General features: G+C 31.3%; 1 protein-coding gene across 1 annotated transcript; it reads left to right on the top strand.

Annotated features, from left to right (window-relative positions):
* The first annotated feature begins 22695 nt into the window (after window positions 1–22695).
* On the top strand, window positions 22696–49896 carry LOC145329671 (protein O-mannosyl-transferase TMTC2-like). The gene is made up of 10 exons (XM_080174059.1): window positions 22696–23075; window positions 34887–35024; window positions 36971–37044; window positions 39015–39136; window positions 40094–40336; window positions 41803–42356; window positions 42618–43368; window positions 46978–47094; window positions 47593–47714; window positions 48390–49896. Exons 1-10 carry the CDS (start codon window positions 22963–22965, stop codon window positions 48598–48600), a joined length of 2445 nt encoding a protein of 814 aa, XP_080030185.1. The 5' UTR covers window positions 22696–22962; the 3' UTR covers window positions 48601–49896.
* The last annotated feature ends 22193 nt before the right edge of the window (window positions 49897–72089 follow it).

Below are 72089 nucleotides of genomic sequence, written 5' to 3' on the forward strand. Positions count from 1 at the left end.
CCCCGTGACATATGTGAAGCTTCAATATAAAGGAGAACTACATCCGTATAGTAGTTATTGAAATCATAAGATTCAGAAAAAACTTTAGTACTTTATATAATAGGATAGATATTTCTCGTATTCATTCGAATCCGGTGAATAGGAACCGGTTCTCATCCATACGAAAAAACTATGTCTAGCATCATATTATATCCAGCTTTCTACGAATATAAAAATGTACAATCATAAGATTAAAACCAGTTTTTTTAGCCGTTGCCTTCGGCACCTCGGGGCTAAAAAAACTAGTTTTAATCTTATAATTGTGCATTCTATATCCGCGGAAAGTTGTTTATAATACGATGCGAGAAATAACTATTAACAGTGTCATACACTTATTAGAATGGATTTATTATTACTTATATCTTACACCAGATTATCATGTTCTCTAATATAGTGAAACTTGACGCTGGCTAATATAACGATCCACCTATCTATCCCCTTTACACCATTCACCCTCCTCATTTATTTGAATCAATGTAATTTGTTGAAATAAAAAAAAATCCTTCAAGGCACAAAAATGTATACCCAAACAAGTTTATATAGAATTATTCCATGTAGTCTAGGCCATATTTTGAAATTTACAATAGATTAAGCTAAGTAAGATAAACTAGGTAGGCTATATCTTTCTGGCGAGCATACAAAATATGGTGGACTTACAAAACAACATTATTTAAAACTTTATTTTTATTATGGCTTCGAAAACGATTAATCCACGAGATTAGAACCGGTTTTAAGCCATACTGAAAAATCATGTATAGAATCGTAATACAGACAATTTTCCACGAATATTAAAATGAAAACCAAAACCAGTTCTATTAGCCAAGGACTCGGGGCAAAAAAAAATTCTTATAATTTTTCATTTTAATGAAAAGCTGTCTAATATATCTGATGCGATAAATAATCATTTTCTAAGCTACTATATAACTAGCTTGAGTTCGTCTAACTAAAACGAACACAGTAATAGTGTCTAACTGATTATGACGTAACAAAAAAAAATAGCCAATGAGAGGCCGTTATTGACCAATGGTAAAATTTATAGTGGCCTCTCATTGGCCATTTTTTTTGTTACGTCATAATCAGTCAGACACTATTACTGTGTTCACTAAAACTTATTTATTAAAAATGCACTGTATTTATCCCATATATAAAGTAGAAAGATTTAACTAATGAACCAATTTATAGTTTTCACTTTTAGAAAAGCTTCAAATAGCTCCTTGTTTTTTTAAAATAGTCTGTGGATGGTTTTAGGCCATTATTTTCCCCCTCGCTCTCCCAACTATTACGTATAGATGAAAAGGGCATAGCTAATTCATTATTTTTCAAAGCATTAATTATTCATATTCTTATTAAATTATGGTTAAATTAAAAACCTTACTATTACCTAAGTAATTTCTATATTTTTACTATAATCCAGTATAACTTTATATTTCTTTTCTGGCATACAATATAAAAACTTAAAATTAAACATTTTGAAGTGGACACACATTTAAAAATGTTTCACATATTTCTTGTGGATGTTTTTACCTATTTTTCAGACATGATATCCTACTCATCCATTTACATTCATTCACTCTCCAACAGTTTTTACTGAGATCTTCACCAGCCAAAATACACCCAGTCACTCTCTTCTAATGCAGGGAGGGAGGGTACATTAGGCTTTTTATAGCACTAGTTCCCAAAATTTAATTATAATATTTTCTTATTTGTTGGCTTAATAACATTAGGGACTTTTATTGAATTTTGATATGTTAATTAAGATGAGTGTACAAACTTTTCAACAATTAGTTGTAATCTACAAAATCAGTAATTTTGTATGTCATCATTGGGGATGTACATAAATTTATCGGCCATTATGTTATTCCTTTAGAACCCTGCTCCGAATGGGAGAAGAAATATTTCAAATCTCAAATAATTTTAATGTTTACTTTACTTTAAATAGAATTTTATTTGACAAATTCATATAATTAATAGTTAAAAATGATTTTTTAAACTAGAATTTGATATAACCCGCGACCGTGGCTCAACACGTAGCGCATCCGCTCGTCGTCGGGAAGGTGTTAGGTTCAAATCTCGGTCCGACACCGCGTCATAACTAAAGACGTTAAAAATGGTTCCCACTGCTACTATGTCAGATGCGCGACAAAAATAGTTAGAGTTGGGGGAATGCCTTGGCCCAAAACAGGCGCAACTCGTTACCATGCACAGTTAGGACTTCTCAGACAAAGGTCGTGCATCACAGAGAGTTGGTTGTCTGTAATGTACTGTACCACGGGTATGAGGTGAAGGACCAAGAGTCTGGCCTTGAGTTGACAAGTTGACTGTTCAGTCCAGGTGCAACTCACCCATACGACATTAGCAACATTATAGAATTTGATATAATAAGCTTGTACCTACCTAGTATTGATGTACTGATTATTGCAAATGCATATATTATTTTAAATCATATCTATAATACAAAGTAGCTTGATGTCTGTCCGTCTGACCGTCTGTCTGTCTGTCTGTCCGTCTGAAGCTTAAGATCTCAGTAACCGCTGAACCGCTTGGGCTCTACTCTTCAGGGATTATACCTACTGGTCCTGTGATGGTTTTAAGCTATTTGCCTGGGGGGTGGGACACCCCCAACCCCCCCAAAAACTAAAAAAACCACCCCCCCAAAATTTTTTTTTACATTTTTTGTAAAATCTCAGTAACTGCTGAACAAATTGGGCTCTACTCTTCTGGGAATATACCTTCTGGTCCTCTGGTGGTTTTAGGCTATTTTCTAGGAGGGTGGGACACCCCAACCCCCCTAAAAATAAAAAAATCCCTATTTCCAAATTTTTTATTTTTTTTTATTTTTGTAAACAAAAACCAGTAATTGGGTTGGGGGAACCCCACTGCACCATGGGGCGAAGCCCCCATGAACCCCCCCCCCCCAAAAAAAAAAAAAAAAATTCACCAAAAAATTTTTTTTGGCTTTTTGTAACTTTTAAAAATTGACATCTTTAAAAAGTTGTTGCAATTATAGGTATTAAATAAAATTTACAGAGGAGAGTTTTCAATTTTTGTGTATATGTGGTCCAATCAGTGGGACTATCAGAGCTTGCGCCGCATAAAGGGTACTCGATTATGCTCACCCCGTACGAGATATACGGTGAACAACCTGGGTTTAATTTTTACGAATTGAAATTTTTGTGCATACAGCGCACAACCTGGGTTTAATTTTACCAAAGAGTAATTCGGCAAAGAATATTTTTTTTGAAAATATAACTATAAAATTATTCTGGAGGGTTGACTTTCCATTACCTCATGGGGCGAAGCCCCTAGAGGCTAGGGGCGAAGCCACTAGTTGTATAAATAAAAAAAAAGCTACTATGCAGTAATCATCTAGATAAGACAGGGCATCGCTTGTTATGGGATGCGATAACGATAGACAGACAACCAACTCTTTAATTGTAGGACCTTTGTTAGGAAGTCCGAACTATGTATGGTAATAGGTTGCGCCTGTTTAATGGCCGAGGCATTCACCTTACTCTCACTTGTAGTATTGCTTGCCAGACATAGCAGCAGTATGATTTTTAAACTCTCTTGTATGACGCCAACTCGAATGATAATGCGGTGGATAAAAAAAATACTACCTTAATCTACTTTAAACTTTTTTTTGTGTGTTTTTTGTGAGAAATTCCAAATATGAATCTTTTCTGTCGAAGTCTTGATGAAGTACAACAAAGTACTTTAAATCAGTTAAAGATATTTTCAAATATAAAATCTATTTGATCTAATTTTAAATTTTAGATTTAAATTTCTCTCTCTTCCCTTTGAAGCATTTAATCAAACAACAAACGCATAGACCAACCAAGGTTGATATATGTTCATCTATTTGTTTTGTCATTTGGCTGTTTATCCCACAAGTCCCCAAAGTTTTATAATAACGTTTTCTAATTTGTTGGCTTATTAACTTTGGAGACTTGGAATTTGGATTGGTTGGCTCATTAAGTTGAGTGTCCAAACGTTCCAACCACTTATTGTAATCTTTAGAAGGGGTAATTTTGTGTATCATCATAGGGGATGTACATCAATTTAACGGCCATTATCTCTTATCCCTTTAGACCCCTGGAGTCTAGGTAAACTCTCTTGTTTCTATTGAACCAAATATATATTTGAAAACTGAAGATTGTTCAAATAATCCAATTATATTCAACTAAAGTGTAGACGAGACAATGGATCTATTATTAATGGAATAATGCACCAGATTTGTATGTATTCTGACAAAGTGATGTTTGCAGCTGGCTAAAACAATTATATTCAACTAAAGTGTAGACGAGAGAATGGATGAAGAATATACATGGATATTATGACAGGGGAAAATTTGTCATTAATTTAGGTTGCTTGACATCAATTATAAGTATATCGTTCATCCAATAGGAGATGAGTGGATGGGATAAAAGGGGGTATAGGGATATCATTTTAGCCAGCTGCGAGTATCACTTTATTATATTACATAAAAATTGTGTGCATGCAACATCCAAGTAATAATATATCGAGTAGATGAGCAAATTTTGAATTTAAATTTTATATTGAAAATTCTTTTCAAATACTTGAAATTTTAAAACTATTTAAAATTAAACTAGTTGTTTCGCCCCTAGCCTCCATGAAAGCGCAAGGAGGTCAGGAAAATAGTATAAAACCATCTAAAAGCCATTTGTAAAGTTTCTTTAAAAAGTGCAATTACCGAGATCTTAGCTTCAGACAAAAATAACTTACTATACTGTATATTTATATAATAATGACCTTTTATTTACTTTTTCTTATAAAAAACTTTAATGGAAAGTTTAGGGTCGCCTTACATCCCCTCCCCTTATTCCAAGTGTAGGTGCCTCTAGGGGCGTAGCTTACAAAATATCATAGAAAGATGTTATTGATTTTTTTAACATTCTATGTTAAAGGGAGAAAAAAATAAGTTTGCTACCATAAGAAAAGATTTACTGAAGTGTAAATTGATATCATTCCCTCAAGGGAACAGTTTTAAATAAAAACTTTTAAATTTATTATAAATAAAATAGGGCTTTAACAATAATCCTATAATATAAAGTGGTAAGATCCGTTTTGTCTGCAGCTTAAGATATAGAAAACTACTGAACCATTTTATTTTAGGAAAGCTTCTCATGGTTACTGGAATGGTTTAGGCTATTTTAGTGTAGATTTAAATATGATTAAGTTTTAGGGCCCTTTTCTGCCGATCCCGTCTAATTTTTTTCAACTAAAATTTAGATTTGAAATGCGTTATTCAACTAAGTGCCAATAGAGGACTCTAGAGGGCATAGCCGCTAGTAAAAGATATTTTGTTTAAAGACTGTCTTGTTGAAAGTGTGGTATTCAGTGATAAGGACTTGAAGGTTATTGGATTCTAGCCTCTCTCTTTGCACATACATTACAAAATTTCATCTAAACATTAAAAATAGATAAATGTTTTATTAAAACATAATAGAATTTAAATTGAAAATTATAATTGAAAAAAAATCTATTATTATTTTCTAATTCCTGGACATTTAGGAAACATGCGTTACAAGTGTTTTCAGCACGGTTCAAATTATTTTAGAAACAGTTTATCAAAGCTGTACCTGAATCTGTTCACTTATTCTTTGAAATAAAAACAAGGATGACAACATAATTAATTAGCGAACCACATAAAGTTATTCATTTACAAACAAACAAAGCAGACGGAACAAGCAAATAATATGCTGGATACTCTTTAAAACAAGGAATCATTACCCAAAAAACTGCTCTATAGTATAGATGTATCATTGTATATTGTCTCCCTCCCTTTTTAAATTGGCCTTATTTGTCTGATAGCAAATTGTTTTCTGCTACTTGGCCCATATATTAATATACCCATCACCAGTTGTCAATTTTCAATGACCCTATTGAGAATACAGATATTTAACCCTTTCTCCCTCTAGTAGTTTACTTTGATACCTAAAATTTTAGCTATTTTTCTTATATAGCAGCCGCAAAATCAGAGTTCTCCAAACCGTTCCGTAAACACAGACTGACAAAATTAATCATAAAGCAGCTCAGCTACTTAAAACAACACTGATCTTTCAATTACCTTTTAAACATTTGGCTATGAATACAAATCTAAAAATGCTTTAAGAAAATATAATTTCACAAAATTTTCATCTGATGTCATTTTCATACATCTTCAATAGAAAATGATATCCAGGGTTTTGAATTCTCCCAAATAAAATAACATGTAAATTTTCCTATTAGTATATTGCTTTTTACCAGTTTAGTTCAAGAGTTATCAACATTTTTGAACTTGACTGAAATAACATGTACCGTATTGATTGCAGACAATTTTCCACGAATAATAAGATACAACAACCATTTTTTTAGCCCAAGTCTTCGATCTCTTGGATGCGATCAAAACTGAAATCAACCTTATAAATTTTTCATTTTACTGTAGAAATTATTGCCTTATCACTTAATGTGTTCGAGTACTTTTTTTTGTCACTGCAAAATTGAATTAAAAAACGACTGACCGAATGAAGACTTCACTTGAAGAAATTTAATAAAAAAAAGATCAACAAACAATAAGAGTTTTATATTTCTTATTCTAAATCCTTAAAGAAAAGTTTGACTTATGAGGAATTATAAGAAAATATGGTATAATATCCTAGAGAAATGATAGTGTCAAAACCAGCCTTCAACATCACCATACAAAAGAACGAATTCATACATTATTCTTTTATCATATTTTTAAAAGTAAATGCTTGGGTTTATATTATGGTTATGGTTTGTGACTGTTTATAAGCGAAGATATTACCATAACTATTATTTTTGAACTATTAATATTTTGGTAATTTTTGTAATTTTGTTTTATTTTATCAAACATTGTATGCTTTTAGTATATATATCAAACACGTTGACCTTTTAACTGTTTTTTTTTAACTAATTCCTAAAAATTGTACATACATATAAGTATACTATTTTTTAAAATTTGCATTCCTTATTTAAAATGCAGACCATATTAAGCCTTCTGTATTAACGAAATTTTGGTCCAAATTTTAATAGTTAAGAAATCTAAAAAAAAATCTGATCCTTCAAGTAGTTAAAGTTAATTTCTGTAGTATCATCAGTTTGTCCGCTTTTCTTTTATTTTTGAGCTTCGCTTTAATGAATGCTGAATCCTTGTTTAATAGATTCTATTTTTCCCTTTTATAAATATAAATGTCTGGTAGCCAGCTCTATGTATATTGAATTAACATCTAAAAATTCTTTTCATCTCTCTTTTATTCATATTCAAAGAGGACAGAATAGCCAAACACAATATATATGAATATAAATGTAAAAAAAGAAAATACTTTTTGGGTCAAGTTTCTATTTTGCTTTTTGTACAGATGGAGAAAAAAATATTGTTGGTCAAGACAATTTGATTTAACAAAGGCATTTGATACAGTTAAAACTAAAGATTTTGATTTTAGTAATTGTGTAATTGTGTTAGATACGAAGACATCTAGATACATTAGTATAAACTAGCAGCTAAACCCATTTAATTTTAGAACTTAATAACCTAAAAGTATTTATGACATAAATAAAGCTTACCTAAAATGAAAAACTTATGCGAGATCTTAACAGAAAAAAAAACATTGATTGTTCATATAATAAGATATAATTATTGTAAATTTCTTGCAAATGATAAATAACAAATTGTAAATAACATAAACATTGTTGATTCTAACTAAAATTTGAATTATTTATAAGCAATATTCATGATAAGAGAGAATAATAAATGATGTAATAGTCTATATGTAATGTATATATAATGTTTTGGAGTGCCCATACAAAATAGATTCTTTTAAGAATAGCAAATTTCCATAAAACATGGATGACAACATCTAGAAAAGTGAAGATCTAAAATGGCAGGACGAGTTTTTAAACTAGAATAAGACTGAATAAGCAGAATATTAATTGATAAGAGTAAACAACATTGTAGGCAAATTTGTTGCAGGATACTGTTTAATGACATACTTACACTTTTAAAACTTGTTATAGAGATGCTTCGCTTACAATATTTTACCTTGTGCTATTAAGATTCAGTGTTCCAAAATTGCCTTCAATTTCTTGTTTTTGAACTGGTTTTCATAAAATTGATTAAAAGTCCCATCTATAATAAAATATATTTAAGCACACTTTTTAAATTGTTTTCTAATCCAAAATCTTTGGTTGTCAATTAACACCATATTGTTTTTACACAGACACACACACACATACACACACACACCCTACCTCTCTGTGTATTCTGAATCTATTCAAATATTAATGAGTCCATTAAGTTTAATGGCAAATGCAAACTCCTCTCTTTACTCTTAATCTCTATCTCTCTCTCTCTCTCTCTCTCTCTCTCTCTCTCTTTTTCTCTGGTTTACTATCTCTGGGAAAAGTAACAGGGATCTAAAAGGTTGGCTTACTTATTAAACAAACTAGTAGCTTCGTCCCTAGCATCTAGGAAGTAGATCAGAAAAATAGCCTAAGAACATCCAAAGACATTTATAAAGCTTCCCTTAGAATTACAGCAATGAACCAGCAATTTCCAAGATCTTAATCTTCAGACAAAAAACTTTGCCCCTATATGGTAGTGGAGGTCAGAAAAATATTCTTTAAATACCTATGTAGTTTTTCAAATCTGTTCTGATAAGAATAAAAGATTCAGACCAGAAATTTTCCGAGATCTTTGGCTTGAGACCAATAAAGCTTTCTACTTTATATTACAGGATATTGTCAAAAAAAACCATAAACATATCTGATGAAAAAAACATGTTTTAACATCTTTGTTTGGTGTCTTTTGATGAAACATCCGTTGTATTGTTGATACGTTTCCTGTGTTGATTTAGGTCTGCCAAACAGAACATTACACAATGAATTATCAAAGACAATGGACGATAAATTTATATACATTCCCAATGATGATAAATAAAATTACTACTTTTCATTTAGAATTATTCGTTTAAAAGTTTTGACTCTACTAGCTTTGAGTAAACCAATCTAAATTCAATAAGACTAAATAAAGTTTTAAGCAATCGATTAATGCGGGTTGAAAACTTTGGTAACCAGTTCAATAGCCCTTCATCCTTGGGAATTATAGAGACTTTAGCATACATCATACAATTATATTTGTATATGAATCTTACATTACAAATTGAGATTCGTATGCCAAAAGATCAATTTATAACAGTAAACGGTGTGACCTAGACTAATTATAGAAAAACCTTCACTTTCAAATTCTGTTAAAAATACGCTTTACTATTATGTACTAGCATATGAGCCCCTAGCATCTAGGAACTCTGTTTTCGAATACGTAAGGAAAAATAGTCTAAAATCAGACAAAAAATTTTGAAATTAAATAGCCGAAAACCATTCCGGGACCTATGAGAATCTTCCCTAAAATGGAGATCTTCAACAGTTTATTAGTTATTTAATTTTAAGCTGCAGACAAAAACACCCTACTACTCTATATAAAAGGATATTTGATATTTACAAGTTTAATGAAAAGTCCTGAAATTAAAATGGTAGATTCTTTTACAATTTCAGTTTTGGATTCTATTTGAGGTTTGATTTTGAGCCGACTGTATTTTACTATTTGGAGCTTATTACCCAACGATCATAGCACCCCCCCCCCCCCCCACCCCTCCCCCTAGTTTGTTTAATAAATTGAAAATAAGGGAAGTGGGAATTTTTATTCTTAATGCCTAATCCCTGCAGAACTACCCTGTACCTAATATAACTTAACCTAGTCTAAGTTAAAACGGAAAACCCCTTTCAATTGATTTCGAAATAAGAGATGGAGTGAGGGGGGGATTTATGTTGAACTAAGCAATTTTAGGGAAACCACCAAAATTTGAGAGTAGGAACCAAATACAGAGATTTAGAAATTTTACCTTTGATGTTAAATTCCAATTTCAAATGGCAAATTTAGAACACTGGGAGGGAATGCCCATTGGACTTTAAATTATACTAGACCCTAAAGTTTTATCAACACGCTCTTTCATTCGTTGGCTTTTAAATACATATTTGATTGATTAATACAGACTTGTAGTATCCAAACTTTTCTTGCAATGATTCATCTACACTCTACAGAAGGGGTCAACTGTTTTATCCTAAGAGCATATTCTCAAAAATAAACTTTTGAAATTTGGTAATATGATGAAAGCATATGAACGTAAGACATGTCGGTATTATGTCAGTAATGGGATCTTTTTATTTTGTATTTTAGTTGACTTATACAAAAACTGTTGATAATTTGGTTCAAAGTTCGTGTAAATTTGCTTTAAATAAACATTTACAGCTTATATAATTTTACATTGTGTATTAAAATCTGAATTTTTGTGTGTGTTTAGGCGTGTGAGTGTGTATGGGTGTGTGTATGTGTGTGAAATCTTTGTAAAATTCAGCTCAGATTCCATTATTTGAGAAAATAACCTGGAAATAGAAATAAATTTCAAATTGTATTCCCTAAGGAACAAATTTGGAGGTTTACCTCAAATGCCTAGTGGACCACAGAAAACCCCTCCCCACCTTTATTTTAAGACTAGAGGCGGCGTTCTATAATTATCCCGCTATTAGCTAGATTGAATATTAATCTTTTTCTTCCATTGTCCTGTCCCTGTTTAAAGTATTAAAGTGTTTATAATTTTGCCTCTCTTTCTTTAAAATATTTTAGGATTTTTTATTTCAAATTACCGTCCTGAAGGGGTTAAAATGTTTAGTTAACTGTTAAATTTTAGTTCAATATCTGACCTTATTACGCATGTATCGCTAGTATCAAATTATTTTGAAACTAAGTTTTCTTTTATTTACTATGTTATAAATTTAAATTTTCTGTTTTATGAATATAATTTTAATTATACTTCAATATAGTTCAAATAGCAACATGAAATAAAAAAAGAATTTATTCTTCATACAGTAAAACAATGGGTCATATTGTTCTGATCAATGAGAGTTTATCATGGATTATTGGAGCTCTAAGGGTTTAAGTATTCGGAAAACTTGAGCTCATATATAGACATTTATTTCCTATACAGATCTGTCATGGATCTTAATGCAATAAAGCAGGCCGTTTTGTACATGTTAAAAATTGGAAGATTTCATTAAATAAAAGTTCCCGCAAATATAAGTATTAAATAAATTCTAAATAAAGGGGGAGTTATTTTGTGACTTTAGGCCAGGATAGGTTATATTGGGTACAGAATAACCCCTAAGGTTTTTTACCCCTGCAAGGGTTAGGCATAGATAAAACAAAACTAAAAAATCCCAACAGTTTTTTAAAATGTTTATAAAGGGGGTTCAGTGCTCGATAATATACTTGTGGGATATCACCACACATTTTCTCTCTCTCACAAAGTTTAGTTTGCCATAAATATAAAATGGATGCTGGAAAACTCAAGGAGAGTTTTGATATTTTAGTTTTATCTAAAATGCATTGAATTTTAAATTATACGTTGAAAAAAAAAACTGCAAAAAAATATAATTAGCCTGGTTTCAAAGTCATGATGTCATTTTTATAATATAACATTCTGCTTTATATTTGTTTTTAGTTGTATAATATAATGCAAATGTTAAAAATATTTCAATTATATCAGTTGAATCTATGTCAATTATTCTACTTTGCACTTTTATTAAAACCTATGAAGTTCACATAAGCCATCAAGATAAATATCAACAACAACAAAAAATAATGTAAAACTAAAAATATTTCTTATCATCATTTATAAAAGAAATGATGAAAATCATTTCTTTTAGATAACATATTGTAATAGTTTTGCTTATGTTGCTTAGAGCGCGGCAGCCGCGCGTCAGCCGCGACTTAGACTTAAATTAAAACCCATTTGGATGCTTTAATTGGAAATGAGGGATTGTAATATTTGGGTCAGGTTTAGACTTCTAGTGTTAATCTTTAAAATTGTAAAATGTTGATTTCCTGAGGCTTACAGGAGGCTGAAGTGCGGCTGCAGAGCCTTGATGTTGCTTTTTGGTTTTGTGTTTTATGTCCAATATTTTATTTCTTTGTGCCGAGGTAATGATCCATAAAGACTCACTTACTACTACTGTACACAGTACAGGAAATAAACTTTTTTTTTCCATTTCACTCTCTTCCTGTCTTTCTATCTATCTATCCATCTATCCAAATATATATTATCTATTATTCTACTTTCCTGTCCATCTATCTACAGCATCTATTCCGTAAGTTTGCCTATTAAGATCTAACTCACAGCTAGATAGATCTCTTGTTTTAATTGTATCAAATTATGTTTTTTTTTGTTGACTGATTAAATACCCATCCATGAAAAAATCTAACCTCCCCTTTACCCATGAAAAATGGTTAGGCTATATTTCCCTGTAATCAGACTTCGCCCCTAGTATCTATGGCGAATCTACTAGTTGTTCATAAATATTTACTTTACCCCAAAAGTGTAAAATATTGCAAATATAAATAATGGAGAAAATGAGGAGATCTATTGAAAGGTGTCCTTACAATGTAATCAAGTTTATCCTTTTAATCGATAATGTAGCAGTCTAGGAATCTACAGGGATAAGATAATGACCGATAAATTGATGTACATCCTCAATGATTATAAACAAATTACATCTTAAGTAGATTATAACTAGTGGTTGAATCATTTGAACACTCAACTTAATGAACCAACTAATCGAAATTCAGTAATAAACTGTCCAATGTCCTCTTCCTCTCTGTATAAATTCACTTCTTAAATTTTTAGCTGCTATATTTATTTATATCTAATTGATAATTCATATTGTATGAACTCCCCATTGAAAGGAAAATTGATTCTTGATGGCAATAAAGACAAGATAAGAGGCTCCTCTACTAAGTGTTCACATAAAACAAATGTACATTTATACATTCGGTTTTACATAACTTTGGCTATTAAGATTTTTTATATTATTGCAAAAAAATCATAAATGTCTTGAACATTTGCCAATGTCTCATTTCCTTATATATATAAATAACAGGATGTATGTCTGCCTGTCTGTAGCGCTTAAAATCTAGCAAACTGTTGGACTGGCATGGTTACTTCTCTTGTACTTATATCCATTAATCATCAAATAATTTTTGAAAATATCTATTGTTAATATTAATTTTATAAATCTCTAATACGATGATAAACTTAGAGAATTTACTATTTTTATTGTCTTTGTATAAACACCATCTCTAAGTACTTTAACATAGAAATGAGAAATAAGTAAATATGGTTGAAAGGATCCTAAATAAGTTTTTATCCCACGCTTATAGTATACTAGAGTTGGCTCGATATAACTATCTCCCTATTGGCTAGTTTTCTATATGCATATATATTTCTCAATAAATCTATTTTCCTCACCCGGCATTACTATTTAAACGGAAGTAAATATTTAATAATTTAAATGATCTTAAAAAGATCTTTTAAATTATATTTTTTTCTTTACATTGCCATCACCAAAGGGTTTATTATATGATTACAATTTTAGTTCAATATTTGAACACACAAAGTGTCGCCACAATCGAATTCTTTTAAAACAGAGTTTTCTTAAATTTATTATATCATAAATTTAAATTTTCTTTTTTATGATTAGAAATTAAATACTTCATTATAATGTTAATAGCAACATGAAATGAAAAAAATGAATTTGTTTTTAATAAAGTAAAATAATGGGTCTTATCGTTCTGGGCAATGAGAGTTTATTATGGATTATTGGAGCACTATGAGTTTTCAACGATTAGTCCTTGGAAAACTTGAGCTCGTTTATAGACATTTATTTCCTATATAGATCTGACATGGATCTTGAAGCAATTAAGCAGGCCGTTTTGTACAGGTTAAAAATTGGAAGATTTCATTAAATAAAAGTTATCGCAAATATACTTAGTAAATAATTAATATCAAGCTTTTAACATATTTATTTAGAGTTAGTAAATGGAAACAAGCACGACAACATCCATAAAAACGAAGCTCTGAAACGGTAGGACAAACGAACATTAACACTTGTAGAGTGACAGAACTGAATAATCAGAATATAATTATATTGTCAGGTCGAAACAGATTGCAAGTAAATTTGTAAAAAAAACTGCTTAAATACAGAATAATGTTTATGGACATACTTACATTTTTAAGGACTTGATTATAGAGATGCTTTGCTTATAACATTGTACTTTGTTGTCCAAGGAATTAGTATTCCAAAAATCAGATTAATCAGATTCTCGCAAAGATTATGGAGTTGCTACGCTTAATAAATCGTAAATAACTACAACACAAATTATCATGTAGAGTTTAAAATCAATAGGACAATTTTAACATGCATTAATTAACGAAAAAAGCTATCCTTTATGGACGGACGGACGGACGGACCGACCCTAATTACAAAGTGTTGTCTTTAGTGGCAATGCATAGTTCAAATACTTTTTATTTACATTAATGTGTTTCAATTTTATTTTCGAATTACATTCTCATCCGAAAGGAAAAGTTATTTTCCAGTAAACCGATTAATATCCGGTGAATTCGAACCAGTTCTCAGCCATACTGAAAAATTGTGTATAGCATCGCATTTTACAGACAATTTACCGCGATTATTATAATAAAATCATAAAATTAATACAAGTTTTGTAAGTCTGGGCTCTCGGGGCTTACAAAACTAGTTTTAATCTTTTATTTTAATATCCGCGGAAATCTGTCTATAATACGATGCGATAAATAACTATCTTAGAAATACACCATTCTCTCATTGGACCGAATTGGCTCTGCTTTTTAGAGACTTTATTACTACTTTTCCTTGTTATTAAGAAACGTATTACCTAGAAAAAGCTTAACATTATCGAAATATTTCAAGATTTTTGTTTAGAAACAAGTAAAATGTAAGAGGGGAGATGGAGAAGGATACCCTAAAAGCCACTAGAGAGAGGAACATCTTATTGATATTTTAGAAATGTAAATTGGTTCTATTATTTAAAAGATGCTTAAATTCAGGGTTGTGTGTGTCTGTGTAATGTGTACCGAGAGATCTCGCTAACCCAAAGGACCTATATGGTTCTCCATCACAGGGTAGCTTCTCATAGGTCCTGGGAAGGTAAATAATTTTTTTAGTGAAGGATACCACAAAATTTTCTTTTTCAAAACCGCAATTGAAAATATGTTAGGGATGATGATAAAAGTGACTCCACAGATTATGACGTCATAATCTGTGGAGTCACTTTTATTATCTTCTATGTTAGGTCGACTTCCACTCCCCACCCTCAAGGGCCCCTAGAGGCCTCTCTAAGAGCGTAGCTGCTAGTAAAAGATAAATTTATACAAACATACAGTATTCAAATAAATTTGAAGTCCCTCTCTTTTATTATATGAATAATAATGCAGATGTAATAATTCTGAAAGATGGTATTCAAGATGTTTTAACAATTAAGCAGATATAACCTAAATCTTTTATTAACTTTGCAATCTATATATTGAATAGAAATATTTTAATTCCTGTTCTAATTCTTTAATTGATACTAGCGGCTACGCCCCCTAGAGGCCTCTAGGGGCACTTGAGGAGAGGGGGAGTCGAATAACTCAATTTCTTATTTTAGATTTAAAAGAAATTTTTTTTTTTTAATATTTTGAGGGGTGAAAATTTTTTTTTTTGGAGGGGGTGCCCGGTGCCCCCCCCCCCCCCCATCATTTTTTATTTTAGTTTAAAGATTTAAAATTATTTTTTTTTGGGGGGGGGGGTTTCCCACCCCACAAGAAAATAGTTATAAACCTTCCCGGGACCTATGAGAAGCTACCCTGTTAAGGAGAACCCAATCGGTTCAGCGGTTAACGAGATCCTTCGGTACAGACACATAGACAAACAAACATCCTGTTACTTTAGTATAAGGATTTAATTGATATGTTTCCTAAGCCTTTCTCTTACCTCTTTTTAAGAAGTCCAAATGTTTGATTGAAACAAATTTAAACTAATACAGTGGATTATTCCCTCAAACCTTTAGAATCACTCATCATTTTATTCTCCCCTCAAATAAATAGCTTGGACGTCCCTGTATATACCATATTGATTTGAATTATATTTTGGCTGGTTTGAAAGAAAGGCAAGACTGTTGGCCAAAAACAGACAATTCTAGCAGATATTATGTAACCATAATGAAAACAAATGGTTAACATTTACCTTGTAAAACAATGGTTATGTTGCTCTACAGAATTCATAAATTCAAATTCATAGCTAGGAAGATATTCTTAAAAATAGACATTTTAAAAAGATGACAACATCCATAATTAGCAAAGCAAAAAAACATGAATTGACATGCAGTCGAAGTGAGTTGTAGAGCAGGTTTTCAGTTATTAATGAAAAGTAAAAGGAAGGAAGCTGACGTGAATTAGATTATGAAACCTACATATAAAAGAATAATTATTTATGTTTTTTGAAGCATGACCGATATACGGATAGACAAAGTTATATACTGGATGCTTAATGATAGAGTTAATCTTATCTATCTTAAATAGCAGCTTAGCGAATCATATTTCTCGTATTCATTCGAATCCGGTAGATAGGAACCGGAAGGGGCGCCGTGGCTCAGTGGTAACACACTGAGCTACGGTGATGAGAGTTCGAGTTCAATTCTCCATGTGTTGACTTGAATTTCTCATTCGCAATAATGATCACGCAACTTCCCCTGGTTGTGTTAGAAGGGGATTATTGAGTAAGTTTGGATACTCAATAGTCAAGTACATGATATCAGTACTACCCTTATCCCAAGCTCCTCTGCGGAGAGCGTCATTCATTACGGTGACTTAATTTGGGACACCTGCCATACTCGGCGAGGGTGATGTAATAATGAGTAGCTCTCATGAGACAGCGGGTCCAGTCACAATGTGCTTGAACGTGGAGCTTGATAGCCCTAGTGGCTAGACAAAAGTGTCTCAGCCTACTCCATGACTACTTAGGACCAAACCCTAAGAAACTATGGCTAATCAATCAATCAAAAAAACTGGATCTCATCCATACGAAAAAACTATGTCTAGCATCGTTTTATATCCAGCATTCTACGAATATTAAAATGAACAATCATAAGATTAAAACCAGTTTTTTTAGCTCGTGTCTTCGGCACCTCGGGGCTAAAAAAACTGGTTTTAATCTTATAATTGTACATTCTATATCCTCGGAAAGCTGTTTATAATACGATGCGAGAAATACCCATATAATTACAGACGGACATACAAATTAAATAATAGAATACAATAGCTGTTAAAAAATTGTATGTGGATAGAAACAACCTAACTAAAGGTAAGCCTTATAAATATAAGCATTAATGAAAATCTTTTTGATAACTAATATGTTGAATATATTTTGGTCTTTATATAAATAACTTATTATTACTTGGATGTTGCACTAGATTTCTATATAAAAAGATACTCGCAGCTGGCTAAAATAACGGTAGCCACCATACTTTCCCTTCCCATCCTCACTATGTTCCTGACAGTGACAAAAAATCGATTTTTACATTTTGGAAAATACACTTTTAAACAATTGTTTAGTAATATACACAAGTTTTTGGAAATAAAGCCGAAAGATTTAGCTCTTTACTATGAAAAATAAGAATTTGATGTGTAATTACACCAGAGGTTTGAAATTAAGTTCCTTTTCATCATAGTAAACAACTATTTTTTCGGTCAACTAAACTACATTTCAAATCAGTGTGGACCCTTTATTTTTAAAGCTATTTTTGAGCATTATATATTTTTGGAATCGGTATATAATAATTTATACGTTTAGCCTTTAAAAGAAGTCAAATCTTCATTTTTTGTTGTAATTGTAGGTACTTTTCTAGACATACCCGTTTCTTGTAAGATAAACAATTTTCTTGAAATGAAATTTACGTTTGGGTCCAGAACTAAAAATGGCAAAAGATGGCAATAAAATCCTCTCGTATGAGTAAATTAGAACTATGTATAATATCATAGAACCTTAGCCTAATCTTCCGAAATCTTGCGAAGTTTGCTTTTTTAAGCTCTTAAGTAACTAGGGTCTACTAAAAAAATAACAATTTTTAATACAAAGTAATTTATATTTCTTTTTATTTCAAACACCTATTCAATTAAACTTAAAGATTTATAATTAAATTAAAGATTATCCATTAATGTCTAAGCTATTATCTGAACTATCATACCTTTTTATTGGGGGGGGGGGGGGGGAGGGGGGTCTGCTCGATATATACTAATCTTGAATCCCATTAAAGCTAGAAGTCTAAAAATTTGTATGTGTTTTCCTTCATCAAGAAAAAATATTCAGATTTTATATTTTTAACATTATATACTCCCTTTACCCTTTTATTGAGCAACATTTCACAAAAGGGGGTACTCAAATTTTCAATATTGAAATAAAATTTCTAAGAGGATAATACCTGAAATTTTAGTTGGTCGTGTAATGTTGTTAGAATAGCTTAAGTTTAAAATTTGAAGTCTCTAAGTCAAAAAATGAGGTAACGGGAGCTAATTAAAGATTTCTGGAGACCTGCAGGATCAGGACCTCCAGGATAATACCTGGAACCGGAAGTTTACTTGAACAACTATATTTCATATTGGGATGTAGTATTATAGAATATTTTAGTATTTGGTAAGATGAAAGTTTAAGTCATGAAAAAATAGTTTTGCTCTTTACCTGTATGATCCTACCAGGTATCCTGGCATCCTGTGCCCGACAGTTTCAACTTTCAGTTATGTGTCGTGCCCATTTTAAACAAGTCACTCAGTTACAGCTCTATATCTTTCACACACAGAAAATGAGATAGAAAATACCAGAAAGGGGGGGGGGGTCCCCCCCCAGACTGTTAAGGGTTACCAAACATTGTTTTTTGGGTTGTGCAATATCTTTTAATATAATTCCCGTCAATGTAGCTCAAAAACAAAGGAAGTTACAGCTTCTGATATGTGCTTATTAGACTATCTTTACACCCCCCCCCCCTTGACGCCCTTTGTGTAAAACCCCTATTATAAGTATTTTTCACCATTATTTTAAAAGGTATATGTATACTTATTGCTTTTTAAATAAAATTTCATCAAAATATTAAAATATACACTCTCTATGATTTTTTGTCATTTTTCGGGATTTCTGGAACACAGTGATCCTGTTGAATAAATTAAATGACCAATAAATGAGGTTCACCATATTAGGAACCTAATATAATGACAAATTTTCCCATGTTAAAATATCCACGTATATACTATATCTATTGTAAGTGTAATATGACATGTTATTTTGGCAGCATACCCATGCATACATAATAAGAACAATCACTACACAAGTATATAACATTTCAGAGATCTTAAGGGAAAAAACAATGGATGATAAACAAAATTACCCCTTCTTTAGATTTCAGTATTGAGATAGTTTTGTACAACCCAATGAAGATTTAACAAAGTTTTTAAGTTTATAAAATATGTCTATATAAAACTAAGGTTACCAGTATAATTTACAGTCCAATGTCTCCTCCCTCCCTGTAAAATACATACATGTCTGTTATATTATTCATCTGATGGATATCTTTATAAGCAAAGTCGGTTGGTATGCTATTAAACTTTGGGTACTAGTGTAAATTACAGTCCAATGTCCCCTCCCTCCCTGTAAAAGATATACATGTCTGTTTTATTATTCATCAGATGGATATCTTCATAAGCAAAGTCGGTTGGTAGGCTATTAAACTATGGGTACTAGTGTAATTTACAGTCCAATGTCCCCTCCCTCCCTGTAAAATATATACATGTCTGTTATATTATTCATCAGATGGATATCTTTATAAGCAAAGCTACGCTTTATCCTTACAGTCGGTTGGTAGGCAGGGAGGGGGAGGAGATATTGAACTGTAAATTACACTGGTACCCAAAGTTTAATAGCCTACCAACCGACTTTGCTTATAAAGATATTCATCTGATGAATAATATAACAGGCATGTATATCTTTTGCAGGGAGGGAGGGGACATTGGACTGTAAATTATAATGGTACCCAAAGTTTAATAGCCTACCAACCGACTTTGCTTATAAAGATATTCATCTGATGAATAATATAACAGGCATGTATATCTTTTGCAGGGAGAGACGGGACATTGGACTGTAAATTATACTGGTACCCTTAGTTTTATATAGACATATTTTATATACTTAAAAACTTTGTTAAATCTTGATTGGGTTGTACAAACTAGCAGTTTTCAAACTATTTTCCAATATTGTAATCTAAATAAAGGGTAATTTTGTTTATCATCCATTGTCTTTTCCCTTAAGATCTCTGAACTACTGGTACCCAAAGTTTAATAGATACGGTTGGCCAAAAGTTTAGTTACCCGTAATGAAATCTTGATAGATTTGTTCAAGCTAGAAGTTTCATAACGTCTTAAAAATACATATAATCTACAAAAGAGATAATTTTGTTTGCTATCATTGGGGATGAATGTACATCCCCCTACGATTCATGGTTATTAGGACTGTCAAGTCGATCCCAAACTATCTTAGTTCTTTTTATTGATTTAAAGATGAAAACATGAATTTAAAGTAAATGTAGGTAATTTTTAAAATATATGAACTTTATCTAAATGATTTCATTCGAAGAATTTAATATTCTTAAGCAGTTTTCCTCAAAACTTTAAGAAATTTTTGAAGAAACATGTATTTTGATATTTTTTATAATTAATTTTGGTTTGGGAAAAGCCTGCAGGGATAGTATCCCATAAAGATGGGGTCCAGCACAGGGTTATGTCCCCCACAGTGGCCAGAAACATCTTTTAAACTCTAAAATAAGGGTGCTTCATTTTTTTACACAAATGAAATGTTTGACATTATTGAAAATTAATTTTGTTATTATTTTTTGTCTTTCTCTCTCTTTTTACCCCTTCTCAAAACATCTCTTGGCGAAAATGCATTTTGCGCGAAGCGAATTTAAGAGAAATTTATAACAGATTAGAGAGAAAGAGTTAGAGAGAGAGAGAGAGAGAGAGAGAGAGAGAGAGAGAGAAACCATCTGGTTACCGCTTCATATCTCCGTCAGGCTCTAAATTCTCTCCGGGAGCCGATGCATCCCCCCCCCCTCCCCCTCATTTGTACCCTAATATCTATCTATTACATTGTAAATATCCCCCTTCCCTATTTAGTTCTGCCTGACGGAAGGGAACCAATATAATTTTACCTATACCCTCCCCTCCCCCCCGCCGTTGCATTACTCACACACACACACAATCGCTCAAATTGAGCCATGGTTCTCTTGAAAAGAATTTAGACTTATTATTAGACATTGTTATAATTGAGTGTTCCAATTTAGCGGAATATAAAACTAAAACTAACAAGGATGACAACATCCATAAAAGCGAAGCACTGAAATGGTAGGACAAACGGACATTAACACTTGTATAGTATCTGAACTGCAAAATCGGAACATAAATGTATAAATGTCGAATCAAAATTGTAGGTAAATTTGTTGAAAAACTGCTTAAAAACAGGATAATGTTTATGGACATACTTACATTTTTGGACTTGATTATAGAGTTGCTTCGCTTATAATATTGTTCTTTGTTGTCCCAGGAATCAATATACCAAAAATCAGATCAAACGGATAATTAAAACACTTGAAAATTTGTTGTTAAAAAAGTAGAAAAATCAACATGTTTAAAATGGACGTACGGACATTCTGGTAATGATTATAGAGTTGCTACGCTTTTTAAATCGTACCCAACTACTTCAGGAATCATCATGCAAAGTTTGAAATCGATAGGACAATTCTAACATGCCTAAATTAACGAATAAAAGCTATCTATCTCGGACGGACGGACGGACGGACGTACGGACGGACGGACGGACGGACGGACCGACCCTAATTATAGAAAAGCTTCGCTTTTAAAAATACTATTTTTTACTTCAAGTTTTAAATATTTTGGCCATCTAACTCAGATAGTAGTAGTTAATATATTTTGTCTTTGATAGAAGTAAAGCTAGACAAAGTATTATTTTGCAGGAAGAAAGGGGGGGCATTGGGCTGTTTATTACACTAGTCCCCAAAGTTTTACAATAACGTTATCTCATTTGTTAGATTTTGGGACTTTCATGAATTTTGATTGGTTGGTTCATTAAGTTAAGTGGCCAAATGTTTCAACCACTAATTGTAACCTACAGAAGGGGATAATTTAGTGTATAATTAATTTTTAGATCCTTGATTGTTTCAGTTATACAAATCATAGAAATTGATAGGGGAGTGGTGTGTGCATCTACCAATTTTCACCCTACCCCAAAAAAATATGTTCCACCTTGTTTATTTTTATATTCCCTTCCTTCTCTTTCAATATTACACCTCTTAGTACGGTGTTCATATGATATAGTAAACTCAATTCTATAGCTATAGCACAAACAAGCAAATTTAATAAATGATATATAAATTTATTATAATTTAACATTTATAAAATTATTCTTTCACAAATAAATGACAAAAAATAAAAGTAAAGCTTTTCTAAACAGTACAATTTAAATGTTTTGACTCTTTCAGAGATTTTAATTATGCAGTTTACAAAACTATTTTTTATTCGTATTATTTGGCGTGTACCTTTTAAATGGGGTCATTTAAAAAAAGCGCTAAATCAATTGTTTGTCTACAAAATTTATTGGTTTGCTATTTTATATATTTACTGTTTTAACAACATTCCTCCCCATACTTCTCCCTACGTGCCCTCCCCCCCACCTCCGAAAAATCTCCGGGAATTGGAAGTCTCTCCGACACGACTCCGCTTCTTCCAACAGTTGGTTTTATACTGTCGATCTGTTGGAGGCACGCCGTTGTACTCCGTTAACATTATTGGTGAAAATTAAGTTATACAAATAAAAAAAAAATCATAAAAATTTAATTAAAATGTGAATTATCAAACAAAAAAGTGAACATAATCGAAAAAAATGGGTTTAAAATCTCTTGTAAGCAGATTTGGTAAAGAAGAATTGAGCAGCGGCCTTTTAGCGGTCGCGGTTTTCTTAAATACGGTCACCTTTGACTTTGTTTATGATGACAGGTAAGCAATTTTCATGTATGGCTTTCAAACCGTAATAATATCCGCTGGATTAGAACCGGTTTTCAGCCATACAAAAAAATGATGTGTACCATAGAGTTATAGACAATTTTCAATGAAGGTTAAAATATAAATCATAAAATTAATACCAGTTTTGTTAGACCGGGCATTCGGCCCCTCGGAGCTAAGACAGCTGGTTTAAAATCTTTAATCTTTTAATTTTCAACTTTATTATCACCGGAACGCTGTCTATAATACGATGCTATTATATTTTAGAATAAAAGAATGCTCTGAAATCAATTATATTTTAGAATAAAGAATGCTCTGAAATAAATCAATTTTGCACTTTTTGAATTTTAAATAATTTTAAATAAACTAGAATTTAGATCTAAACTGACAAAACTGGTTTTAATTTTATGATTTTATATTTTAATATTTGTTAAAAATTGTCTGTAATTCAATGCTAAATATGACTTTTCAATATGGCTTAGAACCGGTTCTAATCTACCGGGTATTAATCGGTTTGGCAGTTATACTGGATAAAATTTCTAATAATTGTTCATACTCATTTCAAAATTTCGAAAGAAAAATATTTAAAATTCACAATAAATAATCGATTAGCTTTAACTTAATTGAAGCTGTCAGCGATCAATCTAATTCTTAAACATCTAGAATATCAAGTAGAAAATTTTAAAAGTTTTTCATAATGAATTTTTTAAAAACTTTCAAATTTTTCCTTTCATTCTTTTTGATTTCTTTGTGTTATAGAAAACAGTGAAAAATCGCATTTTGTTCCAGGGAGGGAGGGGACATTGGGCTGTTTATTACACTAGTCCCCAAAGTTTTATAATAACGTTTTCTTCGTTGGCTTCACAACTTTGGTTTTGTTTATCTTGAATTTTGATTGATTGGTTCACTATTACTATAAGGTGGGTGTTTAAACGTTTCAACCACTTAATGTAATCTACAGAAGGGTTAATTTTGTGTATTATCATTGGGGATGTATATAGATTTATCAGCCATTGTCTTCTCCCTTATACCCTCAGTTCCGAAAAAAAGTATCATTATTTGAAAAGTTATTGACACAAATTTTTTTGCCTGATATTTGCGTAGAACAAAATTAAGCTTTAATTATCTTATTATCAAAAATTAATATAAAAAATATTTCATGATTACGTTAGGACAATAGTCTACAACCTAAAATTAATTATACTAATACAATTTTATTGCGCAATTTTTTAAGCAAAAAGGGGGGAATACATATTCCATAACCGAAAAAAGTATTTAGTCGAAAAATAATAATAAATCTTTTGACGGTGTCAACAAAGTTTTATCTTTTTAATTTAAACTGCTAATTAATCATGGAAAACAAACTTCTTTCCAAAAGTTTTTATAAAACATAATTTTTTAAAATAATTGGATTTTTTTTTACTTTTAGTAACACCAAGGGGTAATTTTTGGGGGGATGGGGTGTCAACGCTCCAGAAAAAAAGCTAAAACTATCACAGAACCATAAGGCATTTGTCTTGATGCAAGTTATGGAAATCATAAGCTACATATAAAAAATCATTACAATTTTATATATTAGGATATATAATACTAGCGACCGCGCCCTTAGCACCTATTATAATATTTGAATGAATATGGAAATACGGAAAAAAGCCTGAAACCATTCCCAGAGTATTTATAAATATAAAATAGTCATCCCAGGACATATAAGAAGCCTTACTGTAAAGAAGAACCATATCGGTTCTGCGGTTAGTGAGATCCTTCACTACAGACAAAAAAAAGCTTACTACGTTGTATAAAAGGATATATTGGTTAATAATCATATTAAAGTATCCTACCATTTATGAATATAAACTTTTTATATTAATGAATTGACTGTTAAAAATCTTATTTAAAAAAGATATCCTAAAAACATGAAATTTTCCTCGATATTTCTAAAATGTTAAACAAATATACAAAGTGGTCATAAATAACAAAAATATCTCATAAAATTTGGGAGAAAAACAAAAATATTTTCTTTATAATTTTTAAATTCTTCTGTTTTTAATAGCTATGGAGAATGGGATAAAGAAAAGTTTTTTTCTTCACTTTATCAAATAACTAGCGGCTACGCCCCTAACGGCTAACGGTTTCCCTGGACTCATATTAAGCCTCACTGTAAAGAAGAACCTTATAATAGCAGTTACACTCCTAGAAGCCTCTAGGGGCACTTAGAGTTTTGATGGGGGGGGGGGGGGGTAGTCAACCTCCTCCAATTTTCAACTTAATTTTTTAATGGGTTCAATGATTAGCAAGATCAATTGAGACAAAAAAAGCTTACTACTTTTTTAATTCTTTACTTTAAATTTTATTAATGAAAAATTATCTTAATTGTTACCTAGGTAAATAAATTTTTCTCCTAGTGGCATATTCCTGACTTACCTATTTATTTGTTTTACTTCCCATAAAAAAAATAAGGTATAATTAACATTAACACCTGAATGTTAATTTATATCATATTCATTAAATCAAGGATATGTATAAATAATCTGATAAAAAAAACTCCAATAAATACAATTATTCCTACTATGTAAATCATATTGATTATTTGGATAGCGTAATATACTTGATATACTTAGAACCAATGTTTTATAGAAGGCTTCATAAGACTATCATCCTAACTATGGCAGACAACAAACCCTTTGATTGCACGACCCTTGTCTGGAAGTCCTAACTGTGCCAGATGATAATTTGCGCCTGTTTTTAGACTAGAAAGTTTCTCTATTTCTTACATTTAATGTCTTTATTTATGACGCGGTAATGGCGGTTTGGATTCGAACCATTCTTCCTTCCACGACTAGCGGATACGTTACATGCGTATTTCCATATAATCAACATAAACCTTTGAATTTTATATTATGTGCAAACCATTGTATTCAAAGTTTTATTTTCAGATGAAATATCCCTGTCCAATATGCATTAAAAACATATTACTTATATGAAACATTTGTATACGTGTCAAATTACAAATATAAATCCTTTGGGACGAAAAATAGAACTTTTTTTTACAAAAATAATACACCTTGCTCAAAATAGTTTCCAGTATGGCTTCGAAACCGAAACTGAAAAATTATGTATAGCATCGTATTACGGACAAGTTTCCACGAATATTAAAATAAAAATTATAAAATTAATACCAGTTTTGCTAGCACCAAGTGGCTGAAGGTTATAATCTTATAATTTTTCATTTTAATATCCGCGGAAAGCAAGCTATAATACGATGCGATTTATAATTATTAATCCTGTATAGATATTATATTTAGAATATATATCCTCTCCCCTGTATAAATTTTAATCAGAGGGATAGGGGACAATGAGCTGTTTATTACACTAGTCCCCAAAGTTTTACAATAGTGTTTTCTTATTCGATGTCTCAACAATTTTGGGGACTTTTACTGTATTTCGATTAGTTGGTTTATTCAGTTAAGTGTTCAAACGTTTAATTTTGTGTGTCATTATTGAGGATGTACATAAATTTATCGGCTAATGTCTTATCCCTGTAGATCCCTGAGGAAACTATATAACATACTTGGAATTAATCTAACTCCTTATGGTGTAATATTTCAAGCTCTGCTAAATATTATATTTAAAGAACAAAGAAAATACTTTTTTCACAAATATTTCCGAAAATATGAAAATGTTTAACTTTATTGAAGCAAAACCTTTATATACGTTTGTTCGTTTTTTTCTCGGATAGCTTTTTGATTAAATCTTATTATCCTTTTACATAAAGTAGTAAGGTTTTTTTGTCAGTAGCTTAAGATTTCGAAGATTACTGTACAGATTTTAAAAGCTTCTTATAGTCCTTTGGTGGTTTTAGGCTATTTAATTACTATATATAAGTTTGGTTTTAGGCTATTTTTCTACTTTCTTTACTCCTTCGTATACGTAGCTCCTCGATGCTAGGAGCGCAGCCGCTAGTCCTCGGAGATAAAAGTAACAGGATGTCTTTCTGTGTATATATGTGTTTATGTGTGTTTTTTTATGTTAAAAAAGACAAAACAAAAATTTTACCTTTTCTTTTTAAAACTGAAATTGTAAGTAGAGAGGGCTTCTTCTCCCATCCTAAAGTGCTCCTAGAGGTCGTTGAATAAAGAAAAAACTATTATTTTGAAGAAAAAAAATGAAAGTGAATTAATGTTTCGTGGGGTCCTTGCATGGCAGTAATTATTAACGTTGAAAACAATTGATTTACTGGCTAACATTACTTTCCTGACTTGAACCAGCATAATCATGATATTTAATGATAAATTACCCCCCCCCCCCCCCAACTTTTCAACCATGTTTCCCTTATTTTTTTTATCGCAGCAAGCTACTATATAAATATATATCCGTCTGTCAGTCTCTGTGTTTAAAACTACCTTTTTTCAATTACGGAATAGCGTAACGGGATTAGCTGCTATTGCATATAGATGTCTGAAATTTAATATGAAGATTTCCACAACAAATTAACATCTTTTCTTTAAACCAATTTGTCAGTCTTTCATAATTTCATAAAAGATCAGAAAACTAAGAATAGTTATTTATCGCATCATATTACAGACAGCTTTCTGTTGATATTAAAAAAATCATAAGATTAAACCAGTTTTATTAGCCCCTAGAGACTAAAGGGAAAACTTTTATAATTTTGCTAGCTTTAAAAGCTATATGCCTGAAGTTTGCATACGATTTCAATGTACAATCTAAAAAGGTAAAGTTAAAACAACTATAAAGCTTCGCTATTCGTGAATATTGTAATTAATGTTATATGTTATATTCCCTATAATAAAGTTATTCATACATTTACACAAATTTATTTAATTTTAAGTAAAGTCTTTTGATTTTAAGTATTAACTTTCAATAAAATGTATTCACAAAGATTAAAACACATATCGGTCAAAAAGTATTGTTCTGTCAACTATGCTAATTAAGGGAATCTACACAAAAAAAGTGCATGTGGCTATAATTGATAGAAAATGATAGGTAAATAACAAGAAAATTCAAATTAAAAAATCTGTTAAATCATTCTGTATGACAAACATACACTAAATCCAACCCCTATCGTTAATGGTTTCTCATAAAAGAACAGATGGATCGACCTTACATAGAGTAGCTATTAAAGATTACTTATTTTTTAGAATAACCCCTTAAATCAAACGCTTTGTTAACATCTATTCTACTTCTCAATAGTAAATTGCTTAAATACTTAGTTGAACTGTATTTTACATTGCATAATATCATATTCAATCATAAAAAAATGGAGAGGGGAAAGGACAAACGGTGGAAAAAACGGTAATTAGGGTAAGCACACAGCTTTATTCATAAGGGAAATTAACCAAATTTTCAGGGAGTGAGGGGACATTGGGCTGTTTATTACACTAGTCCCCAAATTTTGATATTAACATTTTCTTTTGCTTATCAACTTTGGGGACTTTTATTGAATTTTGATTGGTTGGTTTATTAAGTTGAGTGTCCAACCAATTAGTTGTAATCTACTAATGGGGTAATGTTGTGTATCATTTTTGGGGATGTACATCAATTTATTGGCCATTGTCTTATCCCTTTAGATCTCTGCAAACTTTGGTCGAAGTATGTTTTTTTTCTGGTGGGGAAAGTTATTCCATAATTTATAATAAATTAGACTTTGTTTCAGGGAGGGAAGGGGCATTGGTCTCTTTATTACACTAGTCCCCAAAGTTTTATAATACTTGTTTCTTTTTCGTTGGCTTAACAACTTTGGGGACTTTTATTGAATTTTAATTGGTTGGTTCATTAAGATGGGTGTCGAAAGTTGTAATCTACAGAGTGGATAATTTTGTGTGTCATCGTCTGGGATGTAAATTAATTTATCGGTCATTGTCTTATCCCTTTGTATCCCTGCTTTGTCTGGCCCAAACTTAGTTATTAAATGCATTGATTAATTGCTTGGGATAGTAAGACCTTTTTAGTTGCTAACATTTCACCCAATACCATGATTTTTAATCGCTCCCCCCCCTCGTCCCTCCACCGGTGCCATAGTTTAATTTCATAATGAAATTTGGTGTTTGGGATAGTTTCTGCTAGCAGCTGCTGTGCCTAACCTCTGCAGAAAGCCTTAACCTTGCGGGGCAATCCAGTACCCAATACAACCTAAACTAATCTTACCTACAGTAATAAACAAACAAACCACCCCACCCATATATTTTAATTTATTACAATTAAGGGGGGTATAGCACTCACATTTCAATATTGTAATTCAAGATGTTGTTATTCTTTACCCATTAAACAAACAAAAAAAATATTAGAAGTTTCTGTACATTTATATAAATATAAAAGTTCTTGCTATATTCCCTGTGTATAGTTTATACTAGCAGGGATTTAAAGGGACAAGACAATGGCCAATACATACCCAATGATGATTCACAAAATTACCCCCTTCTGTAGATGATAATTAGTGGTTGAAACATTTAAACCTTGACTTAATGACCCAACCAATCAAAATTCAATAAAAGTCCATAAAGTTGTTAGGCCAACGAAGAAGAAAACGTTATAATAAAACATTGGGGACTAGTGTAATAAATAGCCCAATGTCCCCCCCCCCTCCCTGGTGTAATCGTATAATTCTAGGAAATTATAAGTTTGTTGAAGGAAAAGTCAAACACATCGATCTGGTAATTGGCACCTTATGTAGTAGAACATACCTGGCGTGAGACGTACCACAAAAAGATATTTAAAAATATTAGCTAAAAGTAGTTATTCTTAAACTATTGCAACATAGTAAAAATATCAGGATAGACTGTAAATTACATTGGTATTAAACGTTGGATTAAACAATGTTTAGTACTTTTATTAATTTTTGATTGGCTAGTTCAAACTAGCAGTTTCCAAATGTTACAACTACAAAAGGGGTAGTTTTGTCTATCAACATAGGGGCTTTATCGTCAATGTTCTTATCCCTTTAGATCCCTGAATTAACATATTGAAAGCTTAATTTCCTTGTAGCACCTCTACCTATTATATATTATTCAAATATAGAACAAAGGATTTGAGTTATATGTGTATAATTTACAATTATACACTCAATTATATCAGGGATCTAAAGGGATAAGACAATGGCCGATAAATTGATGCACAAGGATGATACACAAAATTATCCCTTCTGTAGATTAAAATTAGGGGGTTAAACGTTTTAACACTCAACTCAATTAACTAACGAATAAGGAAATATTATAAAAAAAACGTTGGAGACTAGTGTAATAAACAGCCCATTGTCCCCTCTCAAGGATAGATGTAGCACATACGTGGATATTATGACAGGGGGAAAATTGTCGCAAATATTGGTTGATAACATGTTACTCTTTTATTGGTCAGTTTGTTTATCCAGTAGGGGGGGGGGGAGATTTGGCTAAGGGGGATGATTGGGGGATTCGTTGTATTAGCCCGCTTCGTGTTTTACTTTATTAGAAAATATAAAATCTAGTGTAAGATCCAATTAATAATATATCCATTAATACAAGCAACGAACAAAACCCAATTTTAGAAAAATACAAATTCGTTATTTTATCAAATTCTATCAACAAAATGCTTTTATTACTATCTGATAAAGATATTATAGATTTTAAAAACAATCTATTAATATAGCAAGCAAATATGACAACATCCATAAAATCGAAGCTCTGAAACAGAAATACCAACGAACTCTTGTAAAAAAATTGTTGCAAAACTGCTACTGTTTAAGCCTTAAGTACTTACTTACATTTTTAGGACTTTATTATAGAGATACTTCGGTTATAACATTGGACCTTGTTGTAATAGGAATCAATATTCCAAAATTCAGATTGTATAATAGGATAATTATTATCATATACAAAATTATTATCAAAAATTAATCACATTACAGACGGACGTATGGGCGGGCGGGCGGACTGGCCCTAATTATAGAAGATTATCAAACAAAAGTATAAAATAATCAATTGGATACAGAAATATCTTTGTTTTATTTAATTACAAGAGGGTAATTTTAGGTTCTACAGGATAGGATATGGATAGTCATTCTAAAGAAAATATTATTATACTTTAAGTTCGGGAAATATCAGTAAAACAGTTTTACTGTGACTTCTTTTACTATCTTTATACTTTTAAAAATTGATCACTTTAGTCTAGCGTAAATGATAGAAACATTAAAAGATAAAATACTTTACTTTCTCATACACAAGTGGCTTTGACCCTAACATCCTATAGCTTTTATTTAGAAAGTAATAATAATGTAAAATAACCTAAAACTATACTAATAGATAAATTTTCCCTGAAAAGCATAACCCATTGTGAGAAGCTATCATTTCCTTCAAAGAAACAATTGAGTTATAGATAAGTTTAATCTAACTTTAGCAGTTAGTGTTACTCAAAGTGTTCTTGTCGGGTGGTTTAGTGGCCAATAACTTATGCACATGTACAGCTCAACTTTTCGCTTCGCTACAAATGTGTCTAATCATCCTTATTTATTAGAAACTGAATTATGATTCATGATCTCTTTAAGAAAAATAATCTCTGTTAGGTGTCATGGTAGGTACAAGTATAACAACACATGTTCTAACATGACAAATTCTTCATGATCTCTTTAAGAATAATAATCCATGTTTTGTGTGATGGTACAAGTATAACAACACATGTTCTAAAATGATAAATTCTTCATGTTCTCTTTAAGAAAAATGATCTCTGTTAGGTGTTATGGTAGGTACAAGTATTACAACACATGTTCTAAAATGACAAATTCTTCATGATCTCTTTAAGAAAACTAATCCTTGATACGTGTGATGGTACAAGTATAACAACACATGTTCTAAAATGACAAATTGTTGAGTGGTAGGGTGTCTCTGTTCTCAGGGATATAAAGACAATGGCCGATAAATTGATGTATATTATTAATTATGATAGACAAAATTACCCCATCTGTAGATTAAAATTAGTGGTTGAAAAGTTTTAACGCTCAACTCAATGAACCAACGAACCAAAGTTTAATCAAAGCACCCAAAGTTGTTAACCAACGAAAAATTAAACATTATTATAAAACTTTGGGGACTAGTGTAATGAACAGCCCAATGTCCTCTCCCTCCCGGGTTTGTAATATATATTATGTAATTTCCACTAACAATTGATTAATCACATATTGATCCAGTGGTTGCAGGGGGTGGGGGGGGGGGGGGGGGGGTGCTGGTAAAAGTTGTTAGGGAGGTTAAAGAGGTATATATTGACCTATCCCTCCTCCCTTCATAAAAACAATTCAGAGAATGTTGTTTAGGGGGAATTTTTTCAACTTTATTGTTACAGGAAAACAAGAATGACAACAATATACATGTGATTTCTAAAACAAATGTAATAGAAGTTCACGAAACTTTATAAATAAATAAATTTAAATATTTTTGTAGCATGAACGACAGACTGACGGGCCAAGTAAGTTGTATACATGATAAAGGACATCTTAACTAGGGTTGGGCCGGATATCCGGTTTGGCCGGATATCCAGCCATTTTTGATATCCGGCTGGTTACCGGATTTTGAAACTATCCGGATACAAGATATCCGGCTGATTTTTAATGCTGGATGTCCGTTTATCCGGCCGGATATCCGATAATTTGCCGGATATCGAGCGTTGGCCAGATATCCGGCCGGATACCGGATATTGAAACTATCCGGATACCGGATATCCTGTATTCGGTATCCGGCCAAAAACGTATCCGGCCCAACCCTAAATTCTTAACCAAAAAAGTTGGCAGTCTATCCTAAATATCAGCCGATAAAATCACAATGTCGGACGGATAGACAATGTGTATTATAGAGTAGCATTGCTACTAATAAACACTGCTTTGGCCAATCAAACTCAAACTAAAAAGTATATACTCTATCTATTTTTTTAAGTTTTAAAAGTCCAGTAACAAGCAAAGAAATACAAATATCTCGTATATAAATTAATTCAAATAATTTAATTCTGTTGATTTTATCAACAAATTAATGTATTAATTGTATTAAATTTTGTTAAGACAATCAGCATGAAATATTCCCTTCAATCATCAAATAATAAAATATATCAAATATTTTTTGAACATATGGTTTGTTAAATAACAAGGATGATAAAATTAATTCAAGTATGTCTTCCGTTGGATTAGTACCGGTTTTAAGCCACACTGAAAAATAATGTATCGCACCGTATTATAGCCAACTGTCTACGAATATTAAAATAGTAGTAATACCAGTTTTGTAACCCAGGCCTTCGGAAACAAAACTTGTGTTAATCTTATAATCTTTATTTTATTTTCTATTTAGTATCCGCGGAAAGCTGTCTATAATACTAATTACAAATACTAATAATTATTAAATTATTGCAGTAAAAAAAGTTAAATTCATATACCTTAATTTAAACGTTCCCGGGAAGTTTTATGGTATTCAATTTCTAAATTTGAGTCCTTTGTTGGTATCAGACTGAATCCCATCCAATTAAGATAAAAAAATCTCCTAGATGCTAGGGATCTTTATAGAAGCTTCGCAAGCAATAAAACTATATAGTGTATTTAAATAGAATCTAGTAAATATAAAGGATTTGCAACCGATACCAAACATAAATAAAAATAAAGTTTTTTTTAATTGTCGAAGTAAAGCTATTTTTACTTCCTAAAAAAATGACATGCTACAATACAAATGACAATAATAAAAATACAAAATACTGAGTGACTGCCTAATGACATGCATACAATACAAATGACCAATGATAGGCCAATACACAGACTAAATTACCAATGGTAGACCAGTATACATTTTAATTGACCAATAGTAGGCCAGTATGATGTCATTTTATAGACACTATCAAAAGCTTTGCTAAAGTCAGAAAAAGGGTTTTCTTGCAGCAAGCTTGCGGCTGCCGAGCCCTTGTAAATATATAGTTCAGCGTAATTGGTAGTTTACATTCAACATTGTGTTCTCTTCCTGTCAAAGCAGGTCATACAAAACAACCAAATTTAGGGATCTAAAGGGATAAGAAAGGGACCGATAAATTGATATACATTCCCAATGATATGCTCAAAATAACCTCTTAAGTAGATTACAATTAGCGCCTAAAGCGATTGGACATCCAATTAACCAATCAAAATTTTAAAAAAGTCCCAAAGATGTTAAGCCAACGAATAAAAATCGTTTTAAAACTTTGGGGACTAGAGAAAAAAAAACGACCCCGAGGTGCCGAAGGCACCGGCTAAAAAAACGGGTTTTAATCTTATGATTGTACATTTTTATATTCGTAGAAAGCTGGATATAATACGATGCTAGACATAGCTTTTTCGTATGGATAAGAACCGGTTCCTATCCACCGGATTCGAATGAATACGAGAAAAACTTTTAAAATGACTGTTAAAAATAATTAAAAATTTTGTATTTTTTGTATGAATACTTCTATCCTTAAAGGAATATAATATTAAAGGGGGAAAATATTTAATATTGTGACACACATCAGGGATGTAAAGGGATAAGACAAATTTACATCCCCAATGGCAATGATGATACACAAAATTACCCCTTCTGTAGATTAATTTAGTGGTTGAAACGTTTAAACAAACTTAATGTACGAACCAATAAAAATTTAATAAAAAGTCCCCAAAGTTGTTAAGCCAACGAATAAGAAAATATTTTTATAAAACTTTGGGGACTAGTGTAATAAACAGAAAAATGTCCCCCTTCCCTGTTGTGATACACATTGTCTAAAAAATGTGTTTTATTTATTTTACAAATAAGCTTTTTTTATTGATTTATTTATACTTTTCAGGAAAGCAATCTTGTCCAATCCTTCAGTGGTTGGAGAGCTGGAGTTATCCACATTATTGAGTACAGACTTCTGGGGCGTACCACTGGATCATTCGGGCTCTCACAAGTCTTTCAGACCCCTCACAACGCTCTCATTCAGGTATACACACTAGCTGCTTTGTTTTATGTTTGTTCTTGTTAATTGTTTTTCATTAGAGCTGCTTCTTAATAGATATGTTTTCTTAAAAGTATGTCTGTCTGACAATCACAAAATAATTGTAAAGTACATATACAATAGTTACCAGGGAGGGAAGGAACAATTGGCTTTTTTAAATTAAATCCCCAAAGCTTTATGTTAACGTTTTCTTATTCATTGGCCTAACAACTAATCTAAAAAAGGGGTGTTTTTGTGTATCACCATTGGGGATATTCATCAATTTATCAGTCATTGTCCTTTGGATCCCTGAGTTGGTATGCATTACTTATACAAATTGTTTTATTCCTGTGCTATAGTTTACTGTTGCCTACTTAATTAATCATTATAGAAAGAAAGCTATCTTTTTAAGCTGCTGTTAAAAACCATAAAAATAGTTTTTCGAAAAAAAATTATGAATATAAAACGATTAGTTTCATAAAATAGTTTTAAACCATAAGATTAAAACTAATGAAATACATCATTAAATTTAATTCCTTTTTATTCTTTTTAATTTGGTTGTATTTAGTAGAATAATCCCCCAGTAATCCAATTAAAATTCTTTTAGCTCTCCCCCCCCCCCATCCGAGCTATAGCCTCTTGCTATGTGTTTTAATGGAGCTAATAATTAATTGAGAAATGGATGTAACATTTTTAATATTTTTTAAACGTCAATATTTAGTTTAAAATGGACAAATGGACTTTATATATAGTAATGATTTTAGATTTGCTATATTTTCTTACTAATTACAGGAATCACCATGTCAATTTACATCGATAGGACAACAACATAGGATATATATTAATTATAAGAACTATCCGTCAAGGAGTACTTACGGACTAACCCATAATTTTTAAAAAGTTTGAAATGTAAAAGAAAAGGTTCATTGGATGTATAATACATGGATAGCGTAATAGATTCTCGCATAAACTGATAAAATGTTCATTCCAGCTGGCTTATATTACGATACCTCCCTCCCTTAACCTCCCTCACACTATCCCCTCCTATCCTGGAGCGAACTAACCATTAAATTGGGACCATTATATCAACCTAAATTATCTAAAAAAAAAATTCCCCTGTCATAATATCCACACATTCAATATCCATTAAAGCTTTTAACAGAGAACATACTATCAAGGATGACAACATCCATAAAAGCGAGGCCCTGAAACGTAAGGACATTCTGGTAATGATTATAGAGTTGCTACGCTTTCTAAATTCTAACTAACTACTCAAGGAATCACAATGCAAAGTTTGAAATCGATAGGATAATTCTAACATGCCTAAGTTAACGAAAAAAGGTAACCGTTACGGACGGACGGACTGACCCTAATTATAGAAAAGCTTCGCTTTTAAAAAGGATTCTAATTTGTGTGTTAACAATGCCCAAGTGGGCCACTCATTCTTGGTATAAGTGGTTGGAAAAGTTCTAAATAATACAATTAAATTGGATATAATGGCACTTACATTTAATATATACATAGCAGGCCTTTTATTTTAGTATTTGTAACAAAATATTTCTTTTGCTTATAACACAATTAGTTTTTTTTACTGATTAAAGTTTATTAATTTTTAATCAAATCAAAACTAGAAATATCTTTTTGAAAATGTTTGATTTTCCAAGTTAATATCAGCTTTTTTTTCTTTATGCCTAACCCCTACAGGCTTTAAACCACTGGGATCTATTATTTCGGAGCCTTAACCCTTCGGGACTTCCCAGTAACAAAGTTAATCTAGACTAAACCATTCATCCACCACTTATACTCAATTTATTTCAAAGAGAAGAGGGGTTCAGTGCTTCACTAGGGACTTTTATAGAAACCACTCATTTTCCTTCATTTATTATATTAAAAGATTTTTGGAATTGATTCATAATAATATAAAAGAAAAATGAATAATTATACTTTTTCAGACTTGATTGGCTTTTGAATGCAAGCAGTGTTCAGTTTCATATAACAAACATTATTCTCCATGGAATAGCTACAGGTATGTTTCTTTTTTTTATAAATCGCATCGTTTAATAGAAAGCTTTCCGCGAATGTTAAAAAAAAATTCTGAAGTTAAAACCAGTTTTTTTAGCTCCTAGGGGCCAATTTAATTTTATGATTACATTTTTAAAAAAGCAAGCAGTTTTAAATCATATTTTCATATTCTTATCTGATATTTTCTTAACAAAACCTAACATAAAATATGTTTTTTGCAAAAAGGTTTCTTTTAAGTCCAGTTGCAACATTTGGAAAACCCCACCAAGTTTTTTGTTATAAAGAACGTTCAAAATAATCATTTAAACCAGGGCTCGGCACATGTGCCTCCGCCACGCTTAAGCCTCAAATCTAAACCAGCTTCTGTTCAAAAAAAATATTTCAAAAAGATGGATAGTATGTTTATGAAACTGTTTAGTCGACATCCATATGAATTTTAATATCGCGATTTCACTGATGCTTATATGCGGCTGCCGAGCCCTGATTTAAATTGACTTTTTCCTTTAAAAAAAAACTTTTTTAATCCAATTGTGAGACAAGTACAAATTGTCGACCTAGAAATAAAAATGGAAATAATAATCGTGTGTCAGAAGTAATATAAATTCCAACAAAGACATAGATTTGTACAAGTTTTATGAAAAATTGAAACAAATTACTTTCCCAAACACAAGTGAAAATTCCACTGTTTTTTTTATATTTGCTGTTATAGTAACAATAAAAAAGACATCAAATGAGTTTTTAGTGTTTTTGTAGTCAAAGAGGCAGGGAGATGGAATAAATAGCCAAAAACCACCCTAAGAATGCACCCCTGCACCTAAAAATTGTGTTAATGGGATAAGAAGGAGGTAAAAATCCCCTAAAAACTCCCTACTGCTTAATTTTTAATATGAAATAGCCTAAACAACCCATGGACCTATGTGAAGATTCCCTAAAAGGGAGAATTTAATCAGTTCTGAAAATATCAAAATCTTGAGCTTCATACAAAAAAGATCTTACTACTTATATCATAAGACATCATATTTTTCTTCAGAAAGCTTATCCATACGTTTTACCACGACACATTGAAAAGTCGGGGAAGCATAATTACAATAAAAAATTCCTATTCACCCAGAAACAAATATGACAACAACCATAAAAGCGAAGCTCAGAAATGATAGAACAAACGAACATTCTAGAGTGTCAGAACTAAATAAGCAGAATATAATATATAAACTAAATTGAAAGTAGATATGTTTAAAAACTGCTTAAATACAGGATAATGTTCAAAGATATACTTACATTTTTAAAACTTGATTAAAGAGATGCTTCGCATATAACAATGGACGTATGGACATTCTGTTAACGATTATACTGTTGCTACGCTTTCTAAATCGTACCTAACAATTATAGAAATCATAATGCAAAGTTTTAAATATATAGGACAATTTTAACATGTCTAAATCAACGAAAAGAGTTAACTGTTACGTACGTACGGGCGGACGGACCGATCATAATCATAGAAAAGCTTTTCGTTTACTAATAAATAATTCCGATGATTAATGAACAAATTCGAATTTGTCTTGTTGAAATATTAATGTCGGTAATGAATTTGCCTTTTTACAGTCCTGCTATTAGGAAAATTAATTAGCTATCAAAAATTGTTTGCTTTTGTTTCATGCTGATTTGATTAATAGAGTCAAATGCTTTGCTTACATCATAATGTACAAAATTAACAATTAAATTTTAATACGTAGCTTTTCAATTTATCATTGTCTGTTCTGTTATTTAAAAGGTAATTCCTATGACGTTTTAGTAACGGATATAAAACACTGGATATAAAGCGATCAACAAACTTTAGAGTTTTATCCTTAAAATAAAGTAACAGGATCTAACAAGTTGTTAATGGCGGGTGGTCGACTCCCACGACTCCAAAAAATGGCTTCCCCATGAAAAAAGATGTCAAATGCACACATTTATTGACATTAATAATTTTAGGGTTAGTTGTTCGTTTTTGTAAGCTGTTGTTATCATCTCAAACTGCGTGGCTGGCTGGAGCTATATTTGCTGTGCATCCTATTCATACTGAGGCTGTAGCTGGCATTGTTGGTAGAGCGGAGGTACGTATCAATTACATGCTTTAAAAGTTAGGGAAGCTGTATAGACCTCTCATTTTAACCCTATCAAAATAAAAAGCTCTGACGTCCATAGGAAGCTGCGTTTGATAACAAAAATGCATTCTAAAGTTACACTTAAATTATAAAACAAAAGAAGTTCTTTGGAATTAGATTAAACATAATTAATTGAATATGTTTTTAAAAGATTTAATCAAAATTCAAAAAAACATTATGCATTAAATATGAAAATCGGAAGGATTGTTCATATTCTAATTATCTTCCAACAATTTAACTTACAAAAGACAGAATGTTCTTTTTTTGATGATGAAAATTGATCAGAATATTGTCATTTATAAAGCTAATTATAGTGCTTATAAAAATGACGTAATACAATACAAATGACCAATGATAGGCAAATACACAGACTAAATTTACAATGGCAGGCCAGTATGTATATATAAAGCTTCTAATTTATTTCAGATATTCTGCAGTATATTCTACCTATGTTCTTTTTTTGTACCACCAGCACAATGGATCGACACCCTGTACCCTTGTACTTATTTATACTTATTTTAGATACTCTGTAGTATATTCTACCTGTGTTGTTTATTGTACCACCAGCGCCATGGATGGACACCCTGTACACTTGTACTGATTTATACTTATTTCAGATACTCTGCTGTATATTCTACCTATGCTGTTTGCTATACCATCACTCATAGTCATGGATGGACACCCTGTACTCTTGTACTTATCTATTTTTAATTCAGATACTCTGTAGTATATTCTACAGATGCTGTTTGTGGTACAACCAACGTCATTGATGGACACCCTGTACCCTTGTACTTATTTATATTTATTTCAGATACTCTGCAGTATATTCTACCTGTGTTGTTTCTTGTACCACCACCGCCATGGATGAACACCCTGTACCCTTGTACTTATTTATACTTATTTCAGATACTCTGCAGTATATTCTACCTATGTTGTTTGCTATACCATCACCATCATGGATGGACACCCTGTACACTTGTACTGGCAGGAGCCTCACTCCTTGCCAAGGAGCAGGGCATCACAGTTCTACCTGTCTGTGCGGCCATGGATGTGTTGTCTAAACAAGATTCTAAGTCAATTAGAAGATCTTTATTGAAGATTGGCTTGTCAGCTGTTTGTCTTGTTTCTCTTAGATCTTTGGCGTTGAAGGTAATCCATATAATAAAGTAAAATGATGTCTGTGTGTACCGAAGGATCTTACTAACCACTGAACCGATATGGTTATCCTATCTGTGCGGCCATGGATGTGTTGTCTAAACAAGATTCTAAGTCAATAAGAAGGTCTTTATTAAAGATTATTAAAGATATTATCACAACTACTTTACAATTAGGAAATGTCCCTTAGTCAATTCATTTTAAAATGCTTCGTGTTTTTTGACAAATTTTAAAAATAATAACATCTATATGAACAAAAAGTAAAAATTCTCACATTTTCTTTTCCTATTTGCTAAATTAACATTTTATTTGATTTTAAATCTTGAATTGAATAATCCTAGTTTTTAAATTTGAAACAAATTATGAAATGATATTGTGCAATAATTTGTGAATTAATTGGGTTAAAGGAATATTCTTAAAATGTAAATAATTTAAAATGGTATTTGACCAAAAGAAAACTATTAAAATTAAAGCTATTAATAGTAGTTTCCCTCAAAATGGCTAGAGGAGCACAGAACTCCCCCCCCCCCATTATTTTGAAATCAATTGAAGAAAAGTGTTAGATTTTAGTTGGTTAGTTTTTTTAGGTTGGGTTGGGTTAGCTTACATTGGAAACTAGAAAGAGCCCTTCCAGAGGGGGTCTTCACCCTTTTTTCAATTTATTTAAAAATTAATGGTAGAGGGGTTTCAGTACTCGATAGGTACTTTGAGGAAAATCACCAAATATTTTTTTTTTTGGCACAAAATAATGTATATTGCTTTATTTCTGAAGATTATAAAACAAAAGTTATAAAACACAGTCAAATTATCTGAGCAAAAATGCATTTGTAAAAAGTTGAAAATCTTGGAAAGAAATTAACTAAAGTAATTGCAGATAATTATAACAAATTGTTCAGACTGTTTCTATGCCAAATTTGTATTTTATAAATGGATATAGAAAATACGTGGATATTATGACAGGGAAAATTAAAGTCAATTCAGATTGCTTATATGGACATGACTTATTGATCAGTTCTTTCATCCAGTATGAGGGGAGGGGATGGGGTAAAGGGACGATCTAAACGATGAATAGGTGGGATCTTTATTTTAGCCAGCTAGAAATTTAACTTATTAGAGTACATGATAATCTGCTGTAAGATCCAAGTAATAATCAATCCATTATTCTATATAAGAAGAAACATTAACATTTAATTTACTAAACTATCCAATTTTGAATTAAATTTTTTACGCTTCAAAATTATGATTATTTTTTCAAATGAGTCTACAACGTTTCGATTTTTTTGTTGTCCTATATTAGTTTTGGTTATTCATTACAAGTAGGATCTCAAAAACTACCTTACTAACAAATTCTTATAAAAAGATGAAGGGCCAAACAATTTTTCTTCAGTGAAGTTATTCATTTCAAAAAAAAGTTTTAAAAAGCCTTCCATTTGACTTGTTGATAATTGTATATTTTTCAGGGAGGCTTGCCCTACTTTTCAACCAGCGACAATCCGGCAGCCAAAAGTGACAGTATGCTGACACGCACACTCACATTTACATACTTAGCTGTCCTCAATCTGCTTATGATAGCTTGTCCTGCTAATCTAAGCTATGATTGGTCAATGGATGCTATCCCACTTGTCAAAAGCCTTTGTGATATCAGAAATTGTTTTACACTCCTAACATTGAGTGTTTTTATAACTACAGCCATAAAATTATATCCATATATTCAATCAAAGTTATCTAATATTGTGATCAAAAGTGAATTATCTAAAAAGCCCACATTTAGATGTGAAAATAATAATATTATACCACCCCAAGAATTTATAAAGAAATATTATAACAACAACAAGCAGGAGAAAGATGATAAAAAAGTGATAGTCATAGGTCTGATCCTGCTGGTTATTGGTTATCTGCCTGCCAGTAATCTTCTGGTGTATGTTGGATTTGTTATCGCCGAGAGAGTTTTGTATCTTCCCTCTATTGGCTATGCAATGCTTCTGGCGTTTTCCATACAACAATTAATATCCAGGTAATATTATATTTTTTTTCCAGAAGTAAATAATTAAGCATCTTTATGATAATTTCATCAACGTCCATTTGAATTATGCTGGTTCATACAACATTTTTTGTATGATACATGTATCCTATTCATCAGATTTTTAAAATATTGATTTCTCAACAACAGGTACAATATTATAAGCAACGCATCTTCATGATCAGTTCCTAAAAATGACATCATTAAAACATATAATTTTAAATAGATGGGTTTAACTAATGTTTTCTCTTTTAGATTTCCTTCCAAGAAAGAACATATCCAGCTGTTTACTCTCCTTCTTCTAATCACCTTCAGCATGCGAACAGTCCTAAGAAATCAAGTATGGCGGAATGAGGAGTCATTATATAAATCCGGCCTCTCCATAAATCCAGCCAAATCCTGGAGTAACTATGCCAATATTCTGTCTACAAGCTTGGGGGATAAATCCACAGCTGAACTTGCTTTTAAAGAAGCTCTACTACACAGATCAAATATGGCTGATACCCATTATAATCTTGGCATTCTTCTACAAGAACAACAAAGATACAAAGAAGCAATAACTTATTATGAACAGGCAATTAAACTGCGACCTGGTTTAGGTTTTGCTTATCTTAATCTTGGTCTTGCGTTGACTCAAATTGGTGACACTTCCAAGGCCATTGATGTGTTTAGGAAAGGGGTTGATGTAACTGATGTTGGAATTAAAGATCCTACTGATAACATAGAAGCCAGAGCAGCGTCAAGCTTAAATCTAGGCAGACTTTTACTTGAGCATGGTGATAGAAACGGTGCCCTGACAATTCTACATGAAGCCGTCAACAAAACCGCGCCAAAAATTGTGAAAACCGGTTCTGGAATCCGGGAAAAGTTGTACAATCAGCTGGGCGAAGTGTACACACAGCTGGGAAATATCCACGAGGCAGAAAAGTGGTATCTAAGTTCATTAAATGCCAATCCAAATCATCTACCTGCCCATCTCACCCTTGCTAAATTGGTGGCTAAAAATGTAAGTTATTTTTAGATGGATAGATAGATAGATAGGCAGTTTTTTGCCTTTAACTTTTCTTCCTGTCAAAATCAAAATAATTGGTTTTCCGGTATGGCTTCGAAACAGATTAATATCTGCTGGATAAGAACCGATTCTCTGAAATATCATATATAGACTTATAAAAGGTTTTATCTAATAGTTTTTCATTTTAATATCTGCGGAAAGCTGCTAATAATAAGATTCGAAATATATATTCTTTAATCTTTGAGTTAAAATCTTACTTAAAAATGATTATTATTATGAAAAGCGTACAAAATTCAAGTAAATAAATTATGAAAAATGATGTCTTTATTAGCCTAACATGCCAATATTAAAGTACCATAGCATAATTTACATATACAAGTATAATTATAAAATTATTCATTCATATTTCCTTGGTTCTATGGCTGTTAAATTTTGTATGATCACAGTAACAATTGTTATTGCTAGGCTTATATTGTAGTGTTATAATACAATAAAATCTAATTGTAGAAATTTGATATTATTGGTCACTGCCTACCAGAAAAGACCATTAGTACATCATTAGCTAATGGAACTAAATTCCAGGACATTCTTGCAAAACTACTAATTTATCTTAAAGAGCTAAAGAATGAAAAAAAAAGGAAATGGCTATTTTTAAATACATTTACTAATATAGTAAGTTACAGAAAGATGCTTATTTAGCAAGAGAATCTAAATGTAAACCTATTTCAAAGGAAAGTTTACACTTCTATGGGAAATGACAACCAATAACAGAATATTACCATTATTGATAGTCATGGAATTACTATGCTACCAATGATAAAAAAAAAGAGAGAACAAGCTCAAAATATATCATTTTATTAAAAACCTACCACAATATATAAAAAATAATAAAAAAAGTTTAAAGTCCTAAATTAATATTCATAATTGGAATCAAACATACTATAAATAAAGATGTCATTAGAATACATGGTAATTAACTTTTTAAAAGTCTATCAATTTATTGTTTTTATTAAGAATTAACTTAATTCAACTGATCAAATAGAGAACTACCTATTGGTTTATTCTCAAGAACAATAAAACATAGGGCTGAAATTTATTCAGATATAAAAGGTTTTCATGTTGATGTTCTGTGTGTTGTAATCTGCATAGTTTTCTATTTAATACCAATGTTTGAGACCACTCTAACATCAAAAATTGTAAATTATTACTAATTACAAATGGCCTCATTCCCTAAGAAATTAGTTTAGTAACACCGCAGGATATTGAGCTATATTTCCCTAAACAGTAGAGCCCAATTGGTTCAGCGGTTACTGAGATCTTAAGTTTTGGACTGACTGACTGAAAGATATACGAACAGACAATGTTCTACTTTGTATTATAGATATGAATAAAAGAGAAATATACAGAGAAAAAAAATTATTTAAATAATCTAAATTCCCAAATAGCTCTATATCTTCCTTTGTTGTATTTTTTTTGGTGGCTGTATAAATTAAATCTATATCAAAACCAAAATCAATAAAAACTTGCCATTGAGAGATCTTAATTGGGAAACAAACAGATATACAAAGCTACTATACAGCGTAATAATTAATTAATATATATAGGAAAGAAAAAAAATAATATATTCATTAATCTTATTTATAAATAATTTTCTATACATATTTTCTTTGATCATTTATTATCACATATATATATTTTTAGTAGCGAAGCTACTCTATAACTGAAAAGGTTTGTAGGTACAATGTATGCTTTTAATGCTAAATATTTTTAATATTTTAATATCAGTGACTTTAATTAATAAACTATTGGTTGAAGAAAAATTTTGTCAATTCTGAATAACTTTATTTTATGAATTGGTAGATTTTTATTGCTGCAAATTACATGAAAATAATTGGTAGATTTTTATTTGTGTGGATTTATGAAAATGATTACCCTTGTTAATAAAGTTTCCCAAAAAATAATTAATTCTGATTAGAAGACCTTGCTCATATTTATTATATTTGTAGATATATTATAACACTTGTCCAAAAAAAAGTTTTATAACATCATCTTCTTATTGGGACTTATATGGAACTTTCATTGAAAATTGATTGTTTGGTTCATTAAATTGAATGTCTAAACGTTTAAAACAATATTGTGATCTAAAGAAGTGTTAATTTTGTATATCATCATTGGGGATTTACACCAATTTATCGTTCATTTCATATCCCTTTAGATCTCTGCGGTTGACCCTAGTTGTTTCTTATGATACATAATTGTATAGTTATTAGTTATGCCATGTCGAATATTAAATTAAAATTCTAGCTCCTTATCAACCAATATAATAACTTGCTATAAAGCTTTGCTTCTAAAAGTTCAGAAGGTTGTCTAGTTTTTCTGTTATTAATAATTTCGGATTATTAATGGATAGCATGCTATTTCAATGGATATATCATTACTTGGATCTTACACCAGATTTTCTGATGTTCTGTATTAAAGTGAAACACGCAGCAGGCTAAATTAATGATTTCCTATTTTCAACCTCTTTACCCAAGTTCTCCACTCCTACTAGATAAACAAACTGACCAATAAATAAGTTCAATGTAAGCAAGCTATAATGACAATAATATTTTCCTGGCATAATATCCACGTGTATTCTACATCCATTGCAACGGCTGAAAGTTCTCCTATACTATTCTTCATAAACCTAATAAGATTTTCTTGACTTATCATCATATAATATTAAAGGGATAGATAGAACAATCGTAATTAATCTACTTATCTTTCTTCCACATAGATTTACTAGATGCTGTGCTCCTAGCATCTAGAGGCTCTGTAATTATAGGTTTCAGAAAAAAGGACCTTGTGAATTTTCTTTTAGAAATGTTGAACTGAATCGGTTTAGTTGTTAACGCTAATTTAACGGTAAAACAAAAAAAAAAACTTTATTACTACTACATATATGTAGTAGGATTTTCTACAAAGTCTGATTTCAAATAGATTAATTATTACGCATTGTCCTATCAATAGATTACTGAGCACCTAGCTAATAATAAACATATTTATTATTGATATACAGCATCAATATATGGAATATCAATGGATATATTATTACTTGGATCTTACACCAGATTATCATTACTCTATTAAAGTAAAACCTATACCGGGCTAAAATAACAATCAACCCAATCCCCTTCCATCCTACTAACCAATAGTATAGTTAGCAAGCTAAATTGACGACAAATTTTCCCCTGTCCTATTTTTCTCGTATATTCTACATCCATTATATTTTTATTATAAACCATGGTTTTGTGCATACCACACATTTACAGAGATGTTGTGATATCATTATAAAGAAAGTAACGTGATGTTCATTTTTATGTTCTCGTTGACTGTTTGACCAATAAGGTTCTCCTCTACAGTAAAGATTCATATAGCTTTAGGGAAGGTTTATAACAAAACTTTTGTGATGGGCTGCACCCTCCCCCCCATTATTTTATAAAAAAAAATATTTCTGAAAATAACCGAAAGTATTTGAAAAAAAAATGTTTTCAATACATCAACAGTAAAAATTACTTTTTTTGTCTTAAAAAATAAATGTTTTGAATCAAAACATTGTTTCAGAATTCAAGATTGGATGAAGCTGAACGAATATTGAAGCGAGCCATAGCGATAAATCCCAACTCAAGCTCCGCCAATGCACATTACGGATTGTTCTTGTTGGATAGAAATAGATTTCAGGTAAGCAAATAATTAGTACAATTATAATAGGACAGAATAAAAATTTGTTCAATACAAAGATCACAGAATTTTTTTTATCTCGTATTCATTCGAATCCGGTGGATAGGAACCGGTTCTCATCCATACGAAAAAACTATGTCTAGCATCGTATTATATCCAGCTTTCTACGAATATAAAAATGTACAATCATAAGATTAAAACCGGTTTTTTAGCCTCGAGGTATATCCGCGTAAAGCTGTTTATAATACGATGTGAGAAATAACTATTCTCTTACTTTTAAAAATGATTGAAAATAAGTGGAATGCGATTTTTTTCCTATGCCTACCCGTGCGGGGGCTCGACTAAGGACTTTGAGGGGAAAACCGCAACTTTAATTGTCCATGAGCTACAAACGGACTTTCCCCTTAATCAATTGTAAATTATCAAAAACATTGTTTATGGTCCTTTTTCGTTAAAAGTTAAATTTCAAAATAGATATTTGAATGATATTATTTTTAGGAAGCAACTGAGAAGTTTTCAGAGGTCGTTGCTAATGAACCTTCCTCCTATGACTATGTGTTTAACTTGGGTGTAGCCGCCAGGTTGGCTGGTCAACTAGACCTGGCTGAAAATAGTTACAGGTAAACTTTATATCACTAGTGGCTGTGCCCCTAACAACTGGGCCATTATATCACTATCTATCAATCTATTATAGATTTCTAGTAGCAAAGCTACTCTTTAAGTGTCTCCATTTGTCTGTTTTGTGTTCTTTCTTTATTTATTCTTCTTTATTTTTACCGTTCTGATTCTTTTTTTCATTAGCTTACTGTTCCTTTATTATCTACCTTTTTATTTACGAGGTTAAATTTTATCAGCCCCTTAAGAATTAATGTCTTTCTAAATTTTGTATAACTTTATATAATTAAATTAGATGCATGGGTAAATGTTTTACTATTTTAAATACACATTTCTTTTCTGTATAATGCAAGCCTACAACTATATCTCTTAGTTTTAAAATCTTTCCCGGGTCGATCCAAGCAGCATTTTAGATAAAAAATTTGTCCATCGGTTGGCAAGATTTATCGGTAAAAAACACAGGTTTGAATTTGGAAGTGAGGGGACATTTGGTTGTTTATTACACTAGTAACAAGTTTAACAACTTTTATTTAAATTCTAGTGGTTGGATCAAACGTTTAACCACTATCTACAGAAGAGATAATTTTTGTGTATCAATGGGGATGTATATCAATTTATCGTCCATTTTCTTTTCCCTTTAAAATCCCTGATAAGGTACATAACAATTTTAATTCTTTCAGACGTGCAGTAGAACTACGACCCAGAGATGCAGAACCTCACCTGAACCTTGGCGCCATGCTGCACCTGCGTGGCAAGCTCCAGGAGGCAGAGTCACAATACCTGGAGGCCTGGCGCATCCAGCCGGGTCATGCCAATGTTAAAATTAACCTGGAGCGACTTCATAATATTATGAAAAAGAAGGATATGAAAATTCGTGATATTGTGGAGTAAAAAAATACTTTTTTTTATAAATTAAGCATGAAACTGAAAAATATTTCTATTTAGTGAGAAAAAAAGGTGATAAAATATAAGTATTTATTAAGTATAATAAAGAATTATTAAAAATATAATAAATAGTACTAAAAGATGGTTTACAAAAAAATCATTTCCAGTTTGGCTTCAAAACCGATTCAAACCGCTGGATTGGAACCGGTTCTAAGCCATACTGAAATATCATGTATCGTATCGTATTATTTCCAATTTTCTTCGAATATAAAAATGTACTATTATAATTATCAAAACCAGATTTGTTAGCCCGGGGCCAACAAAATTAGTTTTAATCTTATATTTGTACATTTTTATATCCGCGGAAAGATGTTTATAATACGATGGGATAAAAAAAACTTTTTTTCTTAATATACTATTTTCTGTATGTAATCCTTTCAAGGACCAAAAAAGCATCTAAAATTGTCAGAACTTACTAAAAAAATGTAGGGACAGTGGAAAGTGTCGTGTGTGACGTCATAAAAATATTCTAAAAGGAAGGATGAGAAAAGGAGTGGTAAAGGAAACCCCTAAAAAAGAGATAGATAATAGACATATTTTTATGACGTCACACATCACACTTTCCGCTGTCCCGAAATTGTATAACTCTTGTTTAAAAGAGTGTGATTAAATATAACACATATCAATTTCTATATTTTAACATATCTTAAATGTTTTAAGATGTAAAAGAAACCATATATTCCATATATTCGGACTTAATCTTTTAAAATCCATAGTTAGATAAAAGATTACACTATAATCTTATCCTAATAAAAAAGATACAAATTTTTCTGGAAATATTTTCTTATTTAAAACTTTGTTATTGTTTTTTCTATAACAGTTTGTTTCTAAAAAAAGAAGATTTTTTGTCAGTACAGCTTCGAAGCCGATTAATATCAGTTGGATTAGAACCGGTTCTAGGCCATACTGCAAAATTATATAAAGCATCGTATTACTGACAATTTTCAACGAATATTAAAATGAAAATCATAAAGTTAATACCTATTTTAAGTAAGTCCGGGACTTCGGTCCTTCAGAACTAACAAAACTTATAAAATCTTATAAATTTTCATTTTTATATCTGCTGAAAGCTGTCTCTAATACGATGAGATAAATAACAACAAATTTTCAATTGGAATTAATGTTTAAGTCCTTTCAAATTGAATGTATAAAAGCTTTTTGTTTTTAAAATATTTATTTTTATATTTTTGTATACTCTTTCTGTGATAAAAAATAAATAAAAATATACTCTAGCTGTAAAAATGTAAACTATAGATGCAAAATAAACAAGAATGACAACATCCATAAGTAGCGAAGCACAAAAAAATTCATGGAATTGACAAACAGAGTTAAAGAGCAAATGTTCAGCTTTCATAACAATGAAAATTGAGAGAGAATATGCAAAAACTCCATGAAAATCAAGAAACCTTTAGAATAAACCTTTTGAAGATGGACAAAGCAATGTATAGATAAGATGAACATATGTCAGATAGATCTTCACTCAAAATTTCAGTTGTATATCTTAAATAGAAGCCGAGAAAATCACACTTTCCCATAGTGTTACGGACTGGAAGACTGACTTACGGGCAGACAAAGTTTAATTATAGAGTAGCTTCGCTACTAGAAAGAATTGTTTATTGGAAAAGCATTGTTCTCATATCCTGGAGAAATAAAAATGATATTGTTTTGCTGAAAGCATTTTATTGGACAGGTCCCTAACTAAATGAATAGGATAGACTTGTAACAGGATGATTGTCTACATGTCTGTAGCTTAAGATCTTGACAACCGCAAGATCTATATGGTTTTCCTTTACAGATAAGTTTCTTAAAGGTCAATGGAAGGTTTACAAAATTTGGTGAAGGTTAACTTTACCCTCCCAATGTAATTCGCCCCTTGGAAAAAAATTAGATATTGGAGGGTTGTCTCCCTCCCCCCCCCCCCCCCTCCCCAATTCCCTCAAGTTTGTAGCCCCTACTATTACTAAAATCAACAATATAATTTTTTATAAAAGAGGAAGGAGTTTGTTGTGCTTGTCTGTTTTTTGGGTTTCTTACTGTAAGATTCTGCTAATCGCCAGACCGACTTGCTTCATGTTTGCAGAAAAGCTTCTTGTAGATTTTGGAATGTTTTTTTGTTTTCAATTTTTTGATAGGGAATGTGAAATTCACCGCCCGTACCACCCAAAAAAATGTTTGAAGTAAATTTAAACTTTTAGCTTGGATATTTGGGAAATTATCTCATTAATCATGTAACTGATATTTTAACAATGGATATTAATCGACAAAAGCAATTGGACCAATTCGAAATTTACTGTATTGTTGTTTCATTTGAATGTTGATATCCTTGTCAAATTTTCTTGGACCAATTTCCCCGCCAAATATCTTCATTAATGTTCACAAGAAGAACCTATCCTAACTTATTAAGAGGGACAAGTTTGTAGAATTAAGTTGGAAACATTCTTGATATCAGGGATAGGTAAATAGGAGTCAAATACATATTTCCCCGCCAAATATCTACATTAATGTTCACAAGAAGAACCCATCCTAACTAATTAAGAGGGAAAAGTTTGTAGAATTAAGTTGGAAACATTCTTGGTATCAGGGATAGGTAAATTGGAGTTGAATACATATTTCCCCGCCAAATATCTACATTAATGTTCACAAGAAGAACCTATCCTAACTAATTAAGAGGGACAAGTTTGTAGAAATAAGTTGGAAACATTCTTGAAGTCAGGGATAGGTAAATAGGAGTTGAATACATATTTCCCCGCCAAATATCTACATTAGTGTTCACAAGAAGAACCTATCCTAACTAATTAAGAGGGACAAGTTTGTAGAATTAAGTTGGAAACATTCTTGGTATCAGGGATAGGTAAATTGGAGTTGAATACATATTTCCCCGCCAAATATCTACATTAGTGTTCACAAGAAGAACCTATCCTAACTAATTAAGAGGGACAAGTTTGTAGAATTAAGTTGGAAACATTCTTGGTATCAGAATTAGGTAAATAGGAGCTATATCAATTTTACACCTTTAGTAATACAAACTATTTTGCTTAGCCAGCACAGACCCAACTTCACTTTTTTTTATGGAAGCAGCTTAAAGTGCTTATATAAAAATACGTCATACAATGCAAATGACCAATGAAAGGCCAATACACAGACTAAATTACAAATGACAGGCCAGAATACATTTTAATTGACCAAAAGTAGGCCAGTATGACATCATATTATAGGCACTGTAAAAAGCTTCCTTTTTATGGAATCAATTTCTTTTTTTGTGCCTAACCACTCCGGGTACCTAATAGGTACCTAATATTACCTAACCTAACCTGAGGTGGATTCTTAAGAAAAATTGCCCCACTAATCGCTTTGTGGGGCAAAAATGTTTTTTGTGGAAAATCCTACAAAATCACATAAAAAATCTACAAAAATTAAATAAAATCTTATGGTCATAACCCTTCTAAGATTTTGTAGATTTTTAATGTGATTTTGGTGGATTTTTCACGAAAACAATTTTTGTAGATTTTTAATGTGATTTTGGTGGATTTTTCACGAAAACAATTTTGCCCCACTAAGCGATTAGTGTGGCAAATTTTTTTTAAGAATCCACCTCTGACCTAAAACAAACACAAGAATTTAAACCTTTCCCTTTACGGAGGTAAGTACTCGACTAGACACTTTTGGGGAAACTAATAAATAATATAAAAATGTATTTAATTTTGATGAACGAGTAAATTATCTCCCATTATCTATACATTTTCCCTGTACTGCTTTGGTTTATTGTTAAAGTGGTTCGAGCCGAACACAGTAATAGTGTCTGACTGATTATGACGTAACAAATGAAAATTAGCAAATGAGAGGCCATTATTGACTAATGGTAAAATTTATAGTGGCCTCTCATTGGCTAATTTTTTTGTTACGTCATAATGAGTCAGACACTATTACTGTGTTCGTTCAAGCCAAAAGTTACACTTAAATTAAAATATTCCTATAAAGTCAAGAAAATTTAAAAACTTAAGTATTATCAATACAAATCTGTATGTCTTAGGTTTTGAAAATAGACTAAAACAGTACTCATTCAGCCCAAGCATAAAAAGTAGGTACTATAGACGCCCAAAGGGTGGGGTAAAGGGCTGGTTACCCTCCTCATATTTTGAAACCCCTCATTTTACCCACATGAAATTTATTCAAAATACATTATAATTAGATTCCTTTACCACTCTGGCCCCTCTCCCAAAATTAAAAAAACCCATTTTACCCCCTTCAAAAAAACAGAATCGGTAGATTATTAGGGCCCCTGTGGATCGATGGTAGAAGGATCCAATATAAGAATTTATTACAACAATATTGCTTCTATATATAATACATATACATACAACTATTTATTTTGCCAGGCAGGGAGTGGACAATGGAAAATAAGTTAATCATCACTTCTTTCTTTCTCAATTGTGATTTAATTGCGGCAGAAATGCATTTATAATAGATGTCGGTTTCCCTCGGAGTGCCTATTCGATTATACAATCTTTTAACCCATATTTGAAATGAGTTGAATTGAAATTAATTGATTGGGTTGTTTTAAGTGTCAGGTTAGGTAAGGTTATTTAAAAAAGCCCCCCCCCCCCCCTTACTTTCAACTTATTTCAATTTGGAGGGTGAAGGGGGGGGGGGGGTTCTTTAAAGGTACTTTTAGTGAAAGCCCATATCGATCCACCAACTTATGAAATTCGGGGATCCAAAGTTATAAGACAATGGCTTTTAAATTGATGTATATCCCCAATGATGATACACAATAATACCCATTCTGTAGATTACAATAAGTGGTTGAAACGTTTGGACACCCAACTCAATGACCAACCAATCAAAATTCAATTAAAATCCCCAAAGTTGTTGAACCGACAAATAAGAAACTGTCATTGTAAAACTTTGGGGACAAGTGTAATAAACATACCAATGTCTCCTCCCTCAAAGCATGAAATTGAACATATATAATTTATATTACGTATATTTCTTCTATATGTACAGATTTATTGATAAATCATAAAAGTAAACAAAAACAATCTTATTTCAATAATAACAAAAAGTTTAACGGATATTTTTCCTATTATATTACTTGGATGTTGCACCAGATTTTCATGTACTCTAATAAAGTGAAACTTGAAGCTGGCTAAAATAACGATGCCCCCATCTACCCCCTTACCTAACTACCTTATCTCCTACTGGATTTACAAATTAACCAAAAAATGACAGGGGAAATAGTAACCTAAATTTAAGACTATTTCGCCCCTTGTCATAAAATTTCAATATGTTCTACTTTTGTTAAATTTTATATTTTATGCGAATTTTATGCGAATTAAATAACAGCTTGACTTAATCAAAGCATTTGATCAATGTTAGGAGTAAAACTATCCACTCAAAAACTAACAACTTATTATTGCTCCATTGTTTTCTGTGGCTTCCATAAGACTATTGAAAAATAAACTCTTTAAATGCACGACCTTTTCTGCCAATGCTCTTGTATTATGGTACTAAACAGACGTAATATGTGTTGGAAAAAAATCCCCCCTAAAAAAACTAATTCTATAGTGTATTTATCTATAATATAAAAAAAGAAAGTTTTTTGTCTGAAACTTAAAATCTCGGAAAAAATGGTCTTAATTGGTTGTAATTTTCAAGAAAGTTCTATTATTGTTGTTTTAATATAACAATAGGAACCCTCCCTAAAAAGTATAAAACATAAACAGATATTATACATATATTATTTAATAATATATAAATGTAATATAATATTTTATTTATCTGGTATATGATATTTACAAGGACTTAAAGGGAAAAGACAATGGCCATTAAATTTATGTACGTACTAAATAATGATACACTAAACTACCCCTTAGTAGATTACACTTAGTTGTTGAAACGTGTGGACACTTAATGAACCAACCAATTAAAATTCAATTAAAGACTCCAAAGTTGTCTAGCCAACGTTTTAGAAAACGATATTAAAAACATTGGGTACCAGCATAGACGTCCAAGGTTTTTTTTTTTGGGGGGGGGGGTAAACATTTTTTAAGGGGGGGGGTAATTCGCTTTTGGGGGGGGCAAATTTTTTTTACCCCCCCCAAAATTTTTACCCCGGGGGTAAAATTTGCTTGAGGGGGGTAATTACCCCCCCTGAAATCTGTTGGCAGGGGTAAATTTTTTTAATCAGAGATTTTTTATTTTGGTGTGGGGGTATTTTGGGTACCAGTGTAACAGACCAATGTCCCCTGCCTCCCTGTGATATCAACCATCTTGTCGGTCAGCTGAATTTGAGTTGCCGATTGTGTACACTGTTTCCTCGGTGTTTCCTCATCCTATCTCAATATTTACTACTAGCTAAAAAAGCTTCAAACTTCCAAAAAACAAAATTGGAAAAATTTAAATTTTTAATGTATAATGTATAAATCGTTTATACATCTAAATTTTGATTTTGAGAAAACTGTGTACACAATCGGCAACTCAAATTCAACTGACCATCTTGTTATAGAAACATAATATTATATCTTGAAGTGGATATATAATCCCCAGTAATAAGACCTTGTTAAAAATAAATATATATCATAATCAACATATTTAATTGGGACATTTCAGGTTAAATAAATATTTTGAAATATTATAAATTTTATCATTGATTAATTTTCCAGTATAGCTTCTAAAATGATTAGAATCCGCTGGATTATAACTGGTTGTCAGCCATACTGAAATTACAGACAAATTTCCATTAATATTAAAATAAAAAAAAACATAAAATCAATACCAGTTTTGTTACCCCAAAGTGCTAACAGTATTAATCTTATAATTTTTTCATTTTAATATCTGCGGAAAGCTGTCTATAAAATAACTATTATTATATTTTGTCTTAATTCCAACGCAACCCACCAAATATTGTAGAATAGGCAGTAAAAATATTCTAAATTATAATATATTATACAAAAGCTTTTGTTCAGATAAAATGGTCCTAAAATGTGAGTGGATAAAGCATTTTAGGAATGATTGTGATGAAAAATCTTTTTTCTACATTTATGCATGGTCCATATATTCGCAGGTCCATAACGGTTAGCCCTTTTAGTTTATTTATACCTGTTAGAACTGTCCTTTTGATTTAAAACTTTAAATGATGATTCTGTAACAGTAAGGTACAATTTAGAAAGCGTAGCAACTCTATTATCATTCGTATATCCAATAGGTATAATAACTAATGAAGTATTTCCAGAATCAAGTTAAAACTGTCCTATTGATTTAAAACTTAAAATGGTGATTTCTGTAACAGTAAGGTACAATTTAGAAAGCGTAGGAATTCTATCCATTTTAAACATAATAAGTTCTAAATTCGTTAGCCAATGGGTATTACGTTACAAGAGAAGTATCCCTATAATCAAGGCTGAAATGTAGGTTTGTCCATATCTAGCATCTTGTATTCAAGTATTTTTTATATAAATATATAAGGAAGGAAGGAAAAGTCGACCCTTCTCTTAAATTTTCATTTTTACAGAGAAAGTAAAAAAATGTAAGTGTGATTTCTAGGGGTGGTATTTTTATTAAAAAAAACTTCCATGGACAACCTCTGGCATCTATTAGCTCTTTATTCGAAGAGGAAGGGAAAGAGTAAGACCTTAAACCATTGTATTCCAAGAATAAAAGTAATACATAAAATAGTCTAAAACTATCCCGGGACCAATGTGAAGTTATCCTAACATGGAAGATCTTAACTTTTAAAAAAAACTTACTACTTTAAAAAATAGGATTTATGAGCATATACGCAAGTTTTATGAAATATTCTCAATAAATTTGTATTCTCAGCTTCATCTCCCCGCACTAAATCATAAACCTTTAATTATAACATTTTTTTTGCTGTAAAGGAGAACCATATCGGTTCAGCGGTTAGAGAGATCCTTTGATGCAGACAGACATACAGAGATCCTATTACTTTATTATAAGGATTATGAGCATATACCACTTTTATGAAATATTCTCAATAAATTTGTATTCTCTACTTCATCTCCCCGCACTAAATCCTAAAACTTTAAATATAATAATTTCTTTACTGTAAAGGAGAACCATATCGGTTCAGTGGTAAGCGGTACAGACAGACAGACAGAGATCCTGTTACTTTAATATAAGAATTATAAGCATATACCACTTTTATGAAATATTCTCAATAAATTTGTATTCTCTACTTCATCTCCCCGCACTAAATCCTAAAACTTTAAATATAACATTTTCTTACCCTCAAAAGGGTTTGGCGATATTTATTCTAAAAAATTGTATGAAGCTTTTAGTAAAATGCCTATAAAATGACTTCATACTGTCCTACCATTGGTCTATCAAAATGTATACTGGCCTGTCATTGGTATAGTCTGTGTATTGGCCTAACATTGGTCATATGTATTGGTTGACATCATTTTTATAGGCACTATAAGAGCTTCTAATAGTATCTATTGTTTCAAAAGATCATATTTTAGTAAACCTAAATCAGAGAATTTAAATAAAAGATTGTTTATTTCATGTATATCTATTCAAAATATTCTTGTCTTACGATGTTGCAATTAAATTATGGTTCAAATTAGGCCGAGTTTTTAAAACTTTTTTCAGTCCATGAGGAAATTAAAAAGAATCACATTTTCTTTATCTATTTAAGATAAACAGCACCTAGGAGCCTCTCTAATGGCACTTGAATTTAGATTTTAGTTTTAAACTGAAAAGTAAAAATATTTTTGGTTATGACTTATAGAAAGAATTCACTGTAAAGAGGAACCATTTCGGTTCACTGATTAGCTAGTTACTTTGCTTCAAACAGAGTTGATTGTAAGGATAATAGTTTTAACTTTATACATATAACAAGTTATCAAATTTATATTTTCTTCAGGATAAAAGTCATAATTCCTGTCCGCAAAAAGGTAAGTTATAAATCAAAGTGGTGTGTGTGTGTATGTGTGTGTATGTGAGTGTGTATGTGTGTGTGAGTATGCCTGCAGCATTTTTATTATGTGTAACACATATTTTATACACATAATGTGTCCTTGATCATCTTTTTTTACAAACTTTTCAAACAGATTCTAAAGATATTTACTTTTAGAAATATTTTCCAAAACTCAAAAAGAAACAAAAAATTTTCAGTATACATACAACGTACATACATTAGAGATTCAAGGGATCTTAAAGGACAAGACAATGGACAATAAATTTGTTATCACATTAGTAAAACCCCTTCTGTTGATTAAAATTAATGGTTGAAAAGTTTAGACACTTCTATTTAGTTTGGAACCGACAAATCAAAATTAGACAAGTTTATCCAAAGATTAAAAACCACGAATAATATAATGTCGCTCAAAAACTATGGATAACATTTAAATTTTACAGTCTAATGTCCGCTTCCTCCCTGAGCATTTTTAGTGGAAAAAGCGGAAATGTCTTGGCCAATATACGGGCTTAAAACATTTAAATGTATCAGATATGTAATGAAAGTTATCTATGATTTTGTTTTTTGTGTGTTTGTGTATTTAGTGTCTTGTTATAACAATTACTTAGCTTTAGATACATACATATAGACAGACAGACATACCCAATTATATAGAGTAGTAAGCTTTTGTGTCTGTAGCGGAGTGAAGCTTCTTATTGGTCCAGGGAAGGTTTTTTAACTATTTTTGGGAAGAGTAGGTATCTTCACTCTCCAGATGACCCCTCCAAAGAAAATTTTCTTCAAATTTTCTTTTTCAAACTCAAATTGCAAATGGTGGGTTGGTTAAGATTTCCCCCCTCAAACCTTAAGTTCCCCTAGAGGCTTCTAGGGGCCTATCCTCTAGTTGAAATATAGAGTAGCAGCTCTACCTATTACTTGCTGTCTTGTATCTGTTAGGGAGGGAAGGGACATTGAGCTGTTTAATACACTAGTCTCTAAAATTTTATAATTAATTTTTCTTATTAGTCTTACAATTCAATTGAATTTAATTAGTTGGTTCTTTTGGTTGAGTGTCCAAACGTTTAATCCGCGAATTGTAATTACAGAAGGGGTATTTTTTGTATTATCATTGGGGATGTACATCAATCTATAGGCCATTGTCTTATCCCTCTAGATCTCTCAGTATCTGTGTATCTTGTTGCAGGGATCTAAAGGGATAATACAATGGCTGAGAAATGGAAGTCCATCCCCAATTAAGGTGCACAAAGTTAACTCTTCAATAGATTACAAATAGTGAGTTAAACGTTTAAACACTCAACTAAATGAACCAAACAATCAAAATTTTAAAATTCCCTAAAGATTTCAAAGCAATAAATAAGAAAACATTAATATAAAACTTTAGGGACTAGTGTAATAAACAGCCCAATGTCCCCTCCCTCCCTGGTATCTTGTTGTATCTTTCCGTGTGACAATAACACATAAATGTCCAGAATAATCTAATTATAGGGATCAACCCTTCTAGGCTGGGTTTTAGAATATATTTACCATAAAAATCACAGTAGATTTTAAGTTTGTTACAGTTTATAATTTAACTGTAATTGTAGGTTATAGGAACCGGCAATGTCTATCTTCCTACTCGACTAATCAATAGAGTTCTGGGGAATATTTTATGTTTCTAGTAATTACATTTTAAGAATGATCAACATATGTACAACAACCTTTTTCAAATTATATATAATTAATGAAGTTGGACAACGTGTTTTTCAGCAGGGACGTCCAAGATTTTTGTTTGATGATTTAAAATGAAGGGTTTTACAAGGTTGAAGATGATAATCTAATGTATCTTTTTCCTTCATTTTAAGGGGAGTAAAACTCCAACCCATAGACGTCTATGTATGTCAGTCTTGAGTTTTGCTTTTCATGGAATTATTTTGCCTATGGTTACCCTCAGTGTCATATAAACCGATTCACCATTTGGATGAGAAATCTGTTTTAGGGAGGTGTTTATTACTCTTTACACCCCTCTTCCGCATTTCATTGGTTAACAATTATGAATTACTTTGTGATTTGTTAAACTTCAATTCATGAATTAATTAATCTATTACTTCCAGCATTTATGAAGGTAACATAGGTCACATAAATAGGTCAACTAAACATTTAACCTACAACAAAAAAAAAATTTTATTTATATAATTTTCAAAATACAAAAAAATTTCTAAGAGGATAATGCCCAAAGTTGAAATTGAATTTTCAAATTTCTTTGGATGATTTTTTGTACATAACATTCTCAGTATATTTTGTTTCGACAAAAATCTGCTAAAACCCTACCGATGGTAAACAACTAGATATTTTATCCACTTTCCATTATAAAATTGCTTTCCAGCACAGAAAAACAAGCTCAAATTAAGATCCTACAAAAACAGAGAAAATAGGTTTCAATGAAATGTTTTATTTCTGGTTAGGAAACATGAAAATAGAAATTGTATGAAAACTTAAACATTTGTAAATGTTCATTTGTAACAATTTTATTATAACGTTTAAAAGATAAAAAGCAAAGCTGCCCATCAAAACATCTTTCCTGCGTATCATTTATTTTCTTAATTCTTTATCGTTCGAGAAAAAAAATAGTTTTCTCTACTTTTTCGTTATTTTATCATTATATTCTTTTCACATGTTATGATTAAATAAACTTATATCTTTATATTAAATCTTTTGAATTATATCACCTAATTAGTGTTTATATAAAAAATAAATCATTCACATTTATTTAAAGTTTAAAGGTCATTTTGAATGACTGTTAAGATCCCGCTGATGCTGATTTGATGGAGTTTTGATTTTAGGAAAGCTATACATAAGGCTCGGGTTTTAAAGTCAATTTCATTTTTATTTAGGCCTTTTTTGGCAATTTTACTTCCCTCTAGCCCAGGACACTATAGTCGCAACCGCTAGTAAATCATAAATTAATTATCTAACTCTTTTATTGCTTTCCAATATAAATCTGATTATCAATCTAATAAAGATAAAAAACAATATATTAAGTGTTATACTTTTATATTAATCCCTTGAGTTTTCTTTATTACCATCTTCCAGGGATCTAAAGGGATAAGACAATGGCCGATGATGATACATAAAATTACCCCTGAAGTAGATTACAATTAGTGGTTAAACGTTTGGACACTTGACCTAATAAACAACCAATCAAAGTTCAAAAAAGTCCTCAAGGTTTTTAAGCCTAAAAATAAGAAAACGTAATCATAGAACTTTGGGGACTAGTGTAATAATAAACCCGATGTCCCCTCCCTCCCTGACTATCTTTCCTTCACTCTTTTTCTCTCCCCATTTCTATATAACACTTCTTGGTATTATATTAAAAGAATAAAGCTATTAAATGTAGAGGGTTTGACACAGAATGATTTTGAATATTATTTTAATGTTTATAATTAAATTTTGGGGGCTCAAAATGGATTTATTATTACTTGGATCTTACACCAGATTAACATGTACTCTAATAAAGTGAAAATTGTAGCTGGTTAGGATAACTTTAGATATTAAATACAGGTCTGTCGGCTACAGAAGGTTTTGGTGGTTTATTTATAGACATAAGTGGAAACATAAAATTTCAAGCTATCATATCTATTTTCAATACCTTTGTTATTTAAAGCTTGTTATTCTCGCATAGCTCCCTAGAGAAACTAAGATAGAATTTATAATGTATTCAAATTAGCATCATCTCAGTAGAACATACACATTATATCAAAATAAAAAATGATAAACAAAATATTATTTTAACCTTACATAAGTTACAGCAACTGTTTTTGTGTGTCTTTTTGTCCCAAAGGATCTAAAAGCTGAACTCGAATGATTCTCATTTACAATGTAGCTTTGTATATGTCCTGGGAATGTTTAACACTATTTTAGGGGAGTGTACCACAACCCCTTCAAAAGAAAGCGCCTCTAGAAAATAAATACTGACAAATATTAATGTATGGCTTTTGGGACTTTTTCTTTTTAAAACTTGTTCAATAAAACCTAATTGTTGCGTAGAGGTTAAATATCAAATCTGGATTGGGTTTTATATCCTAACAGTGTCTAAACTTTTCTTCCAATATTTTCAATCTTCATGAGAGTATTTCTTTTCAGTATAGGGGGGGGGGGGGAGGACATCAATTCATCATCCATTTTCTTAATACCTTAAGATTCCTTAGTTTTTCTCCAGAATCAGAATGTTTTTTTTTAATTTAGTAAATTTGAGTTTCATAGTTCTACAAAAGGTTAAGTCTGTTTGAAAAAGTTTACATTAAAGCTGATAGTAGGTCTTATAATACTAAAGAATAAAATATTTTTTTTCTGAATTTTGTTCCTTCTACAGTTTGTGTGTTTTGTGAATAGATGAAATATATGTTTAGATATTAAAGTGGAAATAAGGCAATATGTATTCTAGCTGAGTATATTCATATATTAGAGTTTACATAGAGTAATCAAGAATATGTATTCTAGCTAAGTATATTCATGTATCAGAGTTTACATAGAGTAATCAAGAATATGTATTCTAGCTGAGTATATTCATGTATCAGAGTTTACATAGAGTAATCAAGAATATGTATTCTAGCTGAGTATATTCATATATTAGAATTTACATAGAGTAATCAAGAATATGTATTCTAGCTAAGTATATTCATGTATCAGAGTTTACATAGAGGAATCAAGAATATGTATTCTAGCTGAGTATATTCATATATTAGAGTTTACATAGAGGAAGCATCAATATTAGTTTACATAAAGGTGTTTAAACTAAATTGTTCATCCCTTTATTTTTTTGTTATTATTTTCTTTTAATTTATGCTTCATTTTAAAAGTTATGAATATAGTAAAAACGTATAAACAAATTGTAATCTGCAAAGCAAGCATTTTAGATATTTTCCAAGATTACCAAATATGATTCATTTCTGCAAGATTAAGAGTGAAAAATCCTTTGTTTTTTATTCTATTGTCTGCAGGAAACTGTCTATAATATGATGCTATAACTGTTACTAATTTTTCTTTCAATTTAGATAAGTTCAATAATAATAAAATTTATAATAATTAAAGATCTCCTATTGACATATTCTTTTGCCCCAAGTTTGTTTAACCCTTACAGGCCCCAATTCCCACCTTAATAGATTGGTGGGGGGGGGGGGGGGCCTCCTGGTACAGATAAAGACGATTTAGGACGAACTTTTATTTTTTAAAACAAAAAAATTACCTTTTCTGATCATTGCCAAAAAACAGCAAATAACGGAAACCGCCATTTTCGGCGGTTACGGCGGTAAAACGGCGGTTGGCGGCACAAATTAATATTTTATCTGTTTATTATTGCTCAAGGATTTACCAAAAAAAATTATAGGTCTCTAGCTGTAAAAGAAGCCACGATATTCATGATATATGTCTGTAGTAAAAGCCGGACAAAAATCAGTCATGAAGTTGGTCAAGGAGCAGTCAAACGGTCATAACACCACTTTTCTCAGAAGGTCATTGATATCTAAGTATTCACCAAAAAAAATTTAGGTTTCTACCTTATACACAAAAGTCATAATGTAGAAATTAAGATTTATTTAAAAATTTTTTTAATTTTTTTTTCTATCCAACCGACTTTGACTGGACACCACGACCGACACAGACCAGATATCCTAATAAAATCAACTCTTGCCAACGTATAATTACTAAACTTAAAAAGTCATGAAGTTACAGCTCTCCATCTTACCTACAAAAAAAATGAGATTAAAAAACTAGAGGGGGGGGGCTCCCCCCCACTCTGTAAGGGTTAATAACAAGGGCTCATAAATCATAAATTGTACAGAAATTGATAATAAATTAAACTTTGGCCATTAGATATAATTTCTCTATCCAAGAAAAGTGTCATGCATATAGGCTTTCCATAGGAGACTAGGGACATTAAATTTTTTTAGGGGGGAGGTAAAATTAAGGGTTTTAAAGGTTTGAAGGGGGGGAGGGGTAAAACATTGTACTTTTTTAAAATTTTGAAGGGGTAAAATGAGGGGTTTCAAAGTTTGAGTGGAGTAAACACACCTTTACCTTCACCATTGGACGTCTATGTAACTGACCCTCTAAATGTTGTACCTCTATTATTATTTCATATCTGCAACAATGTTAGTTCTAAAAGTACTTTGCAACACCATTTCAAACATTTTTCAGCAAAATTCATAATAAACAAGGATGACAACATCCATAAAAGCAAAGCACTGAAACGGTAGGACAAACGGACATTAACACTTGTATATTGTCAGAACTGAATAATTAGAATATAAATGTATAAGAGAAGCAAAATTGTAAGTCAATTTTTTTTAAAACTGCTTGATATAGGATAATGTTTATGGACATACTTACATTTTTAGGACTTGATTATAGAGTTGCTTCGCTTATAACATTGTGCTTTGTTGTCTCAGGAATCAATTTACCAAAAATCAGATCAATCGGATGATTAGATCACATAACAATTTGTTGTTAAAAAAGTAAAAAATCAACATGTTTAAAATGGACGTACGGACATTCTGGTAATGACTATAGAGTTGCTACGCTTTCTTAATCGTACCTAATTACAAAAGGAATCACCATGAAAATGAAAAGATTCGCTTTTAACAAGGATGAAAACATCCACAAAAGCAAAGCGCATTAAACCAGATGTTGAGATAAGCGAATTAAAACTCATGTAATAAGTAAGAGTTTTTATAAGTCTAAGTTTCATGATTTTGCATTCTTCAGAAAGATACTTATAACAAAAGAGTTTACAAAAGCAATTAGATTTATGAGTTATACGATACCAACATACAAACAAACACTCGTAGAAAAGCCTGGCTTTTAAAAACAAAACAATAATGAAATTAAAATCTAAATCTCTAAATTTATTAAATATGTTCTTTGGTCGTGGAATGTTTGTCTTAAAACGGACAGACAGACAGACAGACGGACAGACATCAAGCTACTTTGTATTATAGATAGGCCATAAAAAAAGAAATAAACATATAATAATTTATATATATCCAATATGACTATCTTATTAAAATTCGATGTAGCTAGAAACCTTATAAAATCTTTTTGAATATGTCTGTCATGAACTGGTATTTTCAGCTTATGCAACGGCCAACCCAGGTTATGAAAGTACCAAACTATGCATAAAAATATGTGAGTAGTAATAATTTTATTATTATTATTTTGTATGTTTATGTTGAAATACATATCTATCTAATTTAAATATATTAAAATCGTTAAACATACATCCATGCTCCTTGAATGGAAATTTGAAACTTCTCATTCTCAAATTTCCACCCCCTACCCATAAAAACAACGTTCTATTTAACTTGCTAAACAAGTATATATTTTGTAATTTACAATGAGGTTTGGATGCTGTGAGTATTGGTTTAAAAAATATGACGTAACAAAAAAAATTAGCCAATGAGAGGCCGTTATTGACCAATGGCGGCATGCGTAGTGGACTCTCATTGGCTAATTTTTTTTGTTACGTCATTTTTTTTAAACCAATACTCACAGCATCTGAGGTTTGTTAAATTTTACAGGGTGGAAAGACATAAAATATTTAGAACAAAATAGGCAATAAAATATTGTTCCTACTTTTAGTTAATAATTTGCTCACTAGGTGTCTTGTTTTATTTTTAAAATATTATTTATGTTGACTGTTTTAATTATTTTATTCTTTTTTGTAAAAACAAACTAATAAAACATTATTTTAACTATCCTAAAGAAGTTAATTTAAATTTTTCAAATTTTAATCATTTTTAAAGAGAGAAAAGATTATTTTGCAATATATACTTTAAAGCCTTATTTCAACTCAAAGTTTAGAAATTGCGTTAAAAAAACTTTGTTTTTTCTTAAATTTTGTGGAGGGTTATCTCTCTAATTACTTCCACGAAATTGCTTTGTTAAAACATTGGAAGGGCAAGTCGGCAGCAAGGAGGTCAGTAAAATAGCCTAATACCATCCCAAGCTGTTTGAACAAGATTTCATGAAATTTAATAAATATTTGTACTTTTTTGCTGGATACATAACTTTAGACATAAAAACCTTACTACTTAATATTTTACTTAAAAACAATATGGTTTTGGTAAAATCTAATATATTTTATATTAAAATATTCCATTCTATTCTTTTTCAGAGAGGGAGGGGACAATGGGCTGTTTATTACACTGGTCCAAAAGTATTATAATTGCGTTTTCTTATTCGTTGGCTTCACAACTTTGGGGACTTTTACTTAATTTTAAAAGGTTAATTTATCAAATTGAGTGTTTTAACGTGTCAACCACTAACTTTAATTTTTTTTCAAAAGTGGTAATTTTGTGTAACATCATTGGGCATATTCATAAATTTATCGGCCATTGTCTTATCCCTTTATATCCCCGATTCTTTTGAAGCCTAAAATTGAATAATCCCAAAGTGAAGGCGTGCACAATTTATGGCGAGAGAAAGGAAGAATAAAAACTTGAGGGAGAAAAATATTCTTTTCATAACCAACACATTAGAATGCTTATTTATAGAATAATTATCAATAGGATTTTATATATTGTTGCAATCAAACGAGATTTATAATAAAGTAACAGGATGTTTGTTTTAACTCAAGGATCTCGATAACCGCTGAAGCGTTGTGGTTCTCCTTTACAGGGTAGCTTCTCTTAGGTCCAGGTAAGGTTTATCACTAATCTTTTTTGTTTGTTTTCTGTTTAAATCTGTAAAAAAAAAATTTGGGATATCGAATTAAACTTCCCCCTCCTCAAGTGCCCCTAGAGGATTCTTAGGGCGTATCCACTAGTATAAAATAAAATTTCAAATATAGAAACCCTCACTAGAATGGTTTTATTTTGAACGAAAAAAAACTCCCCAAATTGCTAGGTATGTAACTTTCAACTTAATTGCTACATTACAGTTCAGCGGTTAGCGAGATCCTACAATACAAACAGACACGCACACACAGGACACAGATCCTGTTTCTTTCATATAACGATTTTATTAAATATTTTTTTCTTACTATCGTAAACAAACCCTGAATACTCCAATTTTAGTCTAATATGCTGTCATATGCAAAGAGAAAATAAATAGGTTTTGTAATCTGAGCTCCTTAGAATAATATGCAAGTACCAACAAAGTAGAGAGAGAGGGGACAATGGACTATTTTAATACACTAGTCCCCAAAGTTTTATAATAACGCTTTCTTGTTCGACTTTGGGGACCTTTACTGAATTTTGATTTATTAATTTCAGTGTGTTCAATTGTTTTAACTACTAAATGTCATATAAATAAGGGGTAATTTTTTTGTATCATCATTGGGGATGTACAACAATTTATCGGCCATTGTCTTATCCCTTTAGATCCCTGTAAACAAAGAATAATTAACTAGCACCGTGTGTGGACAATAACAGACCCAAAACTTACAAAGCTTATTAGAATTTTATATAATATTCTTATATAAAGTAACAGGATCTGTGTTTGACTGTCTGTCTGTACTGGAGGTTCTTGCTACCTTCTTATAGTTCTCCTTTACAGTTTAGCTTCTCATAGGTCAGTTGTGTCATTATCTTTGTGAGGGTAAGACGTTTGACCGCTAAGCTAGCCCATATGTTAGTTAGGCTTTAAGGTCAATTACCCATTTAGCCAGCTTATATGCCTGTGTTATATAGCATTAAGCATGTAAAAGTTCACCTAATGTACAAAAGTGTGAATTGAACTATCTTATCATCAATAATACCAACATAAATTCGTTTTTTTTTATGTAGTTTACCTTTCATAAAATTTGAATACAAAATATTTCCCGGGCTGACAATATATCTAGTGATGGAGGCTAATCCATTAGGCAACATGAGTGAAAACACAGATTCTGCAAAGGATAACAAATATAAATTCTTTAAGTATGGGGCAATTATTTGTGATAAAGGAGGTGAAAAATGCATAGTGAAGAATGATATGCAAAATTGCCTAAGTGAAATAAATGAAATTAAAATACAAATTGAGGAGCTAAATAAGAGTAGCCATGCTGACGTGGAGCAAGTGAAAGCAAAATGCTCCAGGCTCAATGAAAAGTTTATGGCTCTGTTAAACAGGCTAGATTTTACTTCTGGCAGTGAAGAGGAGCCTATACACAAGTTCAGCCACAACAGAACGCCAGAGCTTATTGATCTCTTCAGTACTTTACACATTATTGATGCACAAAGGCTTGTGCCAATTGATATTAAATCATGGAGCACACCATATTCACACTATGCAAGTCTGTCAACGATCATAGGTGGTACTGACATACCAGGGTGTGATTACATAACAGAGATTATACAGCTTCCACCTGTAGAGGAGCATGGCAAACTGAGCTATCCTGTAAATGTCATGTACATATCACCTCTAAAGAGACAGATAGCAGTCAAGAAGATTCAACAACACTGCCACAGGAATAAAATATCGCTTCCAATTCAGTACAGCTTGTTCAGATACCCAACTTTAAAACATAATGTTCATATTCTGTCCACAATTCTCAGGGATTTACAAGATAAGGGTAAAATTGAATTTTACCACATCAATGATTTTATGGCCACCAATTACGCGGATTTTCTGGCTCCTATGTTCATTGTAAAGATACCTGGAACCGAAGGTCTAACAGAGTACAAAGAATGCCCTACTAATTCATTGTACCATTCTGGGCTATACATACCAGAGCAGGACAAAGATATGACATCAGATGAATATATGTTTTTTAAACAAACTATTCAGGAATTTGTTTATGAAAGGCTTCCAAAAGATGAACAGGAGACAGACAAGACAGAAGCAGACAACAACTGGACGGAGGTGACATATAAAAGAAGTAAACAGCTAGAAGTTACAGCAAATGATAAGGTGCAGTACAAGGATTTAGATGTCATCAGAAAGGACAGCAAGATTTACAGACCAATGAACCAGCCCAAACAACATATCATTAACAAGTATAAACAAAAAAAGGGTAAATCTTATAAAACTGCGTTGTTGGGAGGTAAAGGGAAGGAGGTTAAAAATGACGGAGGTAAGGGGACACAGGTAGGGGGATCAGGGGGTAGGGGGCAACAGGGGAGAGGCGAAGGGGTCAGCAGTATACATAACAGAGACAACGGAGGTATCAAGGGGATGGAAGTGAAAGGAGGGGGAGGTGTTAGCAGCAGAGGCGGTGGCAGGGGAGAATGGATAGGGGCGCGGGGAGAAGGTGGCGGAAGAGAAGGGAAGGCAAAGGTGTTTAATTACACTACATTAGGTCAATCCTATATTCATGTAAACAAGGATGATTATATGCATAGAACACCAAAATCAAGATATTCAACTAAACCACAACACAATGACAGGTTTAGAAATAAACCAAAAACAAACCTAAGGCAGAATTTAGTCAACCAGCAAGCCTTTAGCCCACCAGTCTGCCACCCGCCATCCAGCAGACCGCCACTCCGCAGCCCGCCAGCCCGCAATCCGCCACTCCGCAGCACGCCAGCCCGCATTCCACCAATGCGAAGCCCACCAACACATCACTATGGAAGCTATCAGGAAAATCCTAACAGCATGGACTTTTTATTACAAATAGCACATGCATTCATCAATCACAACACAAACTAGTTATTGATCAATTTTGTCAACTGTTTTAAAAAAAACAATATCCTTATTCTAGTAAAAAAGTTATATGATATTAAGCAGTTATAATAATATTTTTTTTTTTTAAATGTAAAGCAAGATATATGTACATAATTTTAGAGAAGCTATGCTCATATGTCTGTAAATAAGTAAAATATAAGTTGGGGGGGGGGGGGGAGGGCAAGGGTGAGAATTAGTTTAGATTTATACAGATAAGAATATATGTGCATAATTTTACAGAAGCTTTGCTCATATGTCTGCAAATAAGTAAAATATAAGTTGGGGGGGGGGGGGGGGACAAGAGTGATAAATAACTTAATGTTAATATTTCATTGTCTATTAGGCTGGCTAAATGAATCTTTAGAATACAATTACACAACTTAGGGAGGTGGTTTCAACCCTTTTTCATACTAAGTAAGAAACCGAAGGGCTTATTCATTTAGGCTTATGCTAAAAGTCAAGTCAAATTGATTTTTAGAATTTTTTTAGTTCTTTCTTTTAATTAAATTATTATTTTTTTATTGTTTTATAATTTGTATTTCGTATGTCTAATAAAAATATTCCTTTAAATATTAAATTTACCAATGTCCGTGGTCTTGGTTTTTTTTCAAAAGGAAAATTAAACTTATCTAAGGTTCCTTTTAAGATTAAAGAATTAACGTGTTCAGCTAATTATGTTCCTAGCATTTTTGTTTGTCTTGAAACAAAATTAAAAAGCTCTCATCGTGAAATAAAACTTCCCAAGGGATGTGTATACGGGGGGGAAACAAGCGGAAATGAACCAAAAGCGGGTATTTTTGTGTATCATGACAATATATTTAAAATTTTGGAGACAAGGACAATAATTTCCACGCATTGCATGTATTTGAAATATAAAATTGGAGACAGTATATTTCATTTAATTCCTACATATTTACCATCCTGTTCAACTTTAGAGCTTAAAGATATGTTAAATAGAATTGCTACATTTATAAAAGATCATAATTTAACAGCATTCACCTTTTTTGGGGATTTTAATATCGATTTTAACAACCCTGGACATTTTTACAGGGCTAAGCTTTTGCATGATTTCTTAGTTAGACACAATATGATTAATTTAGCCAATAAACTTTCTGTCAATCCAATCTTTACCTGGCGCGGTTCAGGGCAAAGATTTAACTCTAAAAGCAATATTGACTATTTCTTTTGTAATTTTGACTACTTTAATCATATAGAATTTAGATTTAATAGTTTTTCTGATCATAAAACTGTCACAGTTGCCAAAAAAAGTAAATTTAAATACAAAAATCAAACATGGAAACCATTTTTGTTTAAAGATAAAAATTTTCTAGATATTATGAAAACAGAAACAGAATGGTTTCTAAAAAAGAACTCAGATGACAAAAATATAAATTTGGCAAATGTTTCAGTGGATGATTTATCCTTTCTAAACGCAAAAAATCAATACACAGGAACCATGTTCAATCTTATTCAACATTTAAAGCAAAAACACGATGTATTTTACTCAAAATTGAGACACAAAGAGTTTCAGAAAACAAAAGATTTTGATTCACAAATTAATATGTTATATAATAAGATTGAAACTTCTCCTGATAAAGATTCTTTGCAAAGCATTCAAGACATTATTCAGACGCAGCAAGAATATTTTAAGAATTTGGTTAGTTCAAGGGCAGAAATATATTATATGAGATATCTTCTGCTAGATGGTAAACCAAATTATCTTACATATCAAAATATGAAACCAAAGAAAAAGAACAGTTACAATTTACTAATAGACAATGAAATGACTGATTGTCCTGAAAAAATTGTAAATAAACTAGGCAAAATTCATGCTGCATCTGTCTGTCCTTATGATATTCCTAAAGCTGATTTAAACGGACTTTTAGAAACTTTTAATTTAAAGCTGGATGATATTTTTCCTAAAATACAAAATACTATTTCTCCATATAGTAGTACAAAGGAGTTTCTAAAAGTCATAAAATCTCTTAAAGATCGTAGTAGCCCTGGACCAACATCACAGCCAAAAAGTTTATTTATGTTTCTTTTTCAAAATGTCCCTAAGTTTGCAACTAATGCATTTAATCAAATGTACGACATGGATTTAGATAATTCAGATTTTTCATTTATTAAGATCAAAAATGTTTGTTTTCTTCCAAAAAAAGATTTAGATTCATCAAATCCGGATAATTTAAGGCCAATTTATTTATCTGAAAACAGCCAAAAAATTTTGGACAAAGCATTAAACAATAAAATTGCTCCTTTCATGAGTAAAATTGTACATTCTGATCAATTTGGCTTTATTAAGAAACGGCACATGGCTACTGCTACAATATCTATCACTGCTATAATGAACTATATAAAGTCTAAAGAAATAGATTCCCAATTAGTTTTCTTTGATTTAAAAAAAGCATATGATCAAACGTTATACGAAGTATCTGATAAGATACTAAGCCACATTTTTTCACCACAATTTGCCAAAGTTTGGGCATCTATTTCTAATGGAGGCAAATTTAGAGTGGTTGTAAATAATCATATATCAAAACAATATGAAATTAAGTTGGGATTTCCACAGGGTGCCCCTAGTAGTGCAAATAAATTTGTTATTTATAATCACTTATTTTATTCTTGCTTAAACAGTAAGTTAATGTCACACTTAATGTTAAAGATCAAAAAACACAATTTGCCAGCTATATTTTTTGCCGATGACGGCTTTAAAGCTTTAACTCTAAAAACTGAAAAAGATGTGACTTCTTTATCTGATTTACTTAAAAAACTAAAGTCAACAGTAAATATAGAAATTAACTTCAAAAAAACAAAAATTTTAACATATGGCAACTGTCCAGTAAATTTAAGTTCTTTGGGAACACCCTGTAATATT

Source organism: Acartia tonsa, chromosome 1 (genome assembly GCF_053477335.1).
Source record: "Acartia tonsa isolate MP-2025a chromosome 1, ASM5347733v1, whole genome shotgun sequence".
NCBI classification, from domain to species: domain Eukaryota; kingdom Metazoa; phylum Arthropoda; class Copepoda; order Calanoida; family Acartiidae; genus Acartia; species Acartia tonsa.

Coding starts and splice junctions, on each gene's coding strand:
- LOC145329671 (XM_080174059.1), top strand. CDS start 22,963: ATGGGTTTAAAATCTCTTGTAAGCAGATTTGGTAAAGAAGAATTGAGC. Junction 43,369..46,977: donor CTAAATTGGTGGCTAAAAAT/GTAAGTTATTTT, acceptor ACATTGTTTCAG/AATTCAAGATTGGATGAAGC. Junction 47,715..48,389: donor CTGGCTGAAAATAGTTACAG/GTAAACTTTATA, acceptor TAATTCTTTCAG/ACGTGCAGTAGAACTACGAC.